This window comes from Ranitomeya imitator, chromosome 1, assembly GCF_032444005.1.
Source record: "Ranitomeya imitator isolate aRanImi1 chromosome 1, aRanImi1.pri, whole genome shotgun sequence".
Classification (NCBI taxonomy): domain Eukaryota; kingdom Metazoa; phylum Chordata; class Amphibia; order Anura; family Dendrobatidae; genus Ranitomeya; species Ranitomeya imitator.
In genome coordinates, this window is record NC_091282.1 from 620,684,668 (window position 1) to 620,756,756 (window position 72,089).

At 43.3% G+C, this 72,089-nt stretch overlaps 2 long non-coding RNA genes across 2 annotated transcripts; both read right to left on the bottom strand.

Annotated features, from left to right (window-relative positions):
- Nucleotides 1–9,610: 9,610 nt before the first annotated feature.
- On the bottom strand, nucleotides 9,611–21,188 carry LOC138637812 (uncharacterized). The gene is made up of 3 exons (XR_011312423.1): nucleotides 21,052–21,188; nucleotides 10,370–10,501; nucleotides 9,611–9,792 (listed from the first exon to the last, which is right to left on the bottom strand). It is a non-coding gene; the product is annotated as an uncharacterized lncRNA (long non-coding RNA).
- A 16,642-nt stretch (nucleotides 21,189–37,830) lies between these two features.
- LOC138637816 (uncharacterized) lies at nucleotides 37,831–44,950 on the bottom strand. The gene is made up of 3 exons (XR_011312424.1): nucleotides 44,811–44,950; nucleotides 42,079–42,192; nucleotides 37,831–38,281 (listed from the first exon to the last, which is right to left on the bottom strand). It is a non-coding gene; the product is annotated as an uncharacterized lncRNA (long non-coding RNA).
- Nucleotides 44,951–72,089: the final 27,139 nt, after the last annotated feature.

The following is a 72,089-nucleotide window of genomic DNA, read 5'->3' on the forward strand; positions in this document are numbered from 1 at the left end:
TGCCAGTTACTATAATGCCGTAGCCATCTTGGTAGTGGCATTTCTGTGATTGGCTGGCCGTATTACCTCAGAGGTTATACACAGCTCAGGGACAGTTGTGACTGGTAGGAGAGAGCAGTTATCCAGGCCTGCGTGTGCGCAGTTTAAGTAATTAGAGGCCTGTAGTGTTGATACTGGTGCTGATTCTGAACTATCATACTTACAGTCCTTCTAAGGGCTAATCCTGTGCTTTACTGCTTGCATCAGATACATTCTGCGTTTAGCCTAGGCACAGTTGCAAGAGCAGGGAAAGTGTCAGAATACCTCCTCAGGATAGGGCTTAGGGCTTTGCAGTCCGTTGCTAAATACAGTGCCTTGCGAAAGTATTCGGCCCCCTGGAACTTTTCAACCTTTTCCCACATATCATGCTTCAAACATAAAGATACCAAATGTACATTTTTGGTGAAGAATCAACAACAAGTGGAACACAATTGTGAAGTTGAACGAAATTTATTGGTTATTTTAAATTTTTATGGAAATTCAAAAACTGAAAAGTGGGGCGTGCAATATTATTCAGCCCCTTTAACTTAATACTTTGTTGGGCCACCTTTTGCTGCAATTACAGCCTCAAGTCACTTGGGGTATATCTCTATCAGTTTTGTACATTAAGAGACTGAAATTCTTGCCCATTCCTCCTGGCAAACAGCTTGAGCTCAGTGAGGTTTGATGGAGATCGATTGTGAACAGCAGTTTTCAGCTCTTTCCACAGATTCTCGATTGGATTGAGGTCTGGACTTTTACTTGGCCATTCTAATACCAGGATAAGTTTATTTGTGAACCATTCAATTGTAGATTTTGCTTTATGTTTGAGATCATTGTCTTGTTGGAAGACAAATCTCCGTTCCAGTCTCAGGTCTTTTGCAGACTCCAACAGGTTTTCTTCAAGAATGGTCCTGTATTTGGCTCCATCCATCTTCCCATTAATTTTAACCATCTTCCCTGTTCCTGCTGAAGAAAAGCAGACCCAAGCCATGATGCTGCCACCACCATGTTTGACAGTGGGGATGGTGTGTTGAGGTTGATGAGCTGTGTTGCCTTTACGCCAAACATATCGTTTGGCATTGTTGCCAAAAAGTTTGATTTAGATTTCATCTGACCAGAGCACCTTCTTCCACATGTTTGGTGTGTCTCCCGGGTGGCTTGTTGCAAGCTTTAAACAACACTTTTTATGGATATATTTGAGAAATGGCTTTCTTCTTGCCACTCTTCCATAATGGCCAGATTTGTGCAGTGCACGACTGATTGTTGTCCTATGGACAGACTGTTCCACCTCAGCTGTAGATCTCTGCAGTTCATTCAGGGTGATCATGGGCCTCTTGGCTGCATCTCTGATCAGTGTTCTCCTTGTTTGAGATGAAAGTTTAGAGGGATGGCTGGGTCCTGGTAGATTTGCAGTGGTATGATACTCCTTCCATTTCAATATGATCACTTGCACAGTGCTCCTTGGGATGTTTAATTTTTGGAAATCATTTTGTATCCAAAAACTTTAAACTTCTCAACAACAGTATCACGGATCTGCCTGTTGTGTTCCTTGGTCTTCTTGATGCTCTCTGTGCTTCAAACAAAACCCCGAGACTATCACAGAGCAGGTGCATTTATACGGAGACTTGATTACACACAGGTGGATTCTATTTATCATCATTAGGCATTTAGGACAACATTGGATCATTCAGAGATCCACAATGAACTTCTGGAGCGAGTTTGCTGCACTGAAAATAAAGGGGCCAAATAATATTGCACGCCCCACTTTTCAGTTTTTGAATTTCCACAAAAATTTAAAATAACCAATAAATTTTGTTCAACTTCACAATTGTGTTCCACTTGTTGATTCTTCACCAAAAATTTACATTTGGTATATTTTTGTTTGAAGTATGATATTTGGGAAAAGGTTGAAAAGTTACGTGACCACGTTCTTAATTTTTGGGGTAAAAAAATGCCTATATTGTTATCCATTCGGTTTAACGTGCTTAGTGTTACATTATGGTGTGTCATGAATGCAGGTGGTGCATGTGGTTCCTGGACCCACTGTTAAACAGACTTGACTTACCTTGCAGCTATCTTGGTGTTCACTGGAGCCTCTACTGATGAGGTCAGACTTGTGTGGCAGGTAGCTGCCAGGTGCAGTCCAGGGCTGCGTCCAGCACTAGCAGCTGACCCCAAGTATCTAAGCCATTAATCTGATTCGTAGACAGGACATGACATCCACTGCGACACAGGAACAAATACTAATGGAACACAGCACACAGGAAACAATAACAGACTAGGGATCGGGGGGGGCTGGCAACATACAGTTGCTAACACTAAATCATCTAACAGAAACTATAGGGGTTACTCAGGCACCTCCCTATTGAGGGGTGCCTTTAATGCAAGATGCCTCCCAGCTATTGGCTGGGAGACACCTTGCATGTGCCCACATTAAATGCCTAACAGCTGTTAGCTGTGGGCATTTTATGATGCGTGCGCTCTGCCCATTTAACAACAGGTGAGCCCATGCACGCGCACACTAGGCACACCAACTAACACAGTGTGGCGGGAGGACTTGTTTGTTTTGCATTCATTCAGTCATTCATTTTGTTACATAATATTCTGAAATATTTGTGAAAAAAAATTTAGGTGAGGTCAAATGGTGAAAAAAAAACCATGCCATGGTCTTTTGTATTTTGTTTGTATGGCTTTACCTGAGCTGGACCAATGACCCAGCTGTGCGATTTTCCAGGTCAGTATGAACATGACAATTAGAAACTCTTAAAAGTAACCTGTCACCCCCAAAATCGAAGATGAGCTAAGCTCACCAGCATCAGGGGCTTATCTACAGCATTCTGTAATACTGTAGATAAGCCCCCGATGTATCCTGAAAGATGAGCCCTGATGCTGGTGGGCTTAGCTCATCTTCGATTTTGGGGGTGACTGGTTCCCTTTAAGCTATTTTTCATGTACTTAGTGGATAAAAACTAGGGATTGTGTTGTCATTTTCTGAGACTATTTTTTTAATCAATCTAACAATGTTTACTCTTTATTGGCATGCCATGTTTGTGACCATCTATAATCTCCAGTATCTTTGATAGCTGATAATTAAACACCAGTCTGCCAACAGCTATTCCTCTGGACCCCCATACAAGGCATATATGTGTTCTGAATGGGGAGAGAGATGTAGACCACTGTCAACACCTCTAGTGGCGACCTGTATCCCCATAGACTGAAGCAGCCATATTGCCAAATGTATGTTTTATTTAATGTTCCTTGTTAGAGAGCTTGGCCTTGTTAAGGGGGTGCTTGGTTTGCACAGTCCTTTTGTGCTGACATACAGGTGCATCTTACAAAATTAGAATATCATCAAAAAGTTCATTTATTTCAGTTCTTCAATACAAAAACTGAAACTCATATATTAGATAAAGTCATTACAAACAGAGAGATCTATTTCAAGTGTTTATTTCTGTTAATGTTGATGATTATGGCTTACAGCCAATGAAAACCCAAAAGTCATTATCTCAGTAAATTAGAATACTTTATAACACCAGCTTGAAAAAATTATCTTAACATCCGAAATGTTGGCCTACTGAAATGTATGTTCAGTAAATGCACTCAACACTTGGTTGGGGCTCCTTTGCGGTGTGGCATAGAGGCGATCAGTCTGTGGCACTGCTGAGGTGTTATGGAAGCCCAGGTTGCTTTGATAGCAGCTTTCAGCTCATCTGCATTTTTGGGTCTGGTGTCTCTCATCTTCCTCTTGATAATACCCCATAGATTCTCTCGTTAAGGTCAGACAAGTTTGCTGGCAAACTTGTCTGACCTTATACTGTTGCTTTTAAACCAGGTATTGGTACTTTTGGCAGTGTAGACAGGGGCCAATTGCTGCTGGAGAATTAAATTTCCGTCTCCAAAAAGCTTGTCGGCAGATGGAAGCATGAAGTGCCCTAATATTTCCTGGTAGACGGCTGCGCTGACTTTGGTCTTGATAAAACACAGGGACCTACACCAGGAGATGACGTGGCTCCCAAAAGCATCATTGATTGTGAATATTTCACACTAGACCTTGGAAATCAAGGTCCCAGAGTCTGGAGGAAGAGTGGAGAGACAAACAATCCAAGTTGCTTGAGGTCTAGTGTGAAGTTTCCACAATCAGTTTGGGGAGCCATGACATCTGCTGGTGTACGTACACTGTGTTTTATCAAGACCAAAGTCAGTGCAGCTGTCTACCAGGAAATTTTATAGCACGTCATGCTTCCCTCTGAGGACAAGCTTTTTGAAGATGGAAATTTCATTCTCCAGCAGGACTTGGCACCGTCCACACTGCCAAAAGTACCAATACCTGGTTTAACCCCTTAGCGACCGCCGATACGCCTTTTAACGGCGGCCGCTAAGGGTACTTAAACCACAGCGCCGTTAATTAACAGCGCTGTGGAAAAAGTAAATAGCACCCCCCAGAGTCGGATTTTCTCCGGGGTCTCGGCTGCCGAGGGTAGCCGAGACCCCAGAGAACATGATTCGGGGTTTTTTTTACCCACCCCGCATTTGCGATCGCCGGTAATTAACTGTTTACCGGCGATCGCAAAAAAAAACAAAAAACGCGATCTCTTTTTAATTTCTCTATCCTCCGATGTGATCCCACATCGGAGGATAGAGAAAAGGGGTCCCAGGTAGCCCCCCAATACTTACCTATCTCCCCCGATGCTCCTCGTGGCTCCCGGTGGGCGCTGCCATCTTGAAAATGGCGGGCGCATGCGCAGTGCGCCCGCCGGCCGGCCCCGCGAGAATCTTTGGGGTCGAGCCGAGACCCCAAAGAGCATGATCGGGGGTCGGTTTTAGCGACCCCTGTTTTGCGATCGCCGGTAATTAACTGTTTACCGGCGACCGCAAAAAAAAAAAAAAAAAAGCTAAGTGTAATTCTCTGTCCTCTGATGTGATCGCACATCAGAGGACAGAGAAATAGGGGGATTCGGGGACCCTATCATACTCACCTGTGTCCCTGGATCCTCCTGCTGCTCCTCCTGGCCGCCGGCATCTTCTGGGCAAAAGAAAATGGCGGGCGCATGTGCAGTGCGCCCGCCATCTGTCTCCATCTGCCGGCCGGCAGGAGAAGAGAAGTTGGGGCTAAAATTAGGGGTAGGGTTAGGGGTAGGGTTAGGGGTAGGGTTAGGGGTAGGGTTAGGGGTAGGGTTAGGGTTAGGGGTAGGGTTAGGGGTAGGGTTAGGGCTAGGGTTAGGGCTAGGGCTAGGGGTAGGGTTAGGGCTAGGGTTAGGGGTAGGGTTAGGGCTAGGGGTAGGGGTAGGGTTAGGGCTAGGGTTAGGGCTAGGGTTAGGGGTAGGGTTAGGGCTAGGGGTAGGGTTAGGGCTAAATTTAGGGTTAGGGTTGGGGCTAAATTTAGAGTTAGGGTTGGCGCTAAATTTAGGGTTAGGCTTCTTTCACACTTACGTCGGTACGGGGCCGTCGCAATGCATCGGCCCGACATACCGACGCACGTTGTGAAAATTGTGCACAACGTGGGCAGCGGATGTAGTTTTTCAACGCATCCGCTGCCCAATCTATGTCCTGGGAAGGAGGGGGCGGAGTTACGGCCACGCATGCGCGGTCAGAAATGGCGGATGCGACGTACAAAAAAACGTTACATTGAACGTTTTTTTGTGCTGACGGTCCGCCAAAACACTGATCCAGTGCACTACGGACGCGACGTGTGGCCATCCGTCACGATCCGTCGGCAATATAAGTCTATGGGCAAAAAACGCATCCTGCGGGCACATTTGCAGGATCCGTTTCTTGTCCAAAATGACAGATTGCGACGGATGCCAAACGACGCAAGTGTGAAAGTAGCCTTAGGGTTAGGGTTGGGGCTAAAGTTAGGGTTAGAGATGGGATTAGGGTTAGGGTTTGGATTAGGGTTGGTATTAGGGTTAGGGTTAGCATTAGGGTTACGCTTGGGATTAGGGTTAGGTTTGGGATTAGGGTTAAGGTTAGGGTTGTGATTAGGGGTGTATTGGGATTAGGGTTAGGTTTGAGGTTAGTGTTGAGATTAGGATTAGGGGTGTGTTGGATTTAGGGTTTTGATTAGGGTTATGGTTAGGGTTGACATTAGGGTTGTTTTGGGGTAAGGGTTGGGATTATCGTTAGGGTTAGTGATTAGGATTATGGATCGGGTTGGGATTAGGGTTAGGGGTGTGTTGGAGTTGGGTTGGAGCTAGAATTGGGGGGTTTCCACTGTTTAGGTACATCAGGGGGTCTCCAAACACGACAGCCAATTTTGCGCTCAAAAAGTCAAATGGTGGTCCCTCCCTTCTGAGCTCTGCCGTGCGCCCAAACAGTGGGTTAGCCCCACATATTTGGCATCAGCATACTCGGGATAAATTGGACAACAACTTCTGGGGTCCCATTTCTCTTGCTACCCTTGTGAAAATAAAAACTTGGGGGCTACAAAATCCTTTTTGTGGAAAAAAAATATATATATTTTTTATGACTCTGCATTATAAACTTCTGTGAAGCACTTGGGCATTCAAAGTTCTCACCACACATCTAGATAAGTTCCTTGGGGGGTCTAGTTTCCAAAACGGGGTCACTTGTGGGGGGTTACTACTGATTAGGTACATCAGGGGCTCTGCAAACGCAACATAACGCCCACAGACCATTCTATCTAAGTCTGCATTCCAAAACGGCGCTCCTTCCCTTCCGAGCTCTGCCGTGCGCCCAAACAGTGGTTTACACACCCACATATGGGGCATCAGCATACTCAGGATAAATTGGACAACAACTTAGAGGTCCAATTTCTCCTTTTACCCTTGTGAAAATAAAGACTTGGGGGCTACAATATCTTTTTTGTGAAAAAAAAAATATTTTTTATTTTCACGACTCTGCATTCTAAACTTCTGTGAAGCACTTGGGCATTCAAAGTTCTCACCACACATCTAGATAAGTTCCTTGGGGGGTCTAGTTTCCAAAATGGGGTCACTTGTGGGGGGTTACTACAGTTTAGGTACATCAGGGGCTCTGCAATCGCAACATAATGCCCACAGACCATTCTATCAAAGTCTGCATTCCAAAAAGGCGCTCCTTCCCTTCCGAGCTCTGCCGTGCGCCCAAACAGTGGTTTACCCCCACATATCGTGCATCAGCGTACTCGGGATAAATTGTGCAACAACTATTGCAGTCCAATTTCTCCTGTTACCCTTGTGAAAATAAAAACTTGGGGGCTACAATATCTTTTTTGTGGAAAAAAAAATATTTTTTATTTTCACGACTCTGCATTCTAAACTTCTGTGAAGCACTTGGGCATTGAAAGTTCTCACCACACATCTAGATAAGTTCCTTGGGGGGTCTAGTTTCCAAAATGGGGTCACTTGTGGAGGGTTTCTACTGGTTAGGCACATCAGGGGCTCTGCAAACGCAACATAATGCCCGCAGACCATTCTATCAAAGTCTGCATTCCAAAACGGCGCTCCTTCCTTCCGAGCTCTGCCGTGCGCCCAAACAGTGGTTTACCCCCACATATGGGGTACCAGCATAGTCAGGACAAATTGGACAACAACTTTTGGGGTCCAATTTCTCTTGTTACCCTTGTGAAAATAAAAACTTGGGGGCTAAAAAATCTTTTTTGTGGAAAAAAAAAATATTTTTTATTTTCACGACTCTGCATTATAAACTTCTGTAAAGCACTTGGGCATTCAAAGTTCTCACTACACATCTAGATAAGTTCCTTAAGGGGTCTAGTTTCCAAAATGGGGTCACTTGTGGGGGATTTCTACTGTTTAGGCACATCAGGGGCTCTCCAAACACGACATGGCGTCCAATCTCAATTCCAGCCAATTCTACATTGAAAAAGTAAAACGGCACTCCTTCTCTTCCAAGCTCTGCGGTGCGCCCAAACAGTAGTTTACCTCCACATATTGGGTATCAGCGTACTCAGGAGAAATTGCACAACAACTTTTGTGGTCTAATTTCTCCTGTTACCCTTGTGAAATAAAAGATTGTGGGCAAAAAGATCATTTTTGTAGAAAAAATGCGATTTTTTTTTTTTTCACGGCTCTACGTTATAAACTTCTGTGAAGCACTTGGGGGTTCAAAGTGCTCACCACACATCTAGATAAGTTCCTTAAGGGGTCTAGTTTCCAAAATGGTGTCACTTGTGGGGAGTTTCCACTGTTTAGGCACATCAGGGGCTCTCTAAACGTGACATGGTGTCCGATCTCAATTCCAGCCAATTCTGCATTGAAAAAGTCAAACGGCGCTCCTTCACTTCTAAGTTCTGCGGTGCGCCCAAAAAGTGGTTTACCCCCACATATGGGGTATTGGCGTATTCAGGAGAAATTGCATAACAAAATTTATGGTTACATTTCTGTTTTTACACTTGTGAAAATAAAAAAATGGTTCTGAATTAAGATGTTTGCAAAAAAAAGTTAAATGTTCATTTTATCCTTCCACATTGTTTCAGTTCCTGTGAAGCACGTAAAGGGTTAATAAACTTCTTGAATGTGGTTTTGAGAACCTTGAGGGGTGTAGTTTTTAGAATGGTGTCACACTTCATTATTTTCTATCATATAGACCCCTCAAAATGACTTCAAATGTGATGTGGTCCCTAAAAAAAAAAATGGTGTTGTAAAAATGAGAAATTGCTGGTCAACTTTTAACCCTTATAACTCCCTAACAAAAAAAAAATTTTCTTTCCAAAATTGTGCTGACATGTGGGAAATGTTATTTATTAACTATTTTTCGTGACATATCTCTCTGATTTAAGGGCATAAAAATACAAAGTTTGAAAATTGCAAAATTTTAAAAATTTTCGCCATATTTCCGTTTTTTTCATAAATAATCGCAAGTAATATTGAAGAAATGTTACCACTAACATGAATTACAATATGTCACGAAAAAACAATCTCAGAATCAGCGGGATTAATTGAAGCGTTCCAGAGTTATAACCTCATAAAGTGACAGTGGTCAGAATTGCAAAAATTGGCCCGGTCATTAAGTACCAAATTGGCTCTGTCACTAAGGGGTTAAAAACAACAGTATCACTGTGCTTGATTGGACAGCAAACTCGCCTGACCTTAACCCCATAGAGAATCTATGGGATATTGTCAAGAGGAAGATGAGAAACACCAGACCCAACAATGCAGACGAGCTGAAGGCTGCTATCAAAGCAACCTGGGCTTCCATAACACCTCAGCAGTGCCACACACTGATCGTCTCCATGCCACGCCGCATTGATGTAGTAATTGATGCAAATGAGCCCTGACCAAGTATTGAGTGCATGTACTGAACATAACACTTCAGTAGGCCAACATTTTGGATGTTAAAATCATTTTTTCAAGCTGGTGTTATAAAGTATTCTAATTTACTGAGATAATGACTTTTGTGTTTTCATTGGCTATAAGCCGTAATCATCAACATTAACATTAATAAACACTTGAAATACATCACTCTATTTGTACTTATCTAATATATGAGTTTCACTTTTTGTATTGAAGAACTGAAATAAATTAATTTTTTGATGATAGTCTAATTTTGTGAGATGCACCTGTAGTAGTGCACATCCTGATTGGAACATGCAAATCATAAGACAAATGTATTTTGGCTCACAAATCAGGTACATATTTGAACTCTAAGTATTTATTACATTTATAAGATAATTCAAAAGAAAACATGTTTATTTTCTTCCATATCCCCCACTTTGTCCACATCTGCCTCCTGAGCAACCTCCTCCACACGAGCCACCGGAACATCCTCCACAGTCATTACACGAAAACAGATTTGAGATGGCATCAAGGAATCCTTGAAAGGAAAAAAAGTTTATTACCCTTTATGTTTTATATTTTAGCCTTGAAAAGACCAGAAAGGGTGTCAAAGAAAGGGCAATAGTCACAAATATTGGGCTTTTATGTCATGCACTCAGTTACTACTTAAATACGACTCAAAAACAATTTTGTAAATGTAAAATTTTTAGGGCACAGAAAAGGATTTGAATTTTTGAGGTGTGCTTTATGTGGCTGTCCAAAATTAGAAAAAAGTGGGCACCTTTTTTTTCAAAAAACAGAGCCACACCTGTTTCCATTACGTGTGTAAAATTGGGGCTTGACCTCATTTCCTTTTAGTAGAGCTGCAATACCACCCAAAACCTGTAGACATGAATTGGCCTGTTTTAGGAATCTTCTACTAAACAGTCCATGAAAAATGTACAACAAATGGAAGGCATCTGAATGCTGTCCTATTTATTTCACAGGTCCATAGACTTGTATTTGGGAGCTTAATCCGACATTTGAATCAATATTGGAGAAGTCCAGTCTGAGTCTGAATGAATGAGCCCTACCTTTGTATTTTCAGTAATAATCTCTGAACAGAGGCCACTTACCGCTAACGGAATAGCAGCGTAATCCGCATCCGGAATCACAACAACTTTGAATTCTTGAACACTGAGAATTTTGTTGACATTGGCTGACAGAAACTGACTGACAGTTAGTACGGGAAACAACTGGAGGACATCCTAAAACAGAGAGAAATTTTGTTTAAGAAACTTTTGGAAACAAAGCGGTTGTCTGAACCTTCATCTATTTCTACAGATCTCTGCTAATTGCTTCCTCTCAACATGCCCAAATTGATCATTGAGCCAATCACTAATCATTAGTTGATGGGGAGGTTACTGCCATTTCCTTTGTTTGGGAAGGACCAAAAAGTAGAGACCAGCTGGGGACCTTGGAAGCATCGGGACAAGAGCTCCAGTGGATCAGTGAGAATCACTTCTTTTGTGTATTTTATGGCTATAGGTTATAATTAGATCAATGTTTGAAAAAAGAAATGTTGAACTTGATGGGTCTATATCCCACCCCCTAAATTCCTACCACTGCTTAATTGATTACGTTAGTTGAGGTTCAATGGCTTTTAAAGCAGCTTTCTTTTATTAAGGGCATGATAATGCATTCTTCATGTTCTTTTGAAGTGCATAAGTGATAAGATTGGCCAATTTCTGGTAGATATATCAAACTTCTGTTTTGAACTCATAATCGCACCCCCTTGATGCAGAAAAGGGCATCAGTCACGATCATCAGGCTGCAAGTAAGGCCGGGGTCACACTTGCGAGTTCAATGCGAGAAACTCACGCATCAAGTCCCGGCACTGCCGCCGGCACTCGGGACCGGAGTGTGCGGCTGCATCGAAATACATGCAGCCACACTCTCTGTTCCCGAGTGCCGGCGGCAGTGCCGGGACTTGATGCGCGAGTTTCTCGCATTGAACTCGCAAGTGTGACCTAGGCCTAAAGCAGCGGATCAATGCACTTTCAAGGAATCAAGGTTCAAAGTTGATTTGCTCAGGGAAGAAAAGCCATTTCCCCTTAAAGGAAGACTCCTAGCCCAAATGTTTTTAATCTACACAAAGATTCATACAGGGGAGTTATCCCCTATAAAATTATACCTTTTCTTTATTAATTGTTGCCTCTGTTGTGGAGAAAAAGCTCTTTATGAAGTATGTAAATTAGGGTTCTCGACCCATGCTTGGCGTGGCCCAGCAGATTATTCACCGCACCACCCACTGGTTTATGGATGTGTAAGGCCGGCGTCACACTTGCGAGTTTTACGGACGTAAGAGCGCAGAAACTACGTCCGTAAAACTCGCAAAAAATACGGCACAATTATTCTCTATGCCCCTGCTCCTATCTGCCGTATTTTACTGATCAGTATTATACGGCTTTCTACGGCCGTACAAAATCGCAGCATGCTGCGTTTGTCACCGTACTGCGCAAGAAATACGCCAATGACAGTCGATGGAAGCGTGAAAAATACGGATTACACACGGACAAGCAGTGTGACTTGCGAGAAATACGCAGCGCTGTTAGAGAGAAAAGCCGGTAATTCAGTGCGGTGTACAGTAAAATCACACTGACAGCTTACAGTAGAATAGGTAGAATAAATGTGTACACATAGAATAGGTATATATATATATATGTCATTAGACACATATATGTATATATATTAATATTTTTTCCAGCGCTATACAGCTTGAAAGCCGGTAATTCAATTACCGGCTTTTTCTTTCTCCTTCCTAAAACCCGACATGATTTGAGACATGGTTTACATACAATAAACCATGTCTTCTCTCCATTTTTTTTGCAGATTCCACACTACTAATGTCAGTAGTGTGTATCTGCAAAATTTGGCCGTTCTAGCTCTTAAAATAAAGGGTTAAATGGCGGAAAAAATTGGCGTAGGCTCCCGCGCAATTTTCTCCGCCAGAGTAGTAAAGCCAGTGACTGAGGGCAGATATTAATAGCCTGGAGAGGGTCCATGGTTATTGGCCCCCCCTGGCTAAAAATATCTGCCCCCAGCCACCCCAGAAAAGGCACATCTGGAAGATGCGCCTATTCTGGCACTTGGCCACTCTCTTCCCATTCCCGTGTAGCGGTGGGATATGGGGTAATGAAGGGTTAATGCCACCTTGCTATTGTAAGGTGACATTAAGCCTAATTAATAATGGAGAGGCGTCAATTATGACACCTATCCATTATTAATCCAATTGTAGTAAAGGGTTAAATAAAACACAAACACATTATTTAAAATTATTTTAATGAAATAAAAACAATGGTTGTTGGAGTATTTTATTCTGCGCCCAATCCAGTCACTGAAGACCCTCGTTCTGTGAAAGAAAAAACATAATAAACCAACAATATACTTACCCTCCGCAGATCTGTAACGTCCAACGATATAAATCCTTCTGAAGGGGTTAAAACATTTTGCAGCAAGGAGCTTTGCTAATGCAGGCTGCTCCTCACTGCAAAACCCCAGGGAATGAGTCTAAATATAGATCAATGAGCTATATTTAGCTTCATTTGCGGTGAGGCGCCCTCTGCTGGATGTTCATAGATCGTGGGAACTTTCCTAGAAAGCTAAGCCATACATATATGTGTCTAATGACATATATATATATATATATATATAGACAGTATATATATATATTTTTTTTTCTTTTTGGGACACATGGATCATTTCTATAGCGGTATGTTGGTTTTGCAAGCCTGCGAGAAAACCACGCAGTACGGATGCCATACGGATTACATACGGAGGATGCCATGCGCAAAAAACTCTGACACACCCTGCCTACGGAGGAGCTACGGACCACTATTTTCGGGACTTTTCAGCGTATTACGGCCGTAATATACGGACCGTATTGTTTTACGCTGTGTGTGACGCTGGCCTTAGGGGTTGGCAGGTCCCCTCAGTTGCTCCCTCCTCTCCTTCCGCGTGACCCCCCTGTGCACTGTATATAAATATGTTATGTATTCTTAATGTATTGTGCTCTGTTTGCCTGGTCCTAACATTTACTATTGTAATGTATGTGACTGTGTTAGAAGTAAGGAAAAAGTTAAGTACCGTAACTTAGGGGGCTGAGTCAGCAGCATCCAGAGCAGACAGAAAATCTCAGTCTGCAAGCAGAAAGCCCGGGTACATCGTCCACGGCGGATGTGTGCTACAGAAGGGGCATTGCCAGACTCCCGGATGAGAGATATCTGCTGCCCCTGATCAAAGAGTTACTTTATACGGACTGAAGGCTTACAACACAGGCCCCCAGGACTAGGGAAGGGCCGTCGCTGAAGGGGGTCTCAGGCAACCAGATGCCAGCGGTTGGATGTCTGCAAATCTCGGCCACTGTGGACGTGGGTACTGCGGCAGCACATGTCAGGGAAAGAGCAGGAAGCCAGTGTTGAAATTGTCTTTTTGGCCATCCTTCATCATTTATTCAATAAAAGTTCCTTTTGCCTGTTTGAGTACAGCTGCCTTCCAGACCTTTATTTGCCTGGACTGCTGTGACCAGATGAAGAGAAGGTAACCTCTGTGGAAAAGCTGTGTTGGTCCCATCTATCTATGTGCAAGTGACCAGGGGTGCTCACTGAACGTTTGTTCAGTGGACTCTATGTACTGTGCCTTTAAACAACTCACCACAACTACCCCATGGTCACCCTTGTTACAGATACAGCCGCCTTCATCTGCCCTGATTGACAGCTGCAGCTTGAAGGATAGTGGAGCAGTCGCAGAAGTAAGGACAGACCTATGGATTGTCTCCGGACAGTGCTCCTTCTGGACAAGCCAGAGGAGCCGACTGCATCCAAAAACCACTGGGCATTAGTGGCTGATCCACACCAAGGGTTCTTTGAGCACCATAGTTTGCATATTAGAAAAATTACTTTTTGAGCACAATGGAGGCAACAATTAATAAAGTAACGGTAAAGGTGATTCTTAAAGAGACTAAATCCCTGTAAGTATCTTTGGTTAGATTAAAAAATGCATTGGGGCTGACCAAGTCCCTTTAAGTCCCTTTGAGAACATTATTCTTGGTCCCTTTCAATCCATCTGTTTAGACCTTCTTTAGGTAGCATTTTCAGACACGCAAAAATGAAGAAATATAATAAATATTTATAATAATAATTATAACGACACTTCCGCACTGTTCTGTCTGAAAACCCCCACTCCACTCACTCTGCAACCAGCACGGCTTCAATGTATATATACATAGCCAGAATTGCGGATTGAAAAAAGGACCAGAGTCCATAGTAAGGATACAGAACATAAGAAGCTTGAACACCCCAGTATAAAGTATATGGATATTAAAGTCACATAACAGATTATAGTACAAACATATCCAAATAGAAATAACAATTCTACAAACAGGCGGGCAACCATACAACCATGGGGTAATAGTAGAGGCAAAATTATGATGCTGATATATAAATGTCACCAAATATTAATTAATATCAAAATGGTTCAAACTCCCTATGGGGAAACGGGAGAGGAGCGTGCATATGCCACGGTCCGTGGAGTGTATACACATTAAAAAGTGCAGAAATAGAGGATATCATGGATGAAATGTGTTGATGGTCATAAGTTACAGACCCTCTACAGTTCATGACTCCTGACATCCCCTGTAGTCTCTGTCACTAAATAATGGTGTGATCATGAGTGGCAGGGGCAATGGATACAAACATGAAAAGCACCAACATAGTCCAATATAGATGGTAGCAAGTCAACTAGACAGTGAAAAGTCCTTTTAGTCATGTATGATGGAATGTCTGTACGTCATGCAGAGGCCCCAACACGCATTTCACCTTGGCTTCCACGTGAAATATCTGCACGTCACACCACGTGGAGGAAGCCCATGTAAAACACGCTTTGTAGCTGCTTAGGTACTTGGTCCACCTGGGTAATAGATGAGTAAGAGATACTAAGAACTAGTATTTGCAGTTTTGGTTTCCAGCAATCATTATGGTTATGGTTTCTCAGTGCAGTCACAATTAATTACCTTACTGATGAGTTTACATGGTGTGTTTTTGCACTGGCATAAATGTTATATGATGATGGCAATTTAAATATGTTTGATATAATATACAGACTCCTATACTGTACTAGCTACTATATTCTAATGAATTTCATTAAATAATATCTCTTCCCAAGCCAAATACACATATGTGGCATGTACTATATTGACACCTTTTTTTGCTTATGCTTTTGTCTTCATGCTTCTTCCAATTGTTATATGTCATTTTTTAAGATATTTGTGCATAAAAATTAATACAATGGACTACTCCATTTTTTCTGGTATATGAATTATAGTTGTCCATACAGTTTAATGGCCCCACACAGTGCTCCATACAGTATAGTTGCCCATAGATTGCTCCATACAGTATAAAGGCCCCCATATATTGCTCCATACAGTATGATGAGCCCCATATAATGCTCCATGCAGTATAATGGGCCCATAAAATAATCCATACAGTATAATGGCCCCATATAATGTTTCCTACAGTATAATGGGCCCCATATATTGCTACACACAGTATATAATGGCTACCATATATTGTTCTATATGGAATAATGTGCCCCATATATTTGTCCATTCAGTATAATGGGCCCCATATATTGCTCCATACAGTATATAATAGGCCCCATATATTGATATTGCTCTTACAGAATAATGGCCCCATATATTGCTCCATACAGTATGTAATGGGCAACATATATTGCTCCATACAGTAAAATTGTCCCATCTAATGCCCCGTACAGTATAATGGACCCCATATATTGCTCCATACAGTATAACAGCCCCATATAATGTTTCATACAGTGTAATGGGCCCATATAATGCTCCATATAGTATAATGACCCATATATTGCCCTATACCGTATAATGGCCCCATATATTACTCCTAATAGTATAATAAACTTCATATAATGTGCCAAACGGCATAATGGGCCCCATATAATGCTTCATACAGTATATAAGGGCACATATTTTGCTCCATTCAGTAAAATTACCCCATATAATGCTCCATACATAAAAAATCAAATATCCATCTCTCTTGTTCCTGCAGGTCTGGTCTCCACAGCGACTCCTGACTCTGTAGTGCTCATGACATAGGGCGCGCTGTAGTGACATCATCGCACCCTCAGCCCAGAGACGTCAGATTCAGAAGACTCTGAAGACACTAGAGCTGCACAGCTGAGGGGAACGAGGAGAGGTGAGTATTTGAGGGGAAACCGAGCTCCCCTGACTCATGGACCCTGTAGCGACTTCTGACTCTGCTGTGCTCATGACATAGGGCGCGCTGTAGTGACATCATCGCACCCTCAGCCCAGAGACGTCAGATTCAGAAGACTCAGAAGACACTAGAGCTGCACAGCTGAGGGGAACGAGGAGAGGTGAGTATTTGAGGGGAAACCGAGCTCCCCTGACTCATGGACCCTGTAGCGACTTCTGACTCTGCTGTGCTCATGACATAGAGCGCGCTGTAGTGACATCATCGCACCCTCAGCCCAGAGATGTCAGATTCAGAAGACTCTGAAGACACTAGAGCTGCACAGCTGAGGTGAACAAGGAGAGGTGAGTATTTGAGGGGAAACCGAGCTCCCCTGACTCACGGACCCTGTAACGTACAGGTGGCCCCGACGTCTAGTGCCCCCCATTCATCCAGGGCCCCGACACTTACCCACGTGCCCTTGTCATTGCAGCATGTCAGGTCTGCATGCATGCACCCTTGACTGCCCTTTTAAAGAGTCTGTGCCCCTAAAAGCCTTTTTTTCTTCTCTCTCTGACCCACTGGGAATTTCACTAGTACCTCGCCAGTCCGACCGTGTATGTGTATGAGTCGCCCGCCAGGGCCGTGGGGTACTCGGTACCAGGTCCGGTGTTGACAGGGGGATGTGGTGGTGGCTGCAACCCGGTCCGTGGCCCTGGGCGCCCATGTAAAAAGGAAAGGTCTTTAAAGGGAATAAAGTTTATGTTCGTGACGCCACCTGTGGTATTCGGTCAGGATGACCGACGCTGCTTTAAGGGGTCCTCTGGGGTGATGTTATGGCAGCTAGATGGTATAACTTCCCACAGGTGAAGTATGTCCCCAGGGCTTCCCAGTGTGTAGATGGTAGAATGGTGAGAGGTGCAGTAAGGAACGAGGACACAGGTTTGCAGTCTCTTTACCTCGTTTACTGAAGACTTCAGCAGCCACAGTCCAGGACACTGGATCACAGGGCAGGTAGGGTCTGGCCAATTTGGAGGCAAGTCCAGAGTCCCCTTATCCAGGTGGAAAATAGAAGCCTTCCTTTTCGCTGTAGTGGTGTAGTCCCTTACTGCTAGGAGCTTCACATAAGGTCCTCACAGATGTTATTACTTTCTCTCTGTCCCCCGGATAGGATAGGACAAAACCCGTATGACTGGTGACTTGAGCCTGTTTATAGTTTCTCAGATGACCCGTCTCTGTGGGGTGTCACCGTGCCTCCTGGGTGTGAGTGCGGACAGGTAACGTGCAATTAGCTGTTCTGCCGACCTCTGATGTAAGGCATGGAGGTCCTTACAACCTCAGTGGACTGGCTACCGGTGTCCTGAGCGTCAGTAGGAGGCAGCCTGCTCGGGGCTGGTCCACTTCTGGTATCTTCTCCTGTGCTTCTTCTCCTGCACACTCACTGCAATCAATTCTTTTTTCTAAATGTCTCTTTCCGGGAGCTGCAGCTCTGTGGCATGCACAGCTCCGTAAACACTCTGTCCTCCTCAGACTGCTGTCTGGAACTCACTAGCTTTCCCTACAGACTACCAGTTATATATATATATATATATATATATATATATATAGGGAGTCACCTAGTAAATAGGATCAAAAGCTCCACCTGGTGGCCTGGAGAGTGAATGTGTTGCATGTTTGTGGTACCTGGTTACAGTTATCCTTTCTTGCTTCCAAACGTAGCATCACTCTCCCCATGAGGAAAGCGACATTACTGTGACGACCAGGACCCTGGGGCGCCACCCTTATGTAGTGTGCATATGTATATAGTGTGTATATGTTGGGTATATATGAGGTGTAGATATGTATATTTATATATAGTGTGTATATGTATATGTAGTGTATATATATATATATATATATAGTATGTACATGTACAGCATATATACTGTGCATATGCATATATGTAGAATGTATGTGTATATATGTAGTGTGCATATGTATATAGAGTATATATGTTGTGTATTTAAATATATATATATATATACACCATGGGTACGGAAAGTATTCAGACCCCTCTAAATTTTTCACTCTTTGTTTCACTGCAGCCATCTGGTAAATTCAAAAAAAGATCTTTTTTCACATTAATGTACTCTCTGCACCCCATCTTGACAGAAAAAAAACAGAAATGTAGTAATTTTTGTAAATATAATAAAAAAGAAAAACTGAAATATCACATGGTCATAAGTATTCAGACCCTTTGCTCAGACACTCATAATTAAGTCACATGTTGTCCATTTCCTTGTGATCCTCCTTGAGATGGTTCTACTCCTTCATTGGAGTCCAACTGTGTTTAATTAAACCGATAGGTCTTGATTTGGAAAGGCACACACCTCTCTATATAAGACCTCACAACTCACAGTGCATGTCAGACCAAATGAGAATCATGATGTCAAAGGAACTGGCCAAGGAGGTCAGAGACAGAATTGTGGCAAGTCACACAACTGGCCAATGTTACAACAGAATTTCTGCCAAGGTTCCTAAAAGCAAAAGAGCCTCCATAATGCTTAAATTGAAGAAGTTTGGGACCACCAGAAGACTTCATAGACCAAGCTACGGGGCCAGAGACAGCAGGTGTGCTAGAGCAGCTAACCAACCAATGCATTTCAAAGGCTCTAGCCCTCTTCGTCAGGTTTTTTTTTTCTCTCTTATCCTTTAAATAGATTCTACCAGCACCTATAAGGGTTTATCAAAAAATCTACCTCATTATCAATGATGATCTAATGAGTAAGTGCTTTTTGAACTTATATCCACTTTACTACACACATTTATTTTTTGCTTATGTAATGTAGACAGTGCAGATGAATGCTATATTTTTTTTTTTTACCAAGTATCTATACTACTTATCTAACAGGTCCACACAGAACCTGTTGTATTCACCAGCAGCATTCTACAATAAGCAATCGTCTCTTCACCAGCAACTGCCTGCAGCGCCAGTGTTTCCCCTTTTTATCTTTAGAGTCTTCCTAGACCTGTCCGTCCAGCCAAGCTGAGCAATCGTGAGAGAAGAGCCTTGGTGAGAGAGGTAAAGAAGAACCCCAAGATCACTGTGGCTGAGCTCCAGAAATGCAGTAGGGAGATGGGAGAAAGTTCCACAAAGTCAACTGCAGCCCTCCACCAGTCGGGCCTTTATGGCAGAGTGGCCCGACGGAAGCCTCTCCTCAGTGCAAGACATATGAAAGGCTGCATAGAGTTTGATAAAAAAAAACACATGAAAGACACCCAGACTATGAGAAATAAGATTCTCTGGACTGATGAGATGAAGATAGACCTTTTTGGTGATAATTCTAAGCGATATCTGTGGAGAAAACAGGCACTGCTCATCACCTGCCCAATACAAACCCAACAGTGAAACATGGTGGTGGCAGCATCATGCTATGGGGATGTTTTTCAGCTGCAGGGAGAGGACAACTGATTGTCATTGAAGGAAACATGAATGCGGCCAAGTACAGAGATATCCTGGATGAAAACCGCTTCCAGAGTGCTCTGGACCTCAGACTTGGCTGAAGGTTCATGTTCTAACAAGACAATGACCCTAAGCACACAGCTAAAATAACAATGGAGTGACTTCAGAACAACTCTGTGACCTTTCTTGACTGGCCCAGCCAGAGCCCTGACCTTAACCCAATTGAGCATCACTGGAGAGACCTGAAAATGGCTGTCCACCAACGTTCACCATCCAACCTGATGGAACTGGAGAGGATCTGCATGGAAGAATGATAGAAAATCCTCAAATCCAGGTGTGAAAATCATTCCCAAGAAGACTCATGGCTGTACTAGCTCAAAAGGTGCTTCTACTCAATACTGAGCAAAGGGTCTGAATACTTATGACCATGTGATATTTCAGTTTTTCTTTTTTAATAAATTTGCAAAAATTTCTATATTTCTGTTTTTTTTCAGTCAAGATAGGGTGTAGACTGTACATTAATGAGAGAAAAGGGGAACTTTTTTGAATTTACCAAATGGTGCAATGAAGCAAAGAGTGAAAAATTTAAAGGGTTCTGAATACTTTCCAAACTCATTGTAGTGCGCTTCGGTGAAATGAACACTATGATTGCATCATTCCTACCATATGACAATATTTATGCATCCTTTAACAATCAGCAGCAATCAATCATTAGTGGGGCAGATTGTTGTATTATCCTAAACCTCTCCCCATTTCCCTATCTGCTGATATCTCCTGATATTAGCAAGTACGGTAATTATTTGAACATTTTGCATCTTGAAATATATAAAATTGCATATGCAAATTGATGTAACATTATTATTTTAAAACCATATGATTCCCTTTATATTTTCTGTGCAATTGTCTGATCAATAAAACATGATGGAAAATGTTTGCAATAAAAATAATCAAATATATAAAGCAGTCAGTAATTAATATTCCAGTAATAATGTCCCTTCCAGATCCCCCCCCCCCATATTAAGGCCCAATCATACATCCACCCCACACATCCCCTGTTAGTAGTCACAGCAATGTCTGGCCTCAGCATTCTTACTTGGTCTTCTTATGTAATATCCCGATATTGGGGTTATTAGCGCAATGAGCAGGAAGGACAGCAGCAGGCATCCCGGAGACTTCATCTTGTGTCTTTGCTGTGCTGGCACCGCCCGGTTGATTTTATCTTCTTCTTCATGCAATAAACAAGGGTGTTGCCTAATGAAGGAGATGTAGCTTCATCACTTGCTTGCACAACTCTCTTGATTAATACATCATTTCATGAATTTGCATAATAACATATCAGATATATATTCGGAAGATTCCTTGCACGATTGGGGACATTGGATGGGCAGAATAGGCAGCTGCATAGGACACACATCCATCAGAAGCTCCCCCCTCCCGGTCCTATCCTGCCTCACGTGAAAGAAAGCAACAATAAAAGCATACTGATAAACATTGTAGTCCCTTTAAAGAAAGTTTTTCATTTGGATAAGACCCTACTTGCACTTTTTCCTCGCTCTCAGCTTCTACTATTACACTGCTCACATGTAGCGTCTTAATATCAGGATCCGTAAGAAAGGTGGTATCAAGCAGTGTTGACTACATCTTGCACATATGGGGGCACTATGTTGCGGCATTATGGAGAAGCTTTCTCTTGCACTAGGGCACTTATCTGTGTGACCGGAACTGGAGCCATAACGAGGATTTGGGACTTGAACTAATTGGGAGCGGGGGCTATCAAAAATGGGGATCACTGAGTCTAGTAGTCATGAGGACATTCTGACACATCACTGGTACTGTTAAGGGAGCGTCATGGCTGATACTCATTGAAGGGGGGCACTGTGCGTTTTACTCTAATGCTCTTATTAGGGCACTGCACCATTGTGGAGTTACTGTAGACTGCACTGTAATAATGATGGCACTATAATGGGTCATCATTGCTGACATTAATCAAGTGGATACTGATGGTTGCACTTTTTGGATGTAGGACACTGCGTGGTGCCTCTATGTCAACCTTCTTACTCTACTTTCTCTTTTATCTTATACTACTCTAATCTTTTATAGGAAGTATTGCTCTGATAACGAGGTCTCTTGACTATCAGTCTTATTGGGCACTGTGGCAGTAGAGCGCCCCCAGACACAGGGCCACAAGTCACTCGGTACCGGTCCCTTCTTCTCGGTTCTGCGGTTGTCACGGTGGCTGGACCCGGTCGTGACCCTGCTAAGGGGCGTCCAATGAAGGTGGTAGAACAGTCTGTCAGGGGTTCGTGACACCACCTGTGGTGTTCGATCAGGGTGACCGACGCTGCTGTGGGGTCCACTGGGGTGATGGAATGGCAGCTGGATGGTGTACCTTCCCACAGGTGAAGTATATCCCCAGGGCTTCCCAGTCAGGTGGATGGCGATGGTGTGAGGTGCAGGCAATAACAAGGACATAAAGTTGCAGTCTCTTTACCTTTTTACTAAAGGCTTCAATATACTCAGTCCAGAGCACGTTCAACCGGGCTATCAGTGACAGACCGGTCCGATGGGCAAATCCAGAGTTTCCCTCGCAGATGGAAATCGTTGCCTACCAATAGCGCCTGTGTGTTGTAGTCCTACCCTGCTGTTGCTAGTTTCTAACGTCCCCCAGATATATTTTGGCTAGGACGCCACCCGTTTGACGGGAAGGCTTGGAGGTCTTCCAGGACCCTAGAGACGCCCCTCTCCCAATGTTGCCCCCTATGTCTTCGTAGGTTTAGAAGGTAGACAGCCAACCTATAGTCAACTGTCCAGCGGAATTTGAAGAAAGGCCTGAAGTCAGTTACTCCTACGGTGATCCGGCCACCGACTACGCGCCTCTGTAAGATGTTGCCTGTCTCTCTCGGCACAACTCTTACTGGCTCTCCTTTGTGCTTATTTCGTTTCTCACTGTTCCACAATATTCTTCCCTTCGTGTCTCTCTCTTGGGATACCGCCGCAAGGTGTGCAGGCGCGGCTCTGTTACGTTCTGTTCTGTTCGCTAGGCACCTGCCAGGTTCCCATGCCTGACAGGGACCCCCCTGTGCCTTCCCCCTGCAACACCCCCTGCCACGGGATGTTGCCTAGTTCCAACCCAGTCAGCTTCTGACTAACTTCCTCCCCAGCCCCTAGTTTTACCAGTGTGAGGAGTGGCCCAATAAATAAAGCCTTTTTCTCCCCCTAGTGGCCGGAGTGTGAAGTGTAATGTGTTCTGGTGATACCTGGTCAGGAGAACTCTTTAGTGCCATCAGACGTACCGCTACTTTCCTTAGTGGCAGAGTGCCATACTGCAATGACCAGGTCTCTGGGGCGCTGCAGCAGTACTCTGAGAATTTGCTGGTTATCAACTAGTTTGAAAGTATGTTGATTGGCACTACTATGGCGCTCTTGTGGTTGTTACTATAACATTTACTGTGTGGTTTTGCTGTACTTTGTGAATCTTAACTCACTTGATGTTAGTGTTTCATCGAAGGTTGGGATTTGGGGATAAAGTTCACTTTAAGTTTGTTCAGAACCAGAGTGGAGACAGAGTGGCTCCCAATATCCCCTAGAGTCTGTGGTAAATAAATGTGGCTCTTGTCTTGATCTGTGATTGGATGGATGGAAATGCTGTGCCATCTTAGAGACTTCTTGTGGTTTTTATTTCGATTATATAAAGAAGATACCTTCAGTTTGGTCATTTTTTCTACAAGTAGAAGAATATTCTTTATTTGGACGATGGGCTAGTTGTTTTACATCCATTCAATATATCAATATACAAAAAAAGTTGCCCTCTGTAGTGCAAAAGCATGTCAATATGAAATATATGAAATATGAATAGCAATACTGCTCTGGATAATAAGGAAAAATTAAGACGCTTAGCACATAATTTGGCCAATTCATGCATGCCCAGCAACCAACTACACGGTGGTCTCACGCTCCTGGGACCCTATGTGTGAATACCACTCTTAGACATAAGTCTCAGTTCCTGGGTGAATACGGATACCTCTCTCAGAAAAGCTTGTATTTTTGGGTAGGTAGGATCCTGCTGTAATTAAAATCACCACATGTTGAAGTGCTCGGTCAGAGAGCTAATATACAAATAACAATAGACTGACTGGCACCTCCAAGCTAATGTGAATAGGTGCATACTAGGAGCAGCTACCTCCATATAAAATATACAGTGGGTACAGAAAGTATCAGACCCCTTTAAATTTTTTACTCTTTGTTTCATTGCAGCCATTTGGTAAATTCAAAAAAGTTCTTTTTTTTTTCTCATTACTGTACACTCTGTACCCCATCTTGACTGAAAAGAAAACAGAAATGTAGTAATTTTTGCAAATCTATTAAAAAAGAAAAACTGAAATATCACATGGTCAAAAGAATTCAGACCCCTGCCCAGTATTAAGTAGAAGCACCCTTTTGAGCTAGTACAGCCATGAGTCTTCTTGGGAATGATGCAACAAGTTTTTCACAGCTGGATTTGGGGATCCTCTGCCATTCTTCCCTGCAGATCCTCTCCAGTTCCGTCAGGTTGGATGGTGAACGTTGGTGGACAGCCATTTTCAGGTCTCTCTAGAGATGCTCAATTGGGTTTAGGTCAGGGCTCTGGCTTGGTCAGTCAAGAATGGTCACAGAGTTGTTCTGAAGCCACTCCTTTGTTATGTTAGTTGTGTGCTTATGGTCATTGTCTTGTTGGAAGGTGAACCTCCGGCCAAATCTGAGGTCCAGAGCATTCTGGAAGAGGTTTTCATCCAGGATATCTCTGTACTTGGTCGCATTAATGTTTCCTGCAATGACAATCAGTTGTCCTGTCCATGCAGCTGAAAAACATCCCCATAGCATGATGCCGCCACCACCATGTTTCAGTGTTGGGATTGTATTGGGCAGATGATGAGCAGTGCCTGGTTTTCCCCACACATAACGCTTAGATTTATCACCAAAAAGGTCTATCTTTATCTCATCAGACCAGATAATCTTATTTCTCATAGTCTAGGAGTCCTTCATGTGTTTTTTAGCAAACTCTATGCGGGCTTTCATATGTCTTGCACTGAGGAGAGGCTTCCATTGGGCCACTCTGCCATAAAGGCCCAACTGGTGGAGGGCTGCAGTGATAGTTGACTTTATGGAACTTTCTCCCATCTCTCTACTGCATTTCTGGAACTCAGCCACAGTGATCTTGAGGTTCTTCTTTACCTCTCTTACCAAGGCTCTTCTTCCACGATTGCTCAGTTTGGATGGACGGCCAGGTCTAGGAAGACTACTGGTGGTCCCAAACTTCTTATATTTAAGCATTATGGAGGCCACTGTGCTCTTAGGAACCTTGAATACTGCCGAAATTATGTTGTAACCTTGGCCAGGTCTGTGCATTGCCACAATTCTGTCTCTGAGCTCCTTGGCCAGTTCCTATGACCTCATGATTCTCATTTGGTCTGACATGCACTGTGACCTGTGAGGTCTTGTATAGACAATGTGTGTGCCTTTCCAAATCAAGTCCGATCAGTTTAATTTAACACTGCTGGACTCAAATGAAGGAGTAGAACCATCTCAAGGAGGATCACAAGGAAATGGACAGCATGTGACTTAAATATGAGTGTCTGAGCAAAGGGTCTGAGTACTTATGACCATGTGATATTTCAGTTTTTCTTTTTTATTAAATTTGCAAAAATTTCTAGATTTCTGTTTTTTTTTCAGTTAAGGCTAGGTTCCCATTGCGTTAATGGGACTGCGCTAACGGACAGCGTTGCATGGCGAAATTAACGCCGTGCAATGCATCCATTAGTGCGCCCATTCACGGCAATGGGAACGCGTATCACTAGCGCGTGCAATGTTCGGCACGCGCTAGCGATGTGCCGGTGTTTTGTGGCGCGTCCGCGGCGCGCCCGAGGTCCATTCCCTGCTCTCGCAGATCGGAGATCTGCGAGAGCGGGGACGTTAACGCGACTCCTTTTAAACACATTGCGTTAGCGCAATCCGCTAGCGCTAGGCGCTAAACGGATTGCACTAACGCAATCTGAACCTAGCCTAAGATGAAAAAAAATGAACTTTTTTTAATTTACCAAATGGCGGCAATGAAACAAAGAGTGAAAAATTTAAAGGGATCTGAATACTTTCCATACTCACTGTACAAAAAAAGTTGCACTCTGTCATTCTAAAGCATGTAGACATGGAATATATGAAATATGAATAGCAATACTGCTCCTTATAATTGGAAAAAACTGAGACGCTTAGCACATAATTTGGCCAATTCATGCATGCCCTGCAACCGACAAGGTGGTCTCCTGAGACCCTATGTGTCTAGTGTGAATACCTCTCTTAGGCTGAAGTCTGAATTCATCTGACATTTCATCTTCAGTTTCCAAAATGTTAGCAAACATATGGCGGTTATCTATTTGAGGAATATCCCAACCTTTTGTATTTCATGGTATGCCACATCGTGAAGGGGCATCAAGTACATGTAAGACCATCCATTTCCTGTCCCCTACATACAGTACATCTCTGATCTAATCTTCCGATACCTCCTGTGACAAAGTCACTGGTAAAGTACTGGAGGGGAGATATGTATCACTTAGGTTATTAGCTTCAGTGGTATGAATTTAGGAAAATGCTCCAGCACACTAAGTGCTGAGAGGGGTTAATTGGTCATGATTAGGGCTAGGTTTAGTGAACAGATGATGAGTGGGTGGGAGGCTGAGGACAAATATACAGCCTCCTGGCTCATTCAGATGGAAGATGGAGATGGAAACTCCAGAGTTGTGTTTGAGGATAAGGAAAGTTTGACTTTTTTTTTGTTGTTTCTTGAATGGGTGAATCCCCGCAGCAGCACGGACTGCGCCATTTGCTTTATTTTGCTTTCCGTTAGGCTAGAAAATCCATGTTTATGCTGCAAACCCTGCCCTGGATTATGCTGTACCACAATAAACTAGTGAAAAATGTAAAGAGACAGCGTTCCTGTGTCTACCTCTATCAGCAGCCAAGTAAGCCAATCTATCACACCTCCTACACGTAATCGTCACTCCTCCTGGACATCCTTCTTCACTCTCCACTTGTCTTCTATCCCAATATTGTCTGCATGCTTTCTCCTGAGCATCCGCTATACTGTGGAAGTCACTATCTTAGTACATCAGATTGTTTACCATGATTGAAGCTTTTAAACATAACCCAAAAAACATAATCTCTTTAGAACTATCTAAAGCCTTTCATAACACTCCTGCCACTTCATTACTGCCTGAGTTGGTTCAATCCCTGACCTACTGTCTCTTCTCTGTGTCTTGTAATTTGTAAGCCCTGCAGGGGCTGTACCATGACAGATGTTTTTACACCAAAAGAGTTTCCCCAGACTATGACTTCACACAATAAACATGTTAATGTAAGGAATCAACTTTTATTCTGTCCCAACTAAACAGATTTTAGTAATTATAGGAAAACTGACTGAACAGCAATCTAGTCTGAACTGGTGCATAACCAAAAAAGTCATATAGCAAATAGATCAATGGCTGCACTCAAAATTTACTGTGCTAAAGCAAGGAAATGTGCGATACATGAAATGGGAATAGCATAATGGCTTGTGAAATTTATGAAAAAACACATGAGATTCTTAGCACAAGATTTGGCCAAAAGTTGTGAGCCCATCCACCAAACGTCAAGGTAATCTCAGAACAGATTGGGAAGATGTTTAGGCTGGGAAGAATTAATGCTATTAAGATGGATTTACTTCCGCACCTCCTTTACTTCTTCCAGACCATTCCTCTGTTCCCACCAGCGTCGTTCTTCTCTAGACTCAAGACAGAAATAACGAGGTTTGTTTGGTCAGGGAAGCGTCCACGCCTGGCATACCGTCACCTGAGCAGAACTAAATTAAGTGGGGAGGGGGGGTTGGGTCTCCCGGACTTTTCACTTTACAACAACGCATCTCTTGGAACCTGTCTCCTAGATTTATTCCACCACAAATCCAACAAGAAATGGGTTGGTTTAGAAATGAGGCTTACAGGCTATAACCCTCTAGCTCATATCTGGAGGGGGGGAATCACGAATGCCCAGCGAAACGACCTACCTTTTATAACAAGGAACCTAATCCTATTCATTAAACATGGAAATCAAAAGCTTAACACTTCTTCCATTCCAGGCCCCTTAACCACGATCTCTGATAATTTAGACTTCCCAGTGGGTTTAGACAAAATTATTTTTTTACACAAAAATAAGGACGACTATCCAATAGTCCATGACTATATAGATCAGGACTCGATAAAACCCCTGAGGTTGATTTTTACTGAGGCTGAGCGACCGCTGGGCTCATGGCTCCTCCACGAACAAATTAAAAGCTACCTCATCAAATTATCCAAACAGACTGACATCTACAGACAACTTACTCCCTTTGAGTCTGCATGCCTGGGTGGGGACTGTTGTGAATTCCGTTCTGGAGCTCCCTCCTGTGGTTGCTAATGGTATTTTTGTGAGTTCTGCCCTTGGGCTCCCTCTGGTGGTTTTGAGTGGAACTGCTGCTCCTTTAGGTAGCTGTAGCAGCTGCCTTCACTAATCGCCTTGCCTGGGTTTGTTATTTAAACCTGCTCTAGGCTTTAGTCCATGCCTGCTGTCAATGTTCTTGGTTGGATTTGGTTCTCTCCTTGGAATTTTCATATGGCCAGTCCTTGTCTGCAAAAGATAAGTTTTTGCTAGTTTTTGTTTGTCCATTTGTTTGGACTCTATTGCTTTGCAAATATGTCTCTTTTTGTCCAGCTTGTCACTATGTCTTATTCAGGCTAGCTGGAAGCTCTGGGAAAGCAGATTTGCCCCTCCACACCGTGAGTCGGTGTGGAGTTCATTTTTGTAAACTCTGCGTGGATTTTGTGGTTTTTTATACTGACCGCACAGTATCCTTTTCTCTCTGTCTATCTAGTTTAGTATTGGCCTCCTTTGCTGAATTCTGATTTCATTTCTGTGTACGTCATTTCCCTCTCCATTCACAGTCAATATTTGTGGGGGGCTATCTTTCCTTTTGGGGGTTTTCTCTGAGGCAAGATAGCTTTGTGTCTCCGCGGATGGTGTCTCCGCGGTGTTGGATGTTTTGGTCTCCCCGAGGCCAATCATCTGTGTCTTTATAGCCTTTTTACTAGGCACTGCTCCTAATAGCCAGATTCCTACTCCACACTGATGAGGGGCAAATACCCCGAAACAGCTGTCTGTGGATGGATACCATGCTTGGCATAGGTGGCGTTCCTTCATAGGATGCTGCCCTTCCCGTGGTTGTTCCTTCCCGGGGAAAGGCCTGGCTATTCACTGCTTGCGTCAAGAAACACGTGATGGTGTCTCCGCAGCTTCTTTACATGCATCTGCATATTTCCCATAAGGGATGGGGGCAGTGTTCTGGAATCACTGCGTTGAGAAACACGTGATGGTGTCTCCGCGGTGTTGGATGTTTTGGTCTCCCCGAGGCCAATCATCTGTGTCTTTATATCATTTCTGTGTATGTCATTTCCCTCTCCATTCACAGTCAATATTTGTGGGGGGCTATCTTTCCTTTTGGGGGTTTTCTCTGAGGCAAGATAGCTTTCTATTTCCTTCTTTAGGGATAGTTATTTCTTAGGCTGTGAAGAGGTGTCTAGGGAGAGTCAGGAACATCCCACGGCTATTTCTAGTGTTGTTGTTAGGATTAGGGACTGCGGTCAGTAGAGATACCACCTTCTCAGAGCTTGCTCCATGTTGCGTTTTAGCCACCAGGTCATATCAGTGTGGCCTCTTAACCCCAAAGTCATAACAGTACAGCAGGCCAGAAATGAATTAAATGCATCTCAAAAGAAGGAAAAGAAAGTTCTGAACCATTTTTTTTTTCTGTGCTCTGTTCTGTCTTTTTTTCCTCTTGATATCTGGGTGGTGCTGGATATATGCTCTGGTATGGAGGTTCAGAGTTTGTTTTCTCGTGTGGATCAACTTGCTGCAAGAGTCCAGAGTATCCAAGATTATATTGTCCAGACTCCGGCTCTGGAGCCTAGAATTCCTACTCCTGATTTGTTTTTTGGGGACAGATCCAAGTTTTTGAACTTTAAAAATAGCTGCAAATTTTTTTTGCTTTGAAACCCCGTTCTTCTGGTGATCCCATTCAGCAAGTAAAAATCATCATATCCTTACTGCGTGGTGATCCTCAAGACTGGGCTTTTGCTCTTGAAACAGGGGATCCGGCATTGTTGAGTGTGGATGCATTTTTTCAAGCGCTCGGTTTGTTGTATGACGAACCTAACTCAGTAGAGCATGCTGAGAAAACACTGTTGGCCCTGTGTCAGGGTCAGGAAGCGGCAGAGTTATATTGCCAGAAATTTAGAAAATGGTCTGTGCTCACTAAATGGAATGAAGAGGCGCTGGCTGCTATTTTCAGAAAAGGTCTTTCTGAAAGCCTTAAAGATGTTATGGTGGGCTTTACTACGCCTACCGGTTTGAGCGAATCTATGTCTCTCTCTAGCCATTCAGATTGATCGGCGCTTGCGAGAGCGCAAGGCGGTGCATCATATGGCAGTGTCCTCTGAGCAAAGTCCTGACTCTATGCAATGTGATAGGATTTTGACTAGAGCAGAAAGACAGAAATTCAGACGTCAGAATGGCCTGTGTTTTTACTGTGGTGATTCTGCTCATGCTATTTCTGATTGCCCTAAGCATACTAGGAGGGTTCCTGGGTCTGTTACCATTAGTACTGTACAGCCTAAATTTCTCTTGTCTGTTACCCTGATTTGCTCATTGTCGTCCTCTGTTATGGCATTTGTGGATTCTGGCGCTGCCCTGAACTTAATGGACTTAGAATTTGCCAAGCGCTGTGGTTTTTCCTTGGAGCCTTTGCAGAGTCCTATTCCCTTAAGGGGGATTGATGCTACGCCATTGGCCAAGAATAAACCTCAGTATTGGACTCAGTTAACCATGTACATGGCTCCAGCACATCAGGAAAATATTCGCTTTTTGGTGTTGCATAATTTGCATGATGTTTTGCAAAAAAGAAAAAAAAGAGCATGAACCGCACATTCCAAAATCATACGTTGATCTAAAGCCGCTAGGCAAAAATTATTATAACTGAATATGAGGTTTTCAGTTTAACATTCTGATCAGACTGTATGAAGCCCACTGCCCCTTCACGGCAAACCTCGTAGTGGGTCCTATCGCCCTAACGGAGCGGAGCCATGCGGCGCCCACCGCCACAGCGGCCATGCACCAGCAGGGCAGACGGCCTGTTGCCCCACAGCACCCATGCTGCAAGACTGAGTCCCCAAGACTCCAGACCGCGCCGCCCCACCAGCACAAAGCCACAGCAACAATGGCCGCCACACAGCACCAACACCAAAATGAAAGGAGCACTTAAACTCACCTTCCTCCAGCTCTTCAGTGAGAGCCAAAATGGGCTAGACCCCTTACTTTCCAGTCTCCTGCTAATTAAAATCACCTGATCCAAATGGAAGGAGTGCTGGTCCAAGAAGAAGACAAGAACATGCTTTGCAAAAAAGAAAAAAAAGAGCATGAACCGCACATCCCAAAATCATACGTTGATCTAAATCCGCTAGGCAAAAATTAATATAACTGAATATGAGGTTTTCAGTTTAACATTCTGATGAGACTGTATGAAGCCCACTGCCCCTTCACGGCAAACCTCGTAGTGGGTCCTATCGCCCTAACGGAGCGGAGCCGTGCGGCGCCCACCGCCACAGCTGCCATGCACCAGCAGGGCGGACGGCCTGTTGCCCCACAGCACCCATGCTGCAAGACTGAGTCCCCAAGACTCCAGACCGCGCCGCCCCACCAGCACAAAGCCACAGCAACAATGGCCGCCACACAGCACCAACACCAAAATGAAAGGAGCACTTAAACTCACCTTCCTCCAGCTCTTCAGTGAGAGCCAAAATGGGCTAGACCCCTTACTTTGCAGTCTCCTGCTAATTAAAATCACCTGAGCCAAATGGGAGGAGTGCTGGTCCAAGAAGAAGACAAGAACATGCTTTGCAAAAAAGAAAAAAAAGAGCATGAACCGCACATCCCAAAATCATACGTTGATCTAAAGCCTCTAGGCAAAAATTAATATAACTGAATATGAGGTTTTCAGTTTAACATTCTGATCAGACTGTATGAAGCCCACTGCCCCTTCACGGCAAACCTCGTAGTGGGTCCTATCGCCCTAACGGAGCGGAGCCGTGCGGCGCCCACCGCCACAGCGGCCATGCACCAGCAGGGCGGACGGCCTGTTGCCCCACAGCACTCATGCTGCAAGACTGAGTCCCCAAGACTCCAGACCGCGCCGCCCCACCAGCACAAAGCCACAGCAACAATGGCCGCCACACAGCACCAACACCAAAATGAAAGGAGCACTTAAACTCACCTTCCTCCAGCTCTTCAGTGAGAGCCAAAATGGGCTAGACCCCTTACTTTGCATGATGTTGTTGTGCTGGGTTTTCCATGGTTACAGGTACATAACCCAGTGCTGGATTGGAGATCTATGTCTGTAACTGGTTGGGGTTGTCAGGGGATACATAGTGATATTCCTTTGATGTCCATTTCCTCGTCCCCTTCTTCTGAAGTTCCTGAGTCGGATTTCCAGGATGTATTTGATGAGCCCAAGTCCAGTCCTCTGCCTCCTCATAGGGACTGCGATTGTGCCATTAATTTGATTCCTGGCTGTAAGTTCCCTAAGGGCCGACTTTTCAATCTGTCTGTGCCAGAGCATGCCACTATGTGGAGTTATGTAAAGGAGTCCTTGGAGAAGGGGCATATTCGCCCGTCTTCGTCACCGCTGGGAGCGGGATTTTTTTTTGTTGCCAAGAAGGATGGCTCCTTGAGACCCTGTATAGATTATCGCCTTCTCAATAAGATCACTGTCAAATTCCAGTACCCTTTACCTTTACTTTCTGATTTGTTTGCTCGGCTTAAGGGTGCCAGTTGGTTTACTAAAATCGACCTTCGAGGGGCGTATAATCTCGTGCGTATTAAACAAGGTGATGAATGGAAAACAGCATTTAATATGCCCGAAGGCCATTTTGAATATCTTGTGATGCCATTCGGGCTCTCTAATGCTCCATCGGTATTTCAGTCCTTTATGCATGATATCTTCCGGAATTATCTGGATAAATTCATGATTGTGTATTTGGATGATATTTTGGTTTTTTCCGATGATTGGGAGTCTCATGTAAAGCAGGTTAGGATGGTATTTCAGGTCCTTCGTGCTAATGCGTTGTTTGTGAAGGGGTCTAAGTGCCTCAGAAGGTTTCTTTTTTGGGTTTCATTTTTTCCCCCTCGGCTATTGAAATAGACCCTGTTAAAGTCCAGGCCATTCATGATTGGACTCAACCTACATCTGTAAAGAGCCTTCAGAAATTTTTGGGCTTTGCCAATTTTTATCGCCGCATTATTGCTAATTTTTCTAGTGTGGTGAAGCCTCTGACTGATTTGACGAGGAAGGGCGCTGATGTGGTGAATTGGTCCTCTGCGGCTGTTGAGGCCTTTCAGGAGCTTAAACGTCGTTTTACTTCTGCCCCTGTGTTGCGTCAGCCAGATGTTTCTCTCCCTTTTCAGGTTGAGGTTGATACTTCTGAGATTGGGGCAGGGGCCGTTTTGTCTCAGAGAAATTCTGATGGCTCTTTGATGAAACCGTGTGCTTTCTTCTCCAGAAAGTTTTCGCCTGCTGAGCGTAATTATGATGTCGGCAATCGGGAGTTGTTGGCTATGAAGTGGGCATTTGAGGAGTGGCGACATTGGCTTGAGGGAGCCAAGCATCGCGTGGTGGTCTTGACTGATCACAAGAATCTGATTTACCTCGAGTCTGCTAAGCGGTTGAATCCTAGACAGGCTCGGTGGTCTCTGTTTTTCTCACGTTTTGATTTTGTGGTCTCGTATATTCCGGGTTCTAAGAATGTGAAGGCTGATGCCCTTTCTAGGAGTTTTTTGCCTGATTCTCCGGAAGTTCTTGAGCCACCTGGGATCCTCAAGGAGGGGGTGATTCTTTCTGCCATCTCCCTTGATTTGCGGCGGGTACTTCAGGAGTTTCAGGCTGATAAACCTGACCGCTGTCCTGTGGGGAAATTGTTTGTTCCTGATAGATGGACTAGTAGGGTAATTTCTGAGGTTCATTGTTCGGTGTTGGCTGGTCACCCTGGGATTTTCGGTACCAGAGATTTGGTGGCTAGGTCCTTTTGGTGGCCTTCCTTGTTGCGGGATGTGCGTTCGTTTGTGCAGTCCTGTGGGACCTGTGCTCGGGCTAAGCCTTGCTGTTCCCGTGCCAGCGGGTTGCTTTTGCCTTTGCCTATTCCTGAGAGGCCCTGGACGCATATTTCCATGGATTTTATTTCTGATCTTCCTGTCTCTCAGAAGATGTCTGTCATCTGGGTGGTTTGTGACCGGTTTTCTAAGATGGTCCATTTGGTGCCGTTGCCTAAGTTGCCTTCCTCCTCTGATTTGGTTCCATTATTTTTTCAGCATGTGGTTAGTTTGCATGGTATTCCGGAGAATATTGTGTCTGACAGAGGTTCCCTGTTCGTTTCTAGGTTTTGGCGGTCCTTTTGTGCTAGAATGGGCATTGATTTGTCTTTTTCTTCAGCATTCCATCCTCAGACAAATGGCCAAACGGAGCGAACTAATCAGACCTTGGAGACCTATTTGAGATGCTTCGTGTCTGCTGATCAGGATGATTGCGTGACCTTTTTGCCGTTGGCCGAGTTTGCCCTTAATTATCGGGCTAGTTCTGCTATCTTGGTTTCGCCTTTCTTTTGTAACTTTGGTTTTCATCATCTTTTTTCTTCAGGGCAGCTTGAGCCTTCTGACTGTCCTGGTGTGGATTCCGTGGTGGACAGGTTGCAGCAAATTTGGACTCATGTGGTGGACAATTTGACGTTGTCTCAGGAAAAGGCTCAGCGTTTTGCTAACCGTCGTTGGTGTGTTGGTCCCCGGCTTCGTGTTGGTGATTTGGTCTGGTTGTCTTCTCATCATGTTCCTATGAATGTTTCTTCACCTAAGTTCAAGCCTCGCTTTATTGGGCCTTATAAGATTTCTGAAATTATCAATCCAGTGTCTTTTCGTTTGGCCCTTCCAGCTTCCTTTTCCATTCATAATGTGTTCCATAGATCCTTGTTGCGGAGATATGTGGTACCTATGGTTCCCTCCGTTGATCCTCCTGCTCCGGTGTTGGTTGAGGGGGAATTGGAATATGTGGTGGAGAAGATTTTGGATTCTCGTTTTTCGAGGCGGAAGCTTCAGTATCTGGTCAAGTGGAAGGGTTATGGCCAGGAGGATAATTCTTGGGTTGTTGCCTCCGATGTTCATGCTGCCGATTTGGTTTGTGCTTTCCATTTGGCTCGTCCTGATCGGCCTGGGAGCTCTGGTGAGGGTTCGGTGACCCCTCCTCAGGGGGGGTACTGTTGTGAATTCCGTTCTGGAGCTCCCTCCTGTGGTTGCTAATGGTATTTTTGTGAGTTCTGCCCTTGGGCTCCCTCTGGTGGTTTCGAGTGGAACTGCTGCTCCTTTAGGTAGCTGTAGCAGCTGCCTTCACTAATCGCCTTGCCTGGGTTTGTTATTTAAACCTGCTCTGGGCTTTAGTCCATGCCTGCTGTCAATGTTCTTGGTTGGATTTGGTTCTCTCCTTGGAATTTTCATATGGCCAGTCCTTGTCTGCAAAAGATAAGTTTTTGCTAGTTTTTGTTTGTCCATTTGTTTGGACTCTATTGCTTTGCAAATATGTCTCTTTTTGTCCAGCTTGTCACTATGTCTTATTCAGGCTAGCTGGAAGCTCTGAGAAAGCAGATTTGCCCCTCCACACCGTGAGTCGGTGTGGAGTTCATTTTTGTAAACTCTGCGTGGATTTTGTAGTTTTTTATACTGACCGCACAGTATCCTTTTCTCTCTGTCTATCTAGTTTAGTATTGGCCTCCTTTGCTGAATTCTGATTTCATTTCTGTGTACGTCATTTCCCTCTCCATTCACAGTCAATATTTGTGGGGGGCTATCTTTCCTTTTGGGGGTTTTCTCTGAGGCAAGATAGCTTTCTATTTCCTTCTTTAGGGGTAGTTATTTCTTAGGCTGTGAAGAGGTGTCTAGGGAGAGTCAGGAACATCTCACGGCTATTTCTAGTGTTGTTGTTAGGATTAGGGACTGCGGTCAGTAGAGATACCACCTTCTCAGAGCTTGCTCCATGTTGCGTTTTAGCCACGAGGTCATATCAGTGTGGCCTCTTAACCACCAGGTCATAACAGGGGACCCTCCTACACACACGGTATCATTATTATACAAAATGTTTCAAGGGCACCAAATAACCCCGGATAACTCCACTAAATTCTTTTCAAAATGGGAGAATGAACTAGGTAAACAACTATCACCGGAAGATCGCCACAAGAGCCTTCTCTTCACCTTTAGATCCTTTCTTTGCTCAGACTACCAAGAGAGAAGCTATAGACTCTTGTTTAGGTGGTACAGATGTCCATCAAGTGTCCATATTATTTACCCCACCACCCCGGATGTTTGCTGGAGGTGCTGGGGGGACGAGGGGACATACTCACATGTCTGGTGGTCCTGTCCACCTATACATGATTTTTTTGGTAGACATCTTTGAACTCCACAATAAACTATCCTTCCATAAATCCAACCTACGATGGAATTAGCCTTATTATCCATTTGTGACCTCTCCATTTCCAAATTCAAGAGTGGCCTGTTGAGACACTTCCTAACGGCAGCGCGTAACCTGATTCCCCGCTACTGGAAGCAATCTAAATCTCCTTCGCGCTCTGACTTCATAATAGAACTCAATCACATCTTTGGAATGGAGCAACTGATTGGTCAAGACACTGGAACCTCGGATAGGGTGTTTAGGGTCTGGTCTCCTTGGATCGCCTTTAGGGAAACTGAAGAGCTAAATAACTGGTTACACTAAATAACTAGCCCAGTGCACTAGAAACCCATTTACCCTGATAATGGGACTAATAATGTACCATCATGAAAAACTACAGACTCCAATTCACTTGGACCAGAAACCGGATTCTTATTCCCTACCTACCACACCCACATCCTCTCCACCACCCCCCTACCCCCCTTTTTTTTTCTTTTCCCCCTTTTTCCCTTTCTCTCTTCATCTTCTCTTCTTTCTTTCGACTGCTCGTCTTCTTCTCCTTTCATAACCTAGGTCACTCATAGAATCTCCTTTAGGAGTTTGGTATTATGGAGAACCTAGTCACCACTACTCCCATTTAATAAATAAATAAATAATATCTTCGAACTCATAAAAGTAGAGTAGCGGGTTCTCGGGGATTGTAATGACTACAAACCTATAATACAATCATCGATAAATTCTTAATGTACTAAATGTAATATGTCCATGTTCACAGAACTAAAACTATAATAACCAGTGTGCAACACCCCGACTCCCTTTTCCTTTTCCTTTTTTTCTCACTCTCTTTGTTGAGACAGTTACATTTTATTATAATACTGCAAGAGTGACAAATATTAGATATACATTGTGATTTAAATAATGATTATCTTGCATCTTTGTATGTGTTTATAAATGCAAATTATTACTGTGATTCTCCTGTTTTTTCATAAACAACTCAATAAACCTGATTTACAAAAAAAAAAAAAGATGTTTAATGGGTTTCTTGTGAAACATCACTTTTTCACCAGTTTCCTGCTATACCTGCATGTACTGACCTAGCCGGTGGATCAGTGTCCAGATAATCAGTCCACCCATCTTGAAAGGCAACACCCTAAAGTAATGAGAATTTACGTAAATTCTTGTAAAAACTGTTGCATGTCTAACCTTAGGTTCTCATGTTTAATTTTTTAAAATTTTTGCATTTTGTTGATTTGTCCTTTAATAGGTGGTCCCAGAATGTACTGCAATTATCGCAAATAAATGTAACTGAGCATGTCAGCAAGTTTATTTGTACAAATGAATGCAGAGTATCCAGATATTTGCCTAAATGTAGAAAAATTACATTTGTTTATTTAATATATCGATACGGCCTGTATATTATTTTCGAAAAATGTTTAAAATTTTCTAGATAAAAAGGAAACTAGAATGCTATTTTTAGATATTAAATGTTTTTTTGCGGAACATAAAAATATTTTAGTGATACAATTTTTCATTTTATGTATTTAATACTTTTTTAAAAATTGTTTAAAATAAGCTTATTTCTTTTTCTTCCCAAAAAATCCTCCAAATTGTCCTCCATATTGTCCATATTGTCCACTAGCTTGTCCATATTGTCCACTAGATTGTCCACATCTGCCGCTTGAACATCCGCTGTTTGACTGTCCACATGGTCCTCCTCCGCATGAAAATAAATTTTCGAAGAAACTGAAAAATTCTTGGGAAAAAAGAAGAAGGAAATTAAAGAAGAGAAAAATTGAGTTGAGGAACTCTAACATGATGGATTAGTACAGTCCTCTACTTGTGTATACATATGGCAAAGAAATCCTCCAACCCAACTCTAATCCATTATCCAAACAAACAGAAAAAAATAAAAAAAAGGTTGTCTAAAATTAAATGCTTAGAGACATTGAACTCTTCTTTTAAACATCTGTTTTTTTAAACTCCACATCTCCTAACTAGGCAAACAGTAAACTTGTCTATAATATATCAATCATAAGGACACATGTCAAACATAATTATATATGGGTACTCCGCCAACCACACTCTGCTCTGCACTGATGAGTGGTAAACACCTCCAAACAGGCTGTCTGTAGCAGAGTTTTTGACCTAACTTTTAACCAAGGCTCATTAAAGGCTTGGCATTGACTTAACTACTTAGTGACAGAGCGAAATTTTAACATTCTGACCAGTGTCACTTTATGTGGTAATAACTCTGGAACGCTTCGACAAATTCCAGTGACTTTGAGACTGTTTTTTTCATGAAAAAAACAAAAAACCTTATATCATAGTGATATTGTAGATAAAACTTAACATTTTATTAGTCACTTTAAAACCATAGATACAATCAACATACAGACAACCGTGCTGAGCTAACATAACCCTCACACTTTTAACCTGATAGGAACTGCCTGTCAGCGGAGGTTGGCACCCTACAGATAGCACGAAATAGGCGCCCCCGCTCCTTGATGACTGTCCCTGAATCTCCTATGTGTCACCTGAAAATTGGTGTATCAGATAAACCACCATTTAGACACAACAGGACAATGGAAAAGGACAGGGATTTGCCAATGGAGAAATGATGAATGGCGATAATTAAACAGTGTGACAAAGGGTGAATGACATACTAACAAAAGGTGCAAAAGTGCATAAATCACATATAGTACCTCACTAACACTGTTCCCTGCTGATATGAATAACCTGCCTAGCTGCGATGCTAGGCATCCTACTGTTAAGCGGATATGGCGCCCCCACTCTGCGGCGGCTCACCCTAGAAATCTTTAAGCAATTAACTGAAAAATGTATAGGGTACCAGGCATTGGGCGCAATCAGTGGCCATGTTGGCTAACTTAAGGCAGACTGGGTTCAAAGGAGGCAAGCAGACACACAGTACAGATAAAGGACTGGTATCACATATTGCATCATAATAATAGTGAAAAAGGAGAGGTGCTCATCATAACAAATGTTCAAAACATGCCTCAACGCGTTTCACCAAATAGGATCATCAGGAAGCTCAGATATATGGATGCTGCCATATATCTGAGCCTCAGGTTGATCCTATTTGGTGAAATGCATTGAGGCGTGTTTTGGAGATCTGATATGATGAGCCTAGCCTGCCTTAAGCTAGCCAACATGGCCACTGATTGCGCCCAATGCCTGGTACCCTATGAATTTATCAGTTAATTTCTAGGGATTTCTAGGGCTAGCAGCCGCAGAGTGGGGGCACCATATCTGCTGAACAGTAGGGTGCCTACCCCCGCAGCTAGGCAGGTTATTCATATCAGCAGGGAACAGTTTTAGTGAGGTACTATATGTGTTTTATGCACTTTTGCACCTTTTGTTATTACGTCATTCACCGTTTGTCACACTGTTTAATTATTGCCATTCATCATTTCTCTATTGGCAATTCCCTGTCCTTTTCCATTTTCCTGTTGTGTCTAAATGGTGGTTTATCTAACACACCAATTTTCAGGTGACACATAGGAGATTCAGGGACAGCCGTCGAGGAGCGGGGGCGCCTATCTCTTGCCATCTGTAGGGTGCCAACCTCCGCTGACAGGCAGTTTCAATCAGGTTAAAAGTGTGAGGGTTATTACTTAGTACTTTATTTTGCCTTTTTTCTTTAGTTTTTTGACTTTTGACTGTTTTTTTCGTGACACATTATACTTTATGATAATGATAAATTTAGGTTGATATGTTTTGTGTTTATTTATAAAAAATATCAGAAATTTGACAAAAATGTTAAAAAATGAGCAATTTTCAAACTTTGAATGATTATCCCTTTAATCCAGATAGTCATACCATAGAAAAACATTAATAAATAACATTTCCCACATGTCTGCTTTACATCAGCACCATTTGTAAAATGTTATTTTATTTTGTTAGCCTTTTAGGAGGTTTAAAAATGTAGCAGTAATTTTTCATTTTTTCAAGGAAATTTGTAAAAAAAAATTTCTAGGGCCTATCCGGGTTTGAAGTGACTTTGGGGGTCCTATAAATTGGAAAACCCCTAAAACTGATACCATTTTAAAAACAAAACCTTCTGACATACTGAAAACTGCTGTCAGGTAGTTTATTAACCCTTCAGGTGCTTTTCAGGAATTAATACAAAGTGGCATGATAGGAATGAAAAAGTTGATTTTTACAACCTAAATGTCGCTGACTTTTTAACAGGTCAGTGTAGCCGAGAGTCTCTAAGGCCGTTATTTGCTCGTGAATTGCCATGGCAATCATCAGGACAACACAATCATGATCTCAGGGTGCCGATGGGGATAAAGAGGAAGCCCCCACATTCATTTAAACATTTATATGATGTAGTCACTATTGACAGCAGGATATAAGGGGTTAAACAGATATGGACAGTGACAACACTGATAGTGGCTGATGCAGCAAGTTGTCAGCTATAGTGTACAGCCGACAGCTTTTATATCTCAGGTCAGTTAAAAGACGTATTGGCGGTCATTAAGGGGTTAAAGGGTAATCAGTAAAGATGAGTAAAAAACGATGAATTGACATAACATTTTTCTAGCAATTTGAATTCTTCTGAATGCAATTTTTTGTGCAATTTCAGCAAAATGGCAACTGGCAGGCTGCCAGTATACTATTTTGTAGTGGGCTGTCATGTCTCATTGCTATGGACCCTGGCAAAGCTCTATCTGCCCTCCTTTTTTTTGTATTGCCCGCAATGTCTTATTCTGAAATCTTCATTCTGTAGCAGAGCATCTGGTGCCAAGTAGGGCTCTGATGTCACAACATGTGTCACTTGTGGCCTAGTCAAAGGTTTGGATGGAGTACATCATGACATCTGAAATTTTTAATGTGTGGGGTCTAGACAAGATGAAGATGGTGGAAGAGGATGTTGCTCAGTGTGACGAAGGAAAGAAGAGCCCCCATGAGCTTCATAGAGGACTGCATTGGGGTCTAGTGATCAGCAACATGAGTACGAATTTTACATTCACCCTCCATTTATTATGTTCTTGGGTCTAAAGGGACCTTAGAGCTTAATTGGGATTATTCGATTTACATTGATTAACTTTGATGAAAATCAAATTTCCTGAACAAATTTGACCAAACTGCTGAATTTGAATTAGTAGAGTCACTTATCACTAGTAGTTACCTCTCCTAAGTGGTTATTACAAGATAGGTTATTTCATTTTGTGTAGAGATAACATGCATAGTGCTGTAGAACAACCAATGCCATTATGTCAAAAGGCTCACTAGAGGAGCACACCAGCGGAGTCCTGTCTTCTTTTAGTCTCTGTGGGACTTCTGGAAAAAGCCGAGCTCTGAGCTCTAAGGAGCATTGTTGTTAGGAATGGTGGAAACCCCAGCAGTTGGACATCAACTGTCAGGACAGGGGATAACTTTTAAAGGTTGGAATAACCCTTTATTATTTGATTTCAACACCGAGAGGAAATTTATCTAACCCTCTTACTCTGAACTACAGAAAAAATAATAAAATAGAAAACACATTTACAAATCAAAAAAAGATTTAAGTAGAAGATTAGCACTTACTATTAATACATCGTAGACCACATCCACTACTACAACAACTTCCTGTGCTTCCGCATTGAGAATCTGACCTGCATGGATTTAGATTCTGACAGCTGTTCACAACCGTAGGACATGCTGCAACAGAAAGAAAAATGTTGTATTCTATGGTTGCACATCAATTTGCGCATGTGTTTGCATCTTTGTGGGTGAGAAGTAAAATGTATGAAGCATTCTTTGTTGATACATGCCACACTTGCCTACTCTACTGGGAATGTCCAGTAGGCTCGAAATCTCCTGCAACTCCCAAAAGAGTAATTAAATCTCCTGTGCCCAACCATTACCTTCTGGAAATCAGATTCAGATTCTAGAAAGGTTTCTTGTGCCTCAACACCTTGTTGAGATGAAACCAAGATGTGGAGGGGGTAGAGAATTATGGAGTGGCATGACTACAGCCCATAACTTTCTGATGAAAGCCTCCAACATATGTCAAATATGATGTATGCTTTTCGCTCAGATCTTAATGTTGACTATTTCAAAAATACATTTTGGAATTTTTAGATCAAGGCACTCAAAATTCTGAAACCTGGAACCAAGGTATCATTCTTTATCGATTAATATTGTTGAACATTGCATAGATTTTAAAATAGTGTCTTGTTACACCCTGGAGAGTGGGACCTATTTCCCTATGAAGACATATGTTCTATTAAAGGGAACCTGTCACCCCGTTTTTTCAGTAGGAGATAAAAATACCGTTAAATAGGGCCTGAGCTGTGCTTTACAATAGGGTATTTTTTGTCCCCTGATTCCCTACCTATGCTGCCAAAATACCTTACAAAAGTGGCCTTTTTCGCCTGTCAATCAGGCTGGTCAGGTCAGATGGGCGTGGTCACAGCGCTGTTTCTCCCCCACATCTTACTTATTTTCCCGTTGGTTGGTGGCGTAGTGCTTCTCGCATGCGCAAGTGCCGAATGCACTGCGCAGCTGTAGAAAGAGAGCGCGCTCGCCACTATTCAGCGGTTTCTCGGTGGGCGCGGCCATCTTCCTGAGGCCGCGCGTGCACAGATGGAGTCTCCTGCTTCCCGGGGCTTCAGGAAAATGGCCGCGGGATGCCGCGCGTGCGCAGATGGACATCGCTGCGGCCATTTTCCTGAAGCCGAGTTCGAAGCTCGGCTTCAGGAAAATGGCTGCCGCGATGTCCATCTGCGCACGCGCGGCATCCCGCGGCCATTTTCCTGAAGCCCCGGGAAGCAGGAGACTCCATCTGCGCACGCGCGGCCTCAGGAAGATGGCCGCGCCCACCAAGAAACCGCTGAATAGTGGCGAGCGCACTCTTTTTCTACAGCTGCGCAGTGCATTCGGCACTTGCGTATGCGAGAAGCACTACGCCACCAACGGGAACATAAGCAAGATGTGGGGGAGAAACAGCGCTGTGACCACGCCCATCTGACCTGACCAGCCTGATTGACAGGCGAAAAAGGCCACTTTTGTAAGGTATTTCGGCAGCATAGGTAGGGAATCAGGGGACAAAAAAATACCCTATTGTAAAGCACAGCTCAGGCCCTATTTAACAGTATTTTTATCTCCTACTGAAAAAACGTGGTGACAGGTTCCCTTTAAGCCTCTAAAGCTATCTACTGCCCTTGTTAACACTTAAATTTCTTTCCACATTCAGGGCAACTTACCTAGTTTCTGGGAACCTAAGGGACACAAGAACTTTGCTAAACTCTATTGCCATGCCAAGTAATTTACTGCAATGATTATCTGATAAGATGTCATCATTGACCACCATTTGTTATGGTGTTGGAAGCTGATCAGGGAACCATGGAGATGAAATCATGGTGGCTTTGGATGAATTCTATCAATATTTCAAGGTTATTATTACAAATTACGGTATATGGTTCTTCAAATGGTGATATTCAAATGTAATCTGTCAATTGGTTTATTATTATCCTGTCAGAGCAGTAGAACCCATGCTAAAAAAATGCAATAATTTTATGAAAAGCACTGCAAGGAAAAAAAAGGAAATTACCTAAAGATGGAATAAAGGTGTAAGGCAAAATGACCCAAAGATGGAAGAAAGGTATCTGGCAGAAGTTGCTTCTACTTTTTCAAAGTGATTGGACAAGGCATCTCAAGTGAAGAATATATCAGTATTTGATGATGCTCATGTGACCCCAATTGATTAAAATGATTTTTGGTAGAAATTTGGATTAAAATGTTTTGATAATTCACAAACTATTTGTGCAACCTGTTTAATATGACATACATGTTTAATGCTGTAAAACATTTAGTACAATATTTCTGAAAAACACTTTGAATTCATATCTTGATAAAATAAGGAAAGTCCGAAATAGCCTCAAGCTTGTTTATAAGCTGCGTTCTAGTACTGCACTTCTGCCCCCTTCTCAGCACAAGTGTGGTGCTGTTTCTACAGAAAAAAAAAGATTTTTTTTTCTATTTTTTTAAAAAACCTCATACTTTTGTACAATATGCTGTACAATTATATTGTTAGGTTATACTATTTTTATATCCAATTACCTATACAAGAAAACTATGACATTAAAATAGTGCAAGAAAAGAGGACGTCATCTGAATATGTCATAGACATGGCATCTGCATATACTGTATAATACCCAAGTCTACACATGGCATGTACATATTCCCGTGGGGTCTGTACAGCTGATAAAACACTTGCTATTCATTCTAAGTTACAGACAGATCTGTGAAGCAGTGCCTGCTTTCTTGATACTTACGTGGTCTTCCATAAGATAGCCCCGATGACGGGGATATTAGTGCAACAGCCAAGGATAACAGCAGCAGGTAACCCAATGACGGCATCTTGCCACTTTGCTGTATTGTCACCGACGTGCCGCTTTTATACCTTTTTTATGGGAGAAGCGAGGGTGTTGTCCATTGAATCAGCTATAGCTTTCTACTTTTCTCATGTGCCTCCCTTGATTATTGCTTAATAACAGGAGTCTGTCTAATAACATAGTACAGATGTAATGGGAGCAGCTTTGGACGGTGTTAATGTAGTTCACATAAATTATGTATCCAGTGTTTTGAAAAGTTTGACACAATTGGTTGTTGCTAAGTAGTAGTAAATCCTGACAACTTTGGGTAAACAAGTCATTGATGCCCTACTCTTAGCAAGGCCTTGTAGACTAGTATTTAGAGCTTTTCATTACACTTAGGTCAAATTTTGCTATTGGTCTTTGGTCATTCTTTTAGACCAGTCAGGGTCTGATTCATGCTACCTGAGGTTTTGGAGGGATGATCAGCTGACAAGTTCCCTTTAGGCCACATCACTCTGAGATTATTGGGTAGGTGACCAAGATGGGAGAAAGATAAATCAAGTATTGGGGCATATTTACTGGATAACATGTGTCTGGCATTTCCAGCATTTTTGGGCTGCAGATATAGAAATGTTTAGGTGAAAGGCAGACAACATTAAGCACAGGCGTCACATTGACAGCTCTTAGGGTGCCAGCTGGTTTAGCCAAGAAGGGCAGTTTAGAGTTTGTAAGGTTGCAGTTGGATACCTCGTTAACAAGAGGTATGTGTCCCCGAGGTGCCAAGCCTCTGTGATGTAGGACCCAGAGAAGAAGGATCCAGCACACATAATTCGGAGAGAAGTTTAAAGGGCCCGGATTATGTGTCCCAGTTTTACGAACAGCTGAAAGAGCTGGGTGGGATCGACTGCTCACATACCTCCAGTCCAGGACTTGCAATGTCTGACTTAAGGCAGCTGATGCTATCTCATGGGGTTCTGTGTGTGTGCACGGTGAGGAGGCCTTATATGTGCTGCTCAGACCCTTCTAGAGTCTGAGAGTTGAGACCTAACATTTAAACGATTGAGCCCATGCTTTATATCGGGGTGGGGAACGTCTGGCCCCCGAGCCGTATACGGCCCGCGTTAGCATCTGGTGTGGCCCGCAGCCACTTTGCCTGTCTTTAGCTGCGAGCCCTTTAATTCTTCAGAAGTGCATGCGGTTTTGTGTCCCTGTGCTCTCACCATCACTGCCCAGTGGAGAGAATCCTGCGTAGCAGCTCCATGCAGGTAAGGGACAAGTTGTAATCCGGGTGGGTAGTGGGGTCACAGACATGGGGGGGATTATAATGGAGAGGTGCAGAAGTTTTGGTAGCAGATTGTTTGGAGGTAACGCTGATGATGCCTCTCCTTCTACATTGTCAGTGAGCCTGCACCAGGGAGACCCTGTGCACTGGAACCACCCCGGACTGGAGCCGCTGCCTCAACTCCATCCACAGGGAGTGTAACTGTCACTGCTGAGCACCCACCAATGTGCAGAGTGGAGACCACCCATGTACACACAGAGAACTTAGTAGCAGAGCCAAGAGTGTCGCATCCTCCTGTGTGGTTGCAGCATGTGAGCACAGGGTAATCACAGCATGCAGAAATCAGGGGGGTCTACCTGCAGTCCTACGTGCAGTGTAAAGGGGGCAGGAGACTAACACAGCTCTGCTGTACAGGGCACAACTGCAGGCACCGATTATATCAGGGCGAACGAGGATACAGGAGAGTACATACACAACACTGGGCAAAAATTCACTCATTACACATATTCATCACACATCCATACACTACACATCACACATACATACACTACACACATACACTACAAATCACACATGCATGCATTATATACATGTGCTGTACACATACATACACCATGTGCTGTGTACCTCAGGTCCCGTGTACCCCCATGTGCTGTGCACCTCAGGTCTCGTGTACCACCCATTTAGTGTGTACCTCAGATCCCGTGTACCCCATATGCTGTGTATATCAGGTCCCGTGTACCCCACATGTGCTGTGTACCTCAGGTCTCATTGTACCACCCATTATTGTGTATCTCAGATCCCCTGTACCCCCCATATGCTGTGTACCTCATGTCCCATGTACCACCCATGTGCTGTGTACCTCAGGTCCCGTATACCACCCATGTGCTGTGTACCTCAGGTCTCGTGTACCACTCATGTGCTGTGTACCTCAGGTCCCGTGTACCACCCATGTGCTGTGTTCCTCGGGTCCCTTGTACCCCACATGTACCTCAGGTCCCATGTATAATTGGCTAATGTTTAAGTTATTAATTTTATATGGCCCCTGAGCACTATCATAAAATTCCAAATGGCCCTTGGCAGAAAAAATGTTCCCCACCCCTGCTGTATATGGATTAGTTATTTTCCATTTTTGTCCTGTTATATATATTTGTACCCTGAAGAGGTTGTTTAACTTTGTTAAAGTGATCAATTCACGGATATTTAATAAACCGCCCATTTGTTTTGAACCGCGAACTGAATCCCTGTGTGTGAACCAGAGTCTTCATAAGAGCCGATTCCTCACAAGAACTATAGCAATAGATTGCTTGTTGTGAGGTTATTAGGTTACCTTACACTGTTCCTCCTATATGAATGCATATCTGAGATATATAACATTTGGAATTCCTACTTTTGACCCAGCTGTTGCTTTGTATATATTTTACACCCATTGTTACCTTTCCAATAATCTTACCTTGTTATGGTTCAAGGCTTATTATGTCTATTTTTTGCTAGGATCCACTGTAAATACAATTTTTAATGTAGTGATTTTCCAATTTTATTATTCAAAAGTGCCGAGGGGCTGTCAGAGGAGGAGCTCTCCCTCTGTCTAACTCCTCACATGTTGTGATCACTATTAATAGTGGCATGTGAGGGCTTATAGTGCTATACAAGTGTAAACCGTGTGCCTGATTGCAGTTAACTACTATTTGAACACACAGTTACTTACATTTATTGAAGGGGTTAATGGATTATGAAAAAAAATGTTAATTTGTATTCCCCGATTGCTATAGATTATGTAATATGTTGAAAAGATGCCAGATTATAGTTTTTTTTAAATACTTAATAGGGTTGTTTGCTTTCAATAATCCTTACTTTTAAAAGAACGTCTTGAAGAGGAACCAATCATGGGGTGGTATACAATTGCTACATTGCTATGTTCCCTTGTGATCAGCTATGATTGGTGGAGATTCCAGCAACAGGCGTTCAATTACCCTGCAGCGCCTCTACAGGTGAAATGAAGCATTACGTAGGTCCTAGTGAATTCAGTGTGCTCTAGCAAGTGAGGCTCTTTGGATCTACTCTCTGGCTAATAGATAGATTCAAGTTTGGCAAATCCTTTGAATATTACAGAACATTGTAATTATCACTGAATATATCCTCCACGAATTGATTAATCCTTATTGAGCTCACAGGATCTCACTTTACCCCAAAGAGGAATTAAAAATGGATGTAAAAAAAAACCAATAGTCTCTTCACTGATTACCTGTCCGGCCAACTCTGCAGCCCGCTGTCCGGTCCTCAGGACTTCTTCTGTTCATTTTCCCTTGTTGAACTTATTATCATTGGCTTTTTCACTCCAGGCCCTGGCTTCCAAGTCCACTAGGCCTGGGACATCACTATGCATGAGCGCCATTTCCTTAGGATTTGTGCAGTAATGACCCATGATGATACAATGTACAGAGCTCAGTGACATAAGTCAGAGGCTTTGTTGAGGGGGAAGGCAGGGCTTTATGTGAGGGAGGCTGAAGAGAAAGAGAAAAGAAGCGGCGCCAAGGACCGTACAGCGGGCTATGGAGACAGCAAAACACATGAACAGTGTGTTAATTATTATTTATTTAATCTCTTGCTTGACCCTCTATGGTTATCCACCATTTTGCTGAACTTGTAAGGAGAAAATTGCTAGAAATACATTTTCTGGACAAGTATGCATGGTTGTAAAATCTGAGAAGAATTTCATTTTGCCCAAATAAACTCACTTAACCTAAATATGGAATGTTTCCTTCTCCAATAACAGAGTTTAAAAAAGTTTTTTTTTTAAATTAAATTACAACAAGATCTCATAAAGTTTCAGACTGTAAAATGCCAGGTCAATTTTGTCTTTTTATATGGGCCGCTTTCTGTGGGTATAGAGTAGGTGAGTGTTGTGCTGAGTATGACCAATCTCAGGATTATAAAGATATTTTATATACTAACAAATCTTACATAGGTGGTGGTTATATTTTGGGTGTCTATTGATTATGCTAAAGGTGTGAACAGGACTCTAGGGTTATACACCTACTTTTTTGGCACAGGATACAAAAGTGATAAAAGAACACTTTATAACTGCTGTAACATTGCAATTAAATATACCTTCTATCAAGTTCAGACTCGTAGAGATGGGTAGAGTTGTGAATCTTATATTGTAGTGTAGTGGGTGTTGTGTTTATCATCTTTTCTGAAATCTACTGTGCCCATAACAATGTGTCATTATGCAAAAGACTTAATAAAACACTGAAAGGTTTCAGTAGAGATTGAATTTTCCTTTACATTTAGATTTCTGGACAGTGGTATACCGCCAATGGCTGCAGGCCACATGACTGCTATTAGGCCCCAAGAGGTGAGGGGGCCCACTTTAGTCAGACTGCAATGGCTGTGTCAGGGGGCGGATACCACATGTGCTCTGGGGGGGGGGCCCTGCAGGGCGGCTAATAATTTGGGCCCCTCATGAGCCGCGGGCAGGGAGAGAACCCTGCAGCTCCGTTGCCTACAAGAGAAAATGGCATCAGAGCTGCAGCGATTCATCCTGCTCCCTGCCCACGCTTCCTGTTTCACACAACAGTCAGCGGCGCGGCTGGATGATATCATCACTCAGCACCGCGGCAGCTATGCCAGTGAGATGAGGCTGCCGGTGACAGCACGGGAGAGTGTGCGGAGAGGTGAGAGGTGCTGTCTGCTGTGTGTGTGTATGTGCGTGTGTCTACAGATGAGTGGTGGTGTGTGTGTGTGTACGTACATGTGCGTGTATGTAGAGATTAGTGGTGGTGTGTGTGTGTGCGTAGAGCTGTGGGGGAATGCGCAGAGAGGTGAATGGTGCTGTTTGTGTGTAGGTGGAGAAGAGGGCAATGATGGGGTGATGGGGAGAAGGCAATGATGGGGGTGATGTGGAGAAGGCAATGATGGGGTGATGGAGAGAGCAATTATAGGGTGGTGGGGGAGAAAGCAATGATGAGGTGGTCGAAGGGAAACAATGGAGTGGTGGGTAGGAGGAAATGATGGAGGTGGTGGAATGGGCAATTATGGGGTGGTGAGGAAAAGGCAATGATGGTGGTGGTGGAAGGGGCAATGATGGGGATGGTGGGGGAAGAGGAAATTATGGAGGTGGTAGAATGGGCAATGATGGGGTGGTGGGGGAGAAGACAATGATGGTGGCAGTGGAAAGGACAATGATAGGGGTGGTGGGGAAGGAGGCAATGATGGGGGTGCTGAGGAATAAGGCAATGATGGGGGGTGCAGAGAGGGCAATGATGGTGTGGTGTGGGAGAAAGCAATGATTGAGTTGGTGAAAACGGCAATGATGGGGTGGTGGGGAAAAAACAATGATGGAGGTGGTAGAAATGACAATGATGTGGTGGTGGGGGAGAAAGCAATGATGGAGGTGGTGGTATGGACAATGATGGGGTGGTGGGGGAAGGGCAATGATGGTGGTGGTGGAAAGGACAATGATGGTTGTGGTGGAAAGGGCAACAATGGGGGTGATAGAGGAGGAGGACATGATGGAGATGGTGGAATGGGCAATGATGGGAGTGGTGGGGAGAAGGCAATTATGGAGGTGGTGGAATGGGCAATGATGGGGTGGTGGGGAGAAAGCAATAATAGAGTTGGTGGAAAGGGCAATGATGGGGTTGGAGGCAGGGACAATAATGGGATGCAGAGGGAGGTGGACAATGAGGGGTGTGGAGTATTGGGAAGGGAGGAAGGGGGATTTATAATGGATTTAGGAACAGGGGGAGGTGGAGGAAGACTTTATTATTGCTTATTATGTTTAACACAGTCACTTAGTATATAGTGTACTCATTTATTATGTATAGCACAGTCCCTTAGTATATAGTGTATTCGCTTATTATGTATAGCGCCATCCCTCAGCATACAATGTAGTCACTTTATATGTATAGCACAGTCCCTTAGTATATAGTGTACTCACTTACAGTATGTACAGCACAGTCCCTTATGTATAACACCATCCTTAGTTACATAGTTTCCTCTTTTATCATGTATAACACGGTCCCATATTACATGCCATCCTCTCTAGGTATATATGGTACCATCCCTTATTATATAGCTTCCTCTGCTGTTATGTACAGTGCTGTCTCTTACATAGTGTATTCTTGTTACTTTTGTTATTCATAGCGCCCTTTTTTATTGCATAGTCCGCTCTCTTGTTAGATATAAAATGACTGCTGATGGAGGTGCCAGTGACCAGATGACCAGTTTATCATCTCCTCCATTAGAAAAGAAGCTTTCCCATGCTCCGTTAGCCATCATTGCATTATATATCTAACAAGAGAGGACGGTATGTAATAAAAAACAGGGCTCTATATAATCCAATATGTAAGGGATGGTGCTGTACAGAGAGAGGGCAAGAGAAGGCACTGTATAAGGGACAGCAATATACATAATAAAGGAGACTATGTAATATATATACATGTATGTGTGTGTGGATATATATATATTTATATATATATATGTATATAAATATATATATACTAAATGGTGGGCTGATTCTAACACATCGGGTATTCTAGAATATGTATGTAGTTTATTTATGAAGATTTCAGAATAATGCAATGAATACACAGGATTCGGCCGGCCGGGCGTGACCAATTAGCAAAGAGCGGTTCAAATCCCGTGCCAATTCGTGGCCGGACTGCGTCTGTCACTGATTGTTTGCGGACGGACAGGCATGACTAATCAGTGAAGCGAGGGCAAGCTCCAGGTTTTTGAGGGCCCTGTGCGAAAGAGTCTCACAGCCCACGTAGCATATAACACAGCCCACGTAGTATATAGCACAGCCACGTAGTATATAGCACAGCTATGTAGTATATAACACAGCCACGTAGTATATAGCAGAGCTACATAGTATATTGCACAGCCACGTAGTATATAGCAAAGCCACATACTATATAGCACAGCCACGTGGTATATAGCACAGCTACGTAATATATAGCACAGCCACGTAGTATATTGCACAGCCACGTAGTATATTGCACAGCCATGTAGTTTATAGCACAGCGATGTAGTATATAGCACAGCCCATGTAGTATATAGCACAGCCACGTAGTATATTGCACAGCTAGGTAGTATACAGCACAGCCACATAGAATATAGCACAGCTCACGTAGTATATAGCACTGCTCACGCAGTATATAACAGCCCATGTAGTATATAACACAGCCACGTAGTAGATAGCACAGCCACGTAATATATTGCACAGCGACGTAGTATATAACACAGCCACGTAGTATATAGTACAGCCCACATAGTATATAGCACAGCCCACATAGTATATAGCACTGCGACGTAGTATATAAAACAGGCCATGTAGTATAAAACACAGCCCACGTAGTATATACTGTAACACAGCCCATGTAGTTTATAGCACAACCCATGTAGTATATAACACAGCCACGTAGTATATAGCACAGCCATGTAGTATATTGCACAGTGACATAGTATATAACACAGCCATGTAGTATATAGCACAGCCCACATAGTATATAGCACAGCCCACGTTGTATATAGCACAGCAACATAGTATATAACACAGTCCACGCAGTAGATAACACAGCCCACGTACTATATAACACAGCCTACGTAGTATGTAACACAGCCCACATAGCATATAGCACAGCCCACGTAGTATATAACACAGTCCACGCAGTATATAACACAGCCCACGTAGTATATAGCAATGTGGGCACTATGTCCCTGTCAAAAAAAGAATTAAAATAAAAAATAGTTATATACTCACCTTCCGGTGGCCTCAGGATCCAGCCCAGGCCTTTAGCGATGCTCCTCACGATGCTCTGTTCCCAGTAATGCCTTGCGTCGATAACCCGTGATGATGTAGCGGTCTCGCGAGACCACTATGTCATCTGGGGTCATATCCACAATGCATTCTTAGGACCGGAGCGTCGCGAGGAGTGGGAAAGGCTGGCGCGGATGCCGGAAGGTGAGAGTATAATGATTTTTTTTTTTATTATTTTTAACATCATATCTAAAAGATATGTTGGTCCACAGTCACTTTAATGCTCATCCTCCGAGACCTTCTCAATCATTAAAAGGTTTTTTCCCTTGCGATATGTGCAAGGCATGCGGTAATCTAGTTAAAAGTAGGACTTTACATAACTTTGATAGAACAAGAGAATATGAGATACGGAGGACATTAAATTGTTCCTCCAAAGGGGTAATTTACCATGCTGAGTGCCCTTGTAAAAAGGTTTATGTATGTCTGACTACGAGAGAACTCAAGATCCGCATGAGAGAACATGTGAGGGACATTGAAAAGTCTGCTAAGATTGATGACGTGGGTACTTTGAAGACTCTACCCAGACATTTTAGAATGTTTCACAATAGCAACCCTACAGGTTTAAGAATAAAAGCAATTGATCAGATGTCCCTAGGTATAAGAGGTGGCGATTTAGGTAGAGCTTTGGCACAATTGGAGAGTAAATGGATCTATAGACTGGGAACCTTAGTACCTCAAGGGTTGAATGAAAACCTTGGTTTCGAGGCTTTTTTTTATAAGCATTTAGAGATATTAATATTTTTCTCTGGAGCCGGTTTTAACTTTATATTTTTTATTTTATTTTAATTTTTTTTATTTACTATTTATTATCATTATTTTTTCATTTATTTTTTATTTTATTTATTTTTTCCATTTCATTTTTTTGTCATTCTGTGTTTGTGTACATGGTTGTTTTTATATTTATGTATATTAATATGTTCTAATTTTTAATATTTAATAGATTCCATTTCGATGTAGTGTCTTTTATTCAAGAATCACGATCCATACATCTTTTGATCGTGGTTAATCATGGGCACCAGCAATCTGTCATTATATTCAAGCCATTTTGAAGAATATCTGGACATATGAATGCATTCTTGGAATTATCCATCTATATCTCCACATGACGGTGTGAACCGCTCACAATCTATGGATTCTGGAGTTTTTTGTTCCGTTCTTTTTTTCATCATTTATTCATTATTGTTATTATTTTTATTTTTATTATTACTTTTTTTTTTTTTTTTCTTTTGATCTTTTTCTGGATTGACTGCTTAGATATATTTTTTATATGCTTTAGTAATTTACTTGATAAGTATAACATTACTGTATTGATCTTGCTGCATTCTTTACACTTATATTATACATTATAAGATTTATACTTTCACTTTAGTTTTATTTACTTTAGTCACAATTTGCACATTTGTATATTTTCACCGAAGCATTTACTCTTTTTTGTCTCCCTCCGTTCACTCATTTTTTCCACTTCACACACTTCTTTCAATACCGCTATGGCTTTACAAGCGTTCACCATCTGATACGTCATTGGTGGGAGGTGCGCTTCTCTGTTCCAAAGGTCCCCTTTGACTTCCAGTCCTGCGCAACAGGTACGGCATGCGTTCCAGCGCAGAGAGCGGAAGTCTTTTTACTTCATTTCCGGGTCAGACCAGCAGTAACAGAGAAGCGCCCAGTCGTTTCCCCAGTAACGGAACTCTGCATCCAATCATCGCTTCATTAGTAACTCACATTAGTAGGATAAAAGACGCTGCACTACAGCAATACTATACACGCCCCCATGGAAGAAGCATAAAGCGAAACGGCGCTGTCGGGGTGTGAGCGCGAGACAGCAGGGAGTTATAAGGGTTAAAAGTTGACCAGCAATTTCTCATTTTTACAACACCATTTTTTTTTTAGGGACCACATCACATTTGAAGTCACTTTGAGGGGTCTATATCAGAGGTCCCCAACTCCAGTCCTCAAGGCCCACCAACAGGTCATGTTTTCAGGATTTCCTTAGTCTTGCCCAGGTAATAATTGCATCACCTGTGCAATGCAAAGGAAATCCAGAAAACATGACCTGTTGGTGGGCCTTGAGGACTGGAGTTGGGGACCTCTGGTCTATATGATAGAAAATACCCAAGTGTGACACCATTCTAAAAACTGCACCCCTCAAGGTCCTCAAAACCACATTCAAGAAGTTTATTAACCCTTCAGGTGTTTCACGGGAGTTTTTGGAATGTTTAAAAAAAATGAACATTTAACTTTTTTTTTAACAAGAAATTTACTTCAGATCCAATTTGTTTTATTTTAACAAGGGTAACAGGAGAAATTGAACCCCAAAAGTTGTTGTACAATTTGTCCTGAGTACGCCGATACCCCATATGTGGGAGAAAACTACTGTTTGGGCACATGGTAGAGCTCGGAAGGGAAGAAGTGGCGTTTTGGAATGCAGACTTTGATGGAGTGGTCTGCGGGCGTCACGTTGCGTTTGCAGAGCTCCTGATGTGCCTAAACAATAGAAACCCCCCACAAGTGACCCCATATTGGAAAAAGAGCTAGAACTTTTTTAGTTTTCTGCTGATGGAGCTGCATGGTGGCTTGTTTGTGCGGGACAAGATGATGTTTTCAGCTGTACCATGTTTATTTATATTTGTCTTTTCATTGCTTTTATTTCACTTTTTGTGTGATGATAAAGTATCATTTTTTGCCAATTTTTATTATTTTTTTAGCTGTATTCACTGAAGGGGTTAACTAGTGGGACATTTTTATAGGCTGGGTTGTTCCGGATGCAGTGATAACAAATATGTGTATTATGTTTATTTTTGATTTTACATAAATTAATGAATTTATTGGATTAATATTTTGTCTTTTTTCTCTATTTTGAGATTTTTTTATATATTTGTTCAATTTTTAATAATGTTTTTTTTTACATTGTCTCAGGATGTGACGTTAACATTCCCTGCCATGATTGCTGATATAATACTGTGCAATGCTTTTGCACTGCAGAGCATCAGATCAGCATCTCGCAGGCAGGGAGGTAGATGATAGGTGTTAGCTCCTGCTCTGAGCAAATCCTTACAGGCCACTGTCCCTGGATGACCCCACGGCCATTTTGCAGCATGGGATCACCATAGAGACCATCACCACAATGCGTTTGCAATCGGGTTGTGCTGATGGGAACAGACAGGGGGCTCCCTCCCTTTGTGACGCCCCTCGATGTCGCTGTCACTATTCACAGAAGTGTTAAACGATCGTTTCTGGGTGGCGCTCAGTGCGGGCCAATGCAATCATCATGCCGTATATATATGGTGGTTTGCGGTGTATATATGGCGCATTTGGTGAATGGGTTAAATTCTTGATTTATTAGGTTTGAATAAGCTACAAACATTTTTAAAATCTGTCCAAGTTTATACTAATCAAGATATGTAGCCGTTAGAACATACAGTATCTTGTTAAAAATTAATGATTATGGGGGCGTGGCTTGGGCATGGAGCTGTGAGCACACATCTCTCCTGAGCTCCAGCGTGCCTGAGACCTCTGCAGCAATTATATAGCCACCATCAGCTCCACTCACCCACCGATGTTGAAGAGAAAGGTCGGGCTCTGCTCCCAGGCACCCAGGGAGCTCACAGCGGGTCCCACATGCTCCAGTATCACCAGGTACATGTCGGTGTCTGGAAGGACAGGAAAGAGAGCAGCTCCTTCAGCCATGGTGGAGGGGGGAGGTGCCTCCTCCATGCAGCAGCACAACAGGAGCTCCCCACCTGGGACTGCAGGCACAGGAGAGGGGACGAGTGATTGCTGCACCAGGAACCAGCCGCTCACCACAGAAGCTGACAGGAGGGAGCCGAGCACAGAGCAAGGGAGAGGTGAGAGCTGTGACTTGCCCCTCCCCCCCTGGACAGACCGTGTCACAGGCTGAGCTGGCTGAGGACCTGTCTCCCCCTATACTGCACCCTTATCGGGCTCAGGAAAGTGAAATGGGCCCCTAACTACTACCACCAGGGAGACATGAGAGAGGGGCCTCTCCCAGCCTAGTGCCCCAGGACATTGTGCCCACCATCACTGCATCTCATGGCCTCCCCACACAGGCTCCTGTTAGGTCCCTGGGCTCTGATGACTATATAACTGCCTCTGAGCTGAGAGCGCAGCTGAGTGCCTTCCCTACAAAGGCTGGCTTGGAGGGCTATATACAGCGTCTGGAGGCAGTGTGTTGTGAATTCCGCTCTTGGGCTCCCTCCGGTGGTTGTAAGTGGCACTTTTGTGAGTTCTGCTCTTGGGCTCCCTCCGGTGGTTTTAAGTGGAATGGCTGCTCCTTGGATTTAGCAGTCTGCAGCTGCTTCCACTAATTGTCTTTCTGCTCGGCTTTTATGCCTGGCTCTTCCCTTCAGCCAGTGGCACTTGTGAATTGTTCCTGGTTGGATTCACATCTCTGCTTGGATTTCCCTGATATCCTGACCAGTTCAGCAAAGATAAGTGCTTGCTTTGCTCATTTCTGTCCACATGCTGTGGACTTAATTGTTCTGTGCATTCTATGTTTTGTCCAGCTTGTCAGTATGGATTTATTCTGTTAGCTGGAAGCTCTGGGAAGCAGATTTACCCTCCACACCTGACTAAAGATTTTTATAAACTCTGTGTGGATTTTTGTAGTTTTTAATACTGACCGCACAGTATCCTGTCCTGTTCTATCTATCTAGCTAGTATGGCCTCCTATGCTAAATTTGATTTCATTTCTGCGTATGTTATTTTCCTCTCCTCTCACCGTTAATATTTGTGGGGGGCTATCTTTCCTTTGGGGATTTTCTCTGAGGCAAGATAGGTTTCCTGTTTCTGTCTTTAGGGGAAGTTAGATCTTAGGCTGTGCCAGGTACCCCCCACGGCTATTTCTAGTTGCGCTGCTAGGTTCAGGGTTTGCGGACAGTACAGATACCACCTCCTTCACAGCTCGTCCCATGTTGCTCCTAAACCACCAGTTCATAACAGTACAAGTGGCCAAAAATGAATTAAATGCATCTCAAAAGAAGAAAAAAAAAATTCTGAACCATTTTTTTTCTGTGCTCTGTTTTTTTCTCTTGATCTCTGGGTGGTTCAGGATTTATGCTCTGGCATGGATGTTCAGGGTTTGTTTTCTCGTGTGGATCAACTTGCTGCAAGAGTACAGAGTATTCAAGATTATGTTGTCCAGACTCCGGCTTTAGAGCCTAGAATTCCTACTCCTGATTTGTTTTTTGGGGACAGATCCAAGTTTTTGAACTTTAAAAATAACTGCAAATTGGTTTTTGCTTTGAAACCCCGTTCTTCTGGTGATCCCATTCAGCAAGTTAAAATCGTCATATCCTTGCTGCGTGGTGACCCTCAGGACTGGGCATTTTCCCTTGAATCAGGGGATCCGGCATTGCTGAATGTAGACGCATTTTTTCAAGCGCTCGGATTATTGTATGACGAACCTAATTCTGTGGATCATGCAGAAAAAACCCTGTTGGCCCTGTGTCAAGGTCAGGAAGCGGCAGAATTATACTGCCAGAAATTTAGGAAATGGTCTGTGCTCACTAAATGGAGTGAGGATGCTCTGGCTGCAATTTTCAGAAAAGGTCTTTCTGAAGCCCTTAAAGATGTTATGGTGGGCTTCCCTACGCCTGCTGGTTTGAGCGAATCTATGTCTCTAGCCATTCAGATTGATCGGCGTCTGCGCGAGCGCAAAGCTGTGCACCAATATGGCAGTGTCCTCTGAGCAGAGTCCTGAGCCTATGCAATGTGATAGGATTTTGACTAGAGCAGAACGGCAGGAATTCAGACGTCAGAATAGGCTGTGTTTTTACTGTGGTGATTCTGCTCATGTTATTTCTGATTGCCATAAGCGTACTAGGAGGGTCCCTAGGTCTGTTACCATCGGTACTGTACAGCCTAAATTTCTCTTATCTGTGACCCTGATTTGCTCATTGTCGTCCTTTTCTGTCATGGCATTTGTGGATTCAGGCGCTGCCCTGAACTTAATGGACTTAGAATTCGCCAGGCGCTGTGGGTTTTCCTTTCAGCCTTTGCAGAGCCCTATTCCTTTGAGGGGCATTGATGCCACACCATTGGCCAAGGATAAACCTCAGTACTGGACACAGATGACCATGTACATGGCTCCAGCACATCAGGAAGATTGCCGTTTTCTGGTGTTGCATAACCTGCATGATGTTGTTGTACTGGGTTTCCCATGGTTACAGGAACATAATCCGGTGCTGGATTGGAAAACTATGTCTGTGACTAGTTGGGGTTGTCAAGGGGTACATAGTGACGTTCCTTTAATGTCAATTTCCTCTTCCCCCTCTTCTGAGGTCCCTGAGTTTTTGTCGGATTTCCAGGATGTATTTGATGAGCCCAAGTCCAGTTCCCTTCCACCGCACAGGGACTGTGGTTGTGCTATTAACTTGATTCCTGGCTGCAAGTTCCCTAAGGGCCGACTTTTCAATCTGTCAGTGCCAGAGCATGCCGCCATGCGGAGTTATGTTAAGGAGTCTTTGGAGAAGGGGCATATTCGGCCGTCTTCGTCACCATTGGGAGTGGGTTTCTTTTTTGTTGCTAAGAAGGATGGCTCCTTGAGACCCTGTATAGATTATCGTCTTCTTAATAAGATCACGGTCAAATTCCAATACCCCTTGCCTTTGCTTTCTGATTTGTTTGCTCGGATTAAGGGGGCTAGTTGGTTTACTAAGATTGACCTTCGAGGGGCATATAATCTTGTTCGTATTAAACAGGGTGATGAATGGAAAACTGCATTTAATACGCCCGAAGGCCATTTTGAATACCTTGTGATGCCATTCGGGCTCTCTAATGCTCCATCTGTGTTCCAATCTTTCATGCATGATATTTTCCGCAATTATCTTGATAAATTCATGGTTGTATATTTGGATGATATTTTGATTTTTTACGATGATTGGGAGTCTCATGTGAAGCAGGTCAGGATGGTATTCCAGATCCTTCGTGATAATGCTTTATTTGTGAAGGGGTCTAAGTGCCTATTCGGAGTTCAGAAGGTCTCTTTTTTGGGTTTTATTTTTTCTCCCTCGTCTATGGAAATGGATCCTGTTAAGGTCCAAGCCATTCATGACTGGATTCAACCCACATCTGTGAAGAGCCTTCAGAAATTTTTGGGCTTTGCTAATTTCTATCGCCGTTTCATTGCCAACTTTTCCAGTGTGGTTAAGCCCCTTACTGATTTGACAAAGAAAGGCGCTGATGTGACGAATTGGTCCTCTGCGGCTGTTGAGGCCTTTCGGGAGCTTAAACGCCGATTTACTTCTGCCCCTGTGTTGCGTCAGCCGGATGTTTCTCTTCCTTTTCAGGTTGAGGTTGACGCTTCTGAGATTGGGGCAGGGGCCGTTTTGTCTCAGAGGAATTCTGATGGTTCTTTGATGAAACCGTGTGCTTTTTTTCCAGAAAGTTTTCGCCGCGTTGTGGTCTTGACTGATCATAAGAATCTGATGCCCTCTCTAGGAGTTTTTTGCCTGATTCTCCTGGAGTCCTTGAGCCGGTTGGCATTCTTAAAGAAGGGGTGATTCTTTCTGCCATCTCCCCTGATTTGCGGCGGGTGCTTCAGTAATTTCAGGCTGATAAACTGATCGCTGCCCAGTGGGGAAGCTGTTTGTTCCTGATAGATGGACAAGTATGGTAATTTCTGAGGTTCATTGTTGAGTGTTGGCTGGTCATCCTGGGATTTTTGGTACCAGAGATTTGGTTGCTAGGTCCTTTTGGTGGCCTTCCTTGTCGCGGGATGTGCGTTCTTTTGTGCAGTCCTGTGGGACTTGCGCCCGGGCCAAGCTTTGCTGTTCCCGCGCTAGTGGGTTGCTTTTGCCTTTGCCAGTCCCTGAGAGGCCCTGGACGCATATTTCCATGGATTTTATTTCGGATCTTCCTGTTTCCCAGAAGATGTCTGTTATCTGGGTGGTTTGTGACCGGTTCTCTAAAATGGTCCTTTTGGTACCTTTGCCTAAGTTGCCTTCCTCCTCAGATTTGGTTCCATTGTTTTTTCAGCATGTGGTTCGTTTGCATGGCATTCCTGAGAATATTGTGTCTGACAGAGGTTCTCAGTTTGTCTCTAGGTTTTGGCGGGCCTTTTGTGCTAGGATGGGCATTGATTTGTCTTTTTCTTCGGCGTTTCATCCTCAGACTAATGGCCAAACTGATATGCACCACAACAGATGGAATATAAGGAGAAAAACTCTAGCAGTACTGGTGTGCATGGGGAGCGTAGTATATATCCGGTGATTTCTGGAGTGGCCCTGGTAAACCAGTGTATCTGGATACTGCAAGCGGGAGAGTTACACTATATTACTCTCGGCCCTATATTACATGTGTGCTTCGTGATCCTCTGTTTAATGGTTATGTGTCTGTGTTGTTCACAGCATCTGGTCTGAGGCAAATGGACTATTGCACCCGAGACCAAACTTGGTTATCCCGATTACAGGAGGTCTTTAAGGAGGACTCTGGTGGTATTTTAACTATAAGGCCGGCTTCACACTCAGCGTATGAAAATACGGTCCGTATATTACGGCCGTAATACGCTGAAATGTCCCGAAAATAGTGGTCCGTAGCTCCTCCGTAGGCAGGGTGTGTCAGCGTTTTTTGCGCATGGCATCCTCCGTATGTAATCCGTATGGCATCCGTACTGCGTGGTTTTCTCGCAGGCTTGCAAAACCAACATACCGCTATAGAAATGATCCATGTGTCCCAAAAAGAAAAAAAAATATATATATACTGTCTATATATATATATATATATATATATATATATATATATATACAGTGGGGCAAAAAAGTATTTAGTCAGTCAGCAATAGTGCAAGTTCCACCACTTAAAAAGATGAGAGGCGTCTGTAATTTACATCATAGGTAGACCTCAACTATGGGAGCCAAACTGAGAAAAAAAAATCCAGAAAATCACATTGTCTGGTTTTTTTATCATTTTATTTGCATATTATGGTGGAAAACAAGTATTTGGTCAGAAACAAACAATCAAGATTTCTGGCTCTCACAGACCTGTAACTTCTTCTTTAAGAGTCTCCTCTTTCCTCCACTCATTACCTGTAGTAATGGCACCTGTTTAAACTTGTTATCAGTATAAAAAGACACCTGTGCACACCCTCAAACAGTCTGACTCCAAACTCCACTATGGTGAAGAACACAGAGCTGTCAAAGGACACCAGAAACAAAATTGTAGCCCTGCACCAGGCTGGGAAGACTGAATCTGCAATAGCCAACCAGCTTGGAGTGAAAAAATCAACAGTGGGAGCAATAATTAGAAAATGGAAGACATACAAGACCACTGATAATCTCCCTCGATCTGGGGCTCCACGCAAAATCCCACCCCGTGGGGTCAGAATGATCACAAGAACGGTGAGCAAAAATCCCAGAACCACGCGGGGGGACCTAGTGAATGAACTGCAGAGAGCTGGGACCAATGTAACAAGGCCTACCATAAGTAACACACTACGCCACCATGGACTCAGATCCCGCAGTGCCAGACGTGTCCCACTGCTTAAGCCAGTACATGTCCGGGCCTGTCTGAAGTTTGCTAGAGAGCATTTGGATAATCCAGAGGAGGTTTGGGAGAATGTCCTATGGTCTGATGAAACCAAACTGGAACTGTTTGGTAGAAACACAACTTGTCGTGTTTGGAGGAAAAAGAATACTGAGCTGCATCCATCAAACACCATACCTACTGTAAAGCATGGTGGTGGAAACATCATGCTTTGGGGCTGTTTCTCTGCAAAGGGGCCAGGACGACTGATCCGGGTACATGAAAGAATGAATGGGGCCATGTATCGTGAGATTTTGAGTGCAAACCTCCTTCCATCAGCAAGGGCATTGAAGATGAAACGTGGCTGGGTCTTTCAACATGACAATGATCCAAAGCACACCGCATGGGCAACGAAGGAGTGGCTTCGTAAGAAGCATTTCAAGGTCCTGGAGTGGCCTAGCCTGTCTCCAGATCTCAACCCTATAGAAAACCTTTGAAGGGAGTTGAAAGTCCGTGTTGCCAAGCGAAAAGCCAAAAACATCACTGCTCTAGAGGAGATCTGCATGGAGGAATGGGCCAACATACCAACAACAGTGTGTGGCAACCTTGTGAAGACTTACAGAAAACGTTTGACCTCTGTCATTGCCAACAAAGGATATATTACAAAGTATTGAGATGAAATTTTGTTTCTGACCAAATACTTATTTTCCACCATAATATGCAAATAAAATGATAAAAAAAACAGACAATGTGATTTTCTGGATTTTTTTTTCCTCAGTTTGGCTCCCATAGTTGAGGTCTACCTATGATGTAAATTACAGACGCCTCTCATCTTTTTAAGTGGTGGAACTTGCACTATTGCTGACTGACTAAATACTTTTTTGCCCCACTGTATGTCATTAGACACATATATGTATATATATTAATATTTATTCCAGCACTATACAGCTTGAAAGCCGGTAATTCAATTACCGGCTTTTTCTTTCTCCTTCCTAAAAGCCGACATGATTTGAGACATGGTTTACATACAGTAAACCATGTCTTCTCTCCATTTTTTTTGCAGATTCCACACTACTAATGTCAGTAGAGTGTATCTGCAAAATTTGGCCGTTCTAGCTCTTAAAATAAAGGGTTAAATGGCGGAAAAAATTGGCGTGGGCTCCCGCGCAATTTTCTCCGCCAGAGTAGTAAAGCCAGTGACTGAGGGCAGATATTAATAGCCTGGAGAGGGTCCATGGTTATTGGCCCCCCCCTGGCTAAAAATATCTGCCCCCAGCCACCCCAGAAAAGGCACATCTGGAAGATGCGCCTATTCTGGCACTTGGCCACTCTCTTCCCATTCCCGTGTAGCGGTGGGATATGGGGTAATGAAGGGTTAATGCCACCTTGCTATTGTAAGGTGACATTAAGCCTAATTAATAATGGAGAGGCGTCAATTATGACACCTATCCATTATTAATCCAATTGAATGAAAGGGTTAAATAAAACACAAACACATTATTTAAAATTATTTTAATGAAATAAAAACAATGGTTGTTGGAGTATTTTATTCTACGCCCAATCCAATCACTGAAGACCCTCGTTCTGTGAAAGAAAAAACATAATAAACCAACAATATACTTACCCTCCGCAGATCTGTAACGTCCAACGATGTAAATCCTTCTGAAGGGGTTAAAACATTTTGCAGCAAGGAGCTTTGCTAATGCAGGCTGCTCCTCGCTGCAAAACCCCGGGGAATGAGTCTAAATATAGATCAATGAGCTATATTTAGCTTCATTTGCGGTGAGGCGCCCTCTGCTGGATGTTCATAGATCGTGGGAAATTTCCTAGAAAGCTTCCAGGCAGAAAACTATCTCGGACCTTAAACGTATGGCAGACCTCAGCTATCTTAGTTCGGACGGGTGGGAGTGGTCAAGATGGATATTTTACCCCGATTCCTCTATCTTTTTCAGACTGCTCCAGTGCAGGTTCCGGATTGTTTTTTCAGGCGCCTACAGTCGGCCATCAATAGCTTTATTTGGGGAACTAAGAAGCCGCGGACTCGATTCTCAGTGTTAGTGAGACCCAAGACTAAAGGGGGGGTAGGCCTTCCTGATTTTAAACGTTATTATCAGGCAGTCTTGCTCTCTAGGATTGTCAAGTGGAGGTTCAGTGATGCTCATAAACAGTGGGTGCTCCTGGAGAAACTTTTATCTCCCTCTTCTTTGTACTGGCTGCCTTGGCTGGGGTAACCGGAAGCCCACCTGTGTCGAGTTTTGCTCCACTCACACAGATTGTTTTGAGGTTCTGGGATAGATCCTATGTGAAATTACGCCTGACCTACTGATTGAGCAGACTGAGTCCCCTTTTTGACAATCTGGCCTTTCCCTCAGCAATGAATAGATCTACGTATCTGTGTTGGTCACGACTTGACGGGGTGGGACTGGGTAAGGTGAAGGATAAGCTTGCGGGGCTCTCTGGCGTGCGGGGGTTATGAGGTTCTGGTCTTACGACACCGCTGTCCTGGCTAGAGTTTCTGCAATTGCGGAGCTTTCTTTCCAGTGTGCCGATGGGGGCGCTGACGCCATTTGAGTCCCTGATGCTCCCTACCGAGGGTCCCTCCCACGTGGTTTTGGTGCTCTATGGCCTGGTCTTGAATTCACTTCCCCCTACTACACTTGGATTTATGGAGGCTTGGGAGAGGGACCTGGGGATCACCTTTTCTGAGGCGGATAGTCTGAAAATCTTCACTCTTGCACATAAGATGACGATGTCCAGTCAGGCGCAGAAGAGGAATTATAAATTACTGACACGCTGGTATAGGTGTCCCACCCTTCTCCACAGGATTAACCCGGAGATCTCGGACGCCTGCTGGAGATGTGGTTCCACCATGGGCTCTGTGCTTCATGTTTGGTGGTCCTGTGGTCCCCTGCAACCCTTCTGGAACTCAGTTTTCGATGCCTTTCATTTGATGACTGGGGTCTGCCGCGAGCACTCCCCCCAAATGGCCCTACTGTCCCTGATACCCAGTTCGATAGCTTCCGTTAAAAAGGGGATCCTGAGATTTTGCCTCATAGCTGCCAGGGCAGTTATTCCCCAACATTGGAGGTCCACTGAGGTCCCCTCCACGGAGGAATGGATAGCTGAAATTGATAGATTACATCGTCTGGAGTTGCTGGTGGTGGGTGTTGGTGATGCTGCATATGACCAGGGACGCACCTGGTTCCTCCGGCAATCCTTCAAAGAGAGCACGGGGTTCCTGACTTGGCTGCGTACATACTCATAATTTTCAATACGTGGGCATGTACAGTACTTTGCTGGGTCTCCCTTAACCCCCCTCCCCCTCCTTACTCCCCTTTTCCCCCATTCCCCCCCCCCTTTTTTTTTCTCTTCTTCTCTTTCTTTCCTTTTCTCCTATCTCTACAATTGCTTTTCTTACACGTTCTGCATTCTGTATATAAGCTCCATGTCCCGAGGTGATTCTCAAGATGAGAAGCATGTACCCTTTATGTGCCAGAGTCCTTGTTCAACTACATTTGTGCTGTGTTCTCAGAGGCGTAATGTATAGCTCTGGACATTGTAATGATTCTTTTTATTGTTTTTCCTGTTTAAAATTTCACTAAAATTTCAATAAATATATTTACTAAAAAAAAAAAAATTAACAATTATGATAGGCAATTACAAATCATGTTTATTTCTCAACAAAAACAGTTACTTTTGTTGCCTGACAGTTAAGTGCTTGTTTGATAGCGGCACTTATTATTTGAAGTCCACATGTGTTTTTTTCGTTCTCCCTCCATATCATTCTCTATACTCCTTGACTACCTGCAGCAGAAATTGTTTCTATTGCTTCTGATAACAGAAGGGGAAGATGGTCTACAGTTCTCCTGCCGCCAATGTCTAAGAGCTTTCCATCCCAGTGAATTGTTAAAGGTGCAGTTGGCTGAAACTCCTCTTTCACTGCGTACTATTCTCTCTCTACGTACCGATGAACAATTTCCATTGAAATCTGCAGGATCATGGCCAAATTTGGCCATGTCAAGACTTGCTCATAGTTTGTCATCTACTACACTGACTCTTCCTCTATTAGCTTGTTTTTCTGATGGCAGTGCCTATGATGTTTCATCGTCTTCCGTATCTGTATCTATTTCATCAGATGACAACTGCAACACCACCTTTTCCTCTCTAGCACTTCTCTTTCTTCAAAATGTATTTGTTTTTCTCAAACTCTTTGTCAACACCTCTCATTTTTCCATGGCATCCAGTTTGTCTCTGAGCTACCAAAAACTCCTTGTCTTCTGGTATTCTTGTCATAGCCATATCTCTAGCATGCGCGATATTAAACAAGTTGTCTGAACCTGCTTTCCTGGGGAAAAGGCTTTCCAACCCGGACAGACCGTTGCACTCAACTGTAGGGGGATTGTCAGGGATAAAAGGGACAGTGCTCGGGAATGCGGGACACTTGGCAGGAAGACTGAGTGCACAGCAGGAGAAGGTTGACTCACTCTCCATGGGCCTATGCGATAGTTCAGGTCCGCGCTGCAGATCCTCAGACCTTGCGCACACTGACCATGAGGGACGTGAGTTCGTTTGTCCGCTCACCCTGACGACTGAAGTTCAGACCCACATCATTCTGCTGACGACCGTGAGTTCGCGGCCTATATCTGACCGGGTGGATTGTCGAAATTCGGGTAGCTGCATCCCCGTCAGCAGCACTGTACTGAGACACATTCCGGTGGTGTCAGAGACTGCTTCATTTCATGAACATCGTCCCGGTAACCCTGGACCTCGCCTCAGAGAACCAGGATACGCTGCTTCTGTTGGGAGACAGTGCATCACCTTCCTTCAAGAACAGGCCAGAGACTTCATGTGTCACCTACGGCGCCACCGTGGGATTTCAAGCTTCCACAGCCGGGAAACCATCAGACTGATAAGTATGCCAGATTCTTAACTGTTTGTTCCTACCCTGACACCAAACCCAGTTTTATTTCCCCCTTAACCATTTCTCTCCCTGCGTGGAGTAATCTTTGTAATAAACCATTTAACTCTTGGTCTGCCTCCTGCTCGTCACTGCATTCCGCGTTCCTGCTATCTTACAGTAGAACAGTGACATAACCGCTCTATTGGATAGCAGTTTGATTGAAGATAAACCACTATCAGACATTTATTTGTTCAATAAGCCACAGATCAGTTTCTTTCCTAGTTGTTGGAGTTTACATACTGCAGTGCTAGCTGCTATGTTTGATGCTTTATTTTTGTAACTCCTGTAAAGAGAGTATGTGGATTAGGAACTGATGCAAGCAGAAACAGACAGTGCTTCTCAGTAAGAAACATTCATCCTCTCAGTTTTATTTGCGTTCCAGCCTGCGGGAGTCTGAGTAGCATCAGAGGAGAGGACTGATTGGCCGAGCTAGCTGAAAAATTGGCATTTTCCAGGTTCCGGTACTTGTCTGACTTCACCTTGATTCTTCTTCCAAGAGTGCCACAACCAGATGGCTCACTTTTCCTGCTGCAGCCTGTCTCCCCAGCCTCAGAGTCTCCTCCGCACATGTCCAAACTGCCCTTCCTCTTGGTGCCAAATCTTCCCCAGTTTTGGTGTGCTGGCCTTTTATACCGGGACACTGTTTACCTGATGTAGTGTTCAATTTAAGCTTGTCGGTCCTGAAACTCTCCCTCCTCCGGTTGGTTTCGCAGGGTCCCATTTGGTCAGTAGATGGCAGCCTTCCTGCACAAGTGTTGCACAGAGCTGGGGATTTTCATCTTTTGTGTCACATCCTCTGACACACACGGACAGTGGCACGTTTTATATGCTACTGTCAGAGATGGACAGCAACACCTGGTGAGCAGTGATGATTGAGAGCCCTCACTACATTTGCAAATCCCATCACAAGACGTACAGCTAAAAAAAATAATATTTAAGCCTGATATACGCTTATGCCTATACGGTTGACTTTGGAATTGCGACAAAACTATGACTTCTGCTATTTGGCAGCTTGACCATTAAATAAAGATAACTGAAGTGATTTATAGGACCCTGATCCCAGTGGCCATGTTGGTAGTCTATGATATATCAGCAGTCCATGGCTGCCGAACCATCAGAACCAGGGAAGGAAAAAAACACCATCAATCTTCAGGATAGATGTTGTAAATTGTATCCAGTAAAAGGTGATGAAGAAAAGCCTTTCAGGGCACATAGGCACCTCAAAATCCATCACCGGCCCACAATAAAGCTGTGGGGTGTAAGTTGCCAAATTGGAGTAACGGTGTTACACACATGGCTTGTGGACCCACTGTGCCATGATCTGGGCTTACCTAGGAGGGGCATGGCTACCTTGTTTTTGCTAGATCTCCTGATGGTGAAGTTAGGTTTGAGCTGCAGGTAGCCGCCAGGTACCACTCCTAGGCAGTACCACTCCCCGGTAATACAACTGCGGGACACTGGCAGGACAGGACTTGAAATCACAAGATAGGATGGACACTTAAACAGGTTCAGATAATGCTGTCTCTGGAGCACTAATCAGGAAGAACTGTCACAGGTTCAGGTAATGCCGGAGCGGTTTTAGGTTCAGGAGCTGCTTTAATGGCTGCAAGTTCAAATACCTCGGCTTAAGGTTCAGTTACCACCAGAGACGTTTCAGGGACAGACAACACAGGATTCAAGGACAGGTTCTGGTTCAGACAACATGGGTCTCAGGAACACGATGTTGTTCAGACAACATGGGTTTCAGGAACAGATTCTGGTTCAGAGAACATGGGTTTCAGGGACAGATTCTGGTTCAGACAACATGGGTTTCAGGGACAGGTTCTTGTTCAGACAACACGGCTTTCAGGAAAAGGTTCTTGTTCAGACAATACGGGTTTCAAGGACAGGTTCTGGTTCAGACCATACAGGTTTCAGGAACAGATTCTGTTTCAAACAACATGTATTTAAGGAATAGTTTCTGGTTCAGACAACAGGGGTTCAGGAACAGTTCTGATTCAGACCACTCAGGTTTCGAGGACAGGGACCTGGCAACATACTAGTTGCACACACACACGTAGTAGGAAAACTACAGGGGTTTCTTAGGCACCTACCTACTGTGGAGCATGTCTTATACACACGTGGTCATAATTGTTGGTACCCCTCATTTAATGACAGGAACATCCAAAATGGTCACAGAAATAATTTGATTCTGACAAAAGTAATAAAAAATAAAAAATCTATGAAAATGAACAAATGAAAGTCACGCATTGTTTTTTAACTGTGCTTCCACAGAATTTAAAAAAATAAAATAAAACTCATAAAATAGGCCTGGACAGAAATGATGGTACCCTTAACTTAATATTTTGTTGCACAACCTTTTGAGGCAATGACTGCAAACAAAGGATTCCTTTAACTGTCAATGAGACTTTTGCACCTCTTGACAGGTATTTTGGCCCCCTCCTCAAAAGCAAACTGCTCCCGTTGTCTCGTGTTTGAATGTTGCCTTTTCTAGACGACATGTTTCAGTTCTTTCCAAAGATGCTCAATAGGATTTACAGTAGGTCAGGGCTAATAGAAGGCCACTTCAGAATAGTCCAATGTTTTCCTCTGAGCCATTCTTTGGTGTTTTTAGCTGTGTGTTTTGGGTCATTATCCTGTTGCAAGACCCATGACCTGCGAGAGAGACAAAGCTTTCTGACACAGGGCAGCACTTTTCTCTCTAGTATCCCTTGATAGTCTAGAGAATTCATTGTTCCCCGCAAAGATTCTAGACACCCGGTGCCAGATGCAGCAAAGCAGCCACAGAACATAACAGAGCCTCCTCCATGTTTCACAGTAGGGACAGTGTTCTTTTCTTGATATGCTTCATTTTTCCATCTGTGAACATAGAGCTGATGTGCCTTGCCAAAAAGTTCCATTTTTGTCTCATCTGTCCATAGGCCATTCTCCCAGAAGCTTTGTGGCTTGTCAACATGAAGTTTGGCAACGTCCAGTCTGGCTTTATGATTTTTTCAACAATGGTGTCCTCCTTGATCATCCCATGAAGTTCACTTTGGCTCAGACAATGACGGATGGTGCGATCTGACACTGATGTTCCTTGAGCTCAAAGTTCACCTTTAATCTGTTTAGAAGTTTTTCTGGGCTCTTTTGTTACCATTCTTATTATCAATCTCTTTGATTTGTCATCAATTTTCCTTCTGTAGCCATGTCCAGGGAGGTTGGCTACAGTCCCATGGATCTTAAATTTCTTAATAATATGTGCAACTGTAGTCACAGGAACATCAAGCTGCTTGGAGATGGTCTTAAAACTTTTACCTTTAACATGTTTGTCTAATATTTTCTTTCTAATCTCCTGAGACAACTCTTTTTTTTGCTGCTTCCTCTGGTCCATGTTGAGTGTGATACACATTATGTGACCAATTGAACATAAACTAACATATTTGAAACATCTATTAATACCCTATGCGGGAAAATATGCCAAAGATGCCACAGAAGGCAGGACAATTCCCATTATAAATTATATCTATAGAGAAAAACGGAGTATAACACCACAAAATACAGTATATTACAAAATACCACAATTAGTGAAAAAATATACAACTTTATTGAACAATACAAAACATCATGTAAAATCTGAGTAAAAATGATGGATAATTGGTGATAACACAATGAGCTGTGCAGCAGGAAACACTCAATTTATAAAGTACACAACACGGAATATATATGTCTGTATAGTATATGTCACGGATCCCACCGTGGTGCCACCAATTTGTCACGCACCCACTTCTCAGCACGCGACTTGGGGTTGCGCCTGCAAGGGTTAATCTATCTCCCCTCTCTCAGTCTAGCATTCAACCTCTGTCCTATGCTGTAATGGGAGCATAAATCACACTGACCCAGGCCACACACCCGCTCATACACGCTGCCACCACTCACCAAACACACGGGCGATGAGTTCTGGAAATATTACTACTACTGTCTGCCAATCATAAGGATCAAACTCTTTAAGGCTATGGATTCTTTAGAACATACACGGTTCAACTTGTTAAAGTTTTATGCTTTAATACGAAAAGGTACAGTGCTTACAATAAAGAAAAAAGGTATAAAAATATGGTAATAAAAAGACATACAAATATGCAAAACAGTTATAAAATAAAAAGGAGAAAACTTACAGAAATACAGTAGCTAACCTTGTAGTCTGCTTCCTGCTCCCTGGGGGTTGAATATGGACTGGAACACATCAGCTAGGCTGCCCCTCCATCTGTGAACACGATTCTATGTATACAGGCCTGATTTATAGAGTCACCCTGGAGGTCAGATTTCTAGACCAGCCTCTCAGGTTGATATAATAATTGCTTGTTTTCTCATTGGCCCATGGCCACTCCACCAGTGAATATATTATTTTCTCTGAAATTCTTGGTGTAAAGTTTACCACAGATAGATAGTGTCAGGCTGTAATTGACATCTCTCTTCAAAAGAGCTAGAAGGTGTGAAATGTTTCCTGGTTCCCTGCAAGACCCCCTGGTGAGATTGGAGACAGTAGATTCCCTTCTCAAGATACATATGTTGTTGTGACCTTTGTGAGACATATAAACTTAACTTATACATATTTCACTACAGCATATTGTATCAATTTGTCTCTTGATCCACATATGGTGTAGCTACATAAACAGATCACTGAATGTAGAATATACAGACAGACTCACA